Here is a 66,252-nt window from a genome sequence, read left to right as displayed (position 1 = left end):
AGTAGAAGTATTTTCTGCAGAGTCCTTGTGTTCAAAGTACCTTCATCCATTTCCCTGGAAATGAGGCCCGTGAAGGGAGTGACCTTAGCTGGGATCGTATAGTGAATAGGCAGCAGGCCCTGGAGGGGGTGGGCCTCTTCTCCCACACTGTGCTCTGTGTGGTGGCAAGAGAGGCCTGGGTTCCAGCCCTGCCTTTATCAGCTAGTGCCTTTGTGAGCTGGGGCAAGCGGCTCAGCCTCTCTGGACTTGAGTTTCCACATCAGTAAAATCCGTTTATTCATTCCACCCTTTTATTGTTTATCCTCCACCTCAGCCCTGGTACTGCTCCCTCACTCTCCTCACACACACACACACACACACACACACGCGCGCGCGCACGCGCGCGGCGGGGCATGGACACCCAGGACCAACGCTGAGGCTTCTGGTCTCTCACAGGGAATACCAGTCAGCTCTGGCCACTGAACACCAGCCCTACTTTCTGGCCCTCCCCCCCAGCCAACCTCACATCCTCTGTTAAGCCTTCCTGGAGAGCTCCCAGCTTGAAGGCTGCCTTCCTGAGCTAACCCCACAGGCTGCCTGAGCCCCTCTGTTGCCCTTGACCTCTTCTGCTGTTTTCCCTGTCCCCGATGGGAGCTCCCAGAGGGCAAAGTCTGGTCTGATCCATTTCTGAGTTCCCAGCACCCAGCCCAGGGCAGGGTCCAAAGGCTACAGCCAGGAGTGTTTGTAGAAGGAGTAAGTGAAGGAGGAGGCCCCTCTGACCCCTCTCCTTTCTCAGGCACCCATGACCACCACTGTCATCCTCCCAAACTGCTGATGTGGCAGAAAGAGCCCTACAGTGGGGGGATCCCACAGACCCAGGATGGAATATCAGCCCGACCTCTTCCTAACTGTGTGAACATGGGCCATGACTTCACTTCTCCAAGCCTCAGTTTCCTCTTCTGTAAGTGGCCTTCCTGAGATGACATGTAAGTTGAGAACAGAAAGACCTAGACAGAAAAACCTACAGGAAGTCTGCTGGGCAGACTGGTGCAAAGGCCCCAAGGTGGGGATATGCTTAGCATATTCAAAAAACAGAAAGGAAGCCAGAATTGCTGGGGTGCGGTGAGCAAGGAGGAGAGCCACTGGAGATAGGGATGGCCACGTGGTTGGCGTTGGACTACACGGGGCATTGAAGGCCATGGAGGACTCTGTGTTTTAGTCTTAGTGATGGGGAACTGACTGGAGGGTCTTGAGCAGGGGTGTGATGTGATCTGACCAAAACCCCAAAAACTTCACCTTGGTCGCCAGAGGGTGACTGGAGGGGCATAAGACTGGAGGCAGGGAGCCCAGTGAGGAGGTCGTGGCCATGGTCCAGGCGAGAGATGATGGTAGCCTGGACCAGGGGGCGCCTGGAGATGTGGTGAGAAGTGCTCAGATGTATGATGTATTCTGGGAGTGGATTCCATAGGACTGGATGTGGAGGAGGAGGAAAGAGAAGATGCAGGATTGGGCCTTGCTTCAATTATCTATTGCTGGGAAAGAAACCATCCCAAAACGTAGTGGCTTAAAACAACAATGATATATTATTTCTGAAAATTCTGTGCTTTGGCTGGGGCCAGCTGGCCAAATCTGCTGGTTTCGCCTGGGGTTGTTCCTGTGGTTGCATTCAGCTGGGGGCAGCTGGGGCTGGATTGCCAAATCACCCAGGACCTCTCTTCACCTGACCTCTCATCATTCAGTTGTCTAGCTGACCGTCTTACCAGGGTAGCTGGCTTCTGAGAGGACAGGGCCCAATGTGCAGGTGCCTGTTGAGTCTCTGCTTCATGCTTCTTGATGTCCCATTGGCCAAAGCAAAGCCATAAAGCCAAGCCCAGAGTCAACATGGGAGGGTACACACACAGGGACATCCATACCTGGAGACCTGCTTCATGAAAGCCACCAATGTGACTGTTTAGCACACTCCCCTGGGGTTGTGGCCTGAGGAACTGGGTGAAATTCAAGGGCAGAGGAGAAAAGTCAGGGTTTGCCAGAGGTCCTGGTGCAGTGAAGTGCCCCAAGTGAGACACTGAGGAGGACAGTGGGCCCGGGAGACCAGCGGCAGTGGAGACACAAAGTCCTGGGCAGGTATGGTGAGGCCCGGGTGGGGATAGGAAGGGTGTGGTGATCAAGGGAGAGAACATGAGAAGTCTCCAGGCCATTCTGTCACTCAGCAGGCATCACTGAGCACCTTCTCTGGGCCTTGCCCCAGCCTGAGCACTGTGCACACAGAGAGGGATGAGACTTGGCATGTGACCTTGGGGAATGCACAGTGTGTGGGGGAGACAGACCATTCCCAGAAGTGCCAGCAGTGTGAGAGGTGACAGCTTAGTGCTGCAGGGGAAGCTTGTCCAGGGTCCCAGGGGAGGGATCCCAGAGTGGTTCCCAGTGGAGTAGTACTAGAAGAATACATAGTTGGTCAGACAAGATTTGGGGGCTGGAGCAGGTAGAGTCCAGCCTGGGCCCCAGCCTGGGCCAACTGCCTTCCAGGGCTGGCAGTGAAGGGATGAAAGTGAACCCACCGGTGGTCTCTGGGCAGACCATTTGCTGATACTATTTTTCCCATTTTATGGATGAGCAAACTGAGGTTCAGAGTGAGGAAGTCATTCCATCCAGATCTGGCTCCTCACATCCTGTGCTTTTTTCAACTCTGTTCAATTCTTGCCAAAATCATAGGAAGGTGGGGGAAGGACAGCTTTCTCCTGAGCTTGCAGGAACACCCGTGGAGGCTGGTGTGGGAGCTGAGGCGGGCTGCCCCTCCCCGCTGGGTCCCCAATTTGCGCCACCTCCCCTAAAGCAGGCACAGCCCTGTGAGGAGACATAAAGGGAGGTGGTGACATGGACTGGAGATGGGCAAACCAGACTTGGAGCCCCAGTCTGAGCAGAGAACCCTACTCTTGCCCTCAGGACCCTCCTGTGGAGTCCAGCCCTCAGGGCCCCCCGTCTGTGGAGGTGGGGGAACATAGTCTGAAGGATGAAGGACGGGGCGGGGGACTGTGTGGAAGTTAGGGGTCAGAGGCCAGGGCCAGGGGAGGGCATGGGGTATCTCTGGCTAGCTGGTTCCCTATCAAGTGGGGGAGGGTGGGGGTTGTCAGGTTTAGCCCTGGGGGCTCATGTGCGGAGATAGAGGGAGGCTGGGAGCTTAGAGGCTGGTCTAGCTCAGCCTCAGCCTGAGTGACCTGGAGTTTGTCCCACTGTTCTAGGCTGGTGCCCAGAGTCCCCAGAGCCCTGCCAAGTGGAGCAACCAGTACAGGAGCTCAATAACCCAAGAGCTGGCTAGGCCCTAGCAGCCCCACATCGGACGCTAGCTGGAGCCATGTTGCTCCTTCCTCCCAGCTTGTCTGCAGTCAGCAGGGCAGGTGGCTGCTAAGTCCAGGCCTCAGACACCTGAGGGGGGAGGGATGGAAGAAGATGGAGGGAGGGGGAGGGCGGGTCCTGGCATCTGAGGCACTCACAGCCAAAGCCTCTTTTCCTTGGACCCAAAGTGTTCTGCAGTGGGGCTGGAAGCCAGCCCCAGAGAGAGACTGGGAGCAGAGTGCAGGGGGCAGGTGTGTGTGTGTGGGGGGGGGCTTGAGGGGCAGAGAGGGAGGCTCCGGGGAGGAGAAGGCAGAATCAGAGGAGAAAGGCCTGGAGAAGGAGGTGGAGATAGAGAGTCTGAAAGAGAGAGAAGGGAGGAAAAAGGCAGAACCAGGTGTTGTGGGTATGAATATGGGTGCATGCATTCAGGTAGGCAAGAAAATATAAAATTTTATGTTTTAACTTATTTTAGACATATAAAGAGAGTGAGCAGGGGAGGAGCAGAGGGGGAGGAGCGGAGGGGGAGATAGAGGGACAAGCAGACTCCACGCTGAGCCCAGCTCAATCTCACTACCCGAGATCTTGAACTGAACCGAAATCAAGAGTCAGACCCTCAGCCGACTGAGCCACCCATGTGCCTGAAAATAGACAAAAACTTACTCAGAGCACTCATAGTCGGTTGGGTGTCCCACTCGATCTCAACTCAGGTCTTGATCTCAGGGTTGTGTGTACAAGCCCCATGTTGGCCGTGGAGCCTACTTAAAAAACAAAACAAAACAAAACAAAACAAAAGTTACTCAGAGCCCTCATTTCATCTGGCCAGTGGAAAATCCAGTCTCCATTATTGTTGGGCTCCCTCAACCAATGACAGCCCTAGAGTTATGATGTTACAGAACTAGGCATGGACAAGGCCCTTCTGTCTGGTCACCTGGCTGGCATGACCCCATTAGGTCCGGTACTGTGTGCCATTCACGGCCAGCCAGGGGCGTGAAATCTTTGGTGATCTGGGGGCCACTTGGGTGGCTCCAGTCAGTGTGGGATTCAGTCTTCGAATGCCACTGGTCCCCTTGAGCCCAGGGCCTAGATCCATGCGTTCCCAGGGACTGGGGAGCCTGAACTGCCACTTCCAGCCCCATAGAAAATGTTGGGGAGGGCTCTCCCACTCTGGTCCCTAGAAGCCCTAGACGATTGCCTGTCCCTCTGGCCCCTGAGTCTGGGGATCTGTCCCTTAGCTTAGTCCCTGTTCCTCTGCATCCTACAGCTGAGAAGCCAGGGCCAGCCCAGCAAACCCTCCAGGGCCTGGAGGCTTTAGACCCAGCTGAAGCGCCTGGGGGAGGGTCCCCAGAACCTCCACCAGCCACCCCTGTTGTGATGGGGGGTGGCAGATAGCCAGAGCTGGAGCCTTATCCTGAATGAGCAGGAGGGACCTGACCCAGAGCCAGCAGGCTTCACATTATTCAACACACAGTTAGGGGTGCCTGCGGTGGGCCGGGCCCCACCCTGGTCGACAAGGCCCCACACAACCTGGCTCTTACACACTGTATTATAAAAATTTTATTGTGGGGGCACCTGAGTGGCTCAGTCGTTAAGCGTCTGCCTTCGGCTCAGGTCATGATCCCAGGGTCCTGGGATCGAGCCCCATATTGGGCTCCCTGCTCAGCGGGAAGCCTGCTTCTCCCTCTCCCACTCCCCCTGCTTGTGTTCCCTCTCTCGCTGTGTCTCTCTCTGTCAAATAAATAAAATCTTAAAAAAAAAAAAAGAAGCTTTAAAAAAATAAAAATTTTACTGTGAATAACATGTAGAAGAATATGTGTGTGTCCATACGTACATACAAAATAATACGGTTGACGTTGAGCATTGCAGGTTTGAACCGTGCAGGTCCCCTTACATGCCGATCTTTTTCCATAAGTACAGCATGGCACTGTAAATGTATTTTCTCTTCCTCATGATTTTCTGAATATTTTCTTTTTTCTAGCTTACTTTATTGTGAGAATATAGTATATGAGACAAATAACACACAAAATATTTAGTTGACTGTTTATGTTATCAGTAAGGCTTCCAGTGAAGAGTAGGCTATTCGTAGTTAAGTTTTTGGAGAGTCAGAAGTTATACGTGGATTTTTGACAGCACCTGACCCCCACACTGTTCAAGGGTCAAGTGTATATATATTTATACATGTCTCTATATAAAAGTATATGTACCGTTTAAGAGGCGCCTGGGTGGCTCAGTCGTTAAGCGTCTGCCTTCGGCTCAGGTCATGATCCCAGGGTCCTGGGATCGAGCCCCGCATCGGGCTCCCTGCTCCGCGGGAAGCCTGCTTCTCTCTCTCCCACTCCCCCTGCTTGTGTTCCCTCTCTCGCTGTGTCTCTCTCTGTCAAATAAATAAATAAAATCTTAAAAAAAAAAAAAAAAGATAACGCTGGTAGAAAACAGTGGAAGATATTTAAAAAAAAAAAGTGTATGTACCGTTTAAAGAGTAAAGATAAAAGGAACATCCAGGGGACGCCTGGGTGGCTCAGCTGGTTAAGTGTCTGACTTTGGCTCAGATCATGATCCCAGGGTCACGGGATCGAGTCCTGCATTGGGCTCCTGCTCAGCGGGGAGCCTGCTTCTCCCTCTGCCTCTACCCCTCCCCCTGTTTGTGCTCTCTCTGACAAATAAATAAATAAAATCTTAAAAATAAAAAGGAACATCCAGGCACCCACCACTAGTTTAATTGGACATGTCAGTACCTTTGAAGCCCATGTATGGCCCTCTTCTGTTGCTTCTCCTTTTTCATCCTTCCAGAGAAAAATACCATCCTGAAAATGGTGTCCATCATTCCCTTAATGGTGTTAATTGTTTGGGCTGATTTATCCATTGGGCACAGCACCTAAGACCCACAATACTTCTAGAAGCCCATAAAAATGTTCTAATTTCTTTTAAAATCAAAGACGATTGAATGAATGGGTTAACAGTGCTTTATACTTAGGTTTCTAAGAATTTTTAACATAAGTATTATTAAATTATCAAATGCATTTTCTGTATAAATGGAAATGTTTACTTGGTTTTTCTCCACTAGCATGCTAATATGATTAATTCCACTAGTAGATTTTCTAATGTTGAATCAACCTTCCTAGACTAAGCTCAACTTGGTCATGATGTGTGTATTATCTTTTGAACACATTGCTAGATTGAGCTTGCTGATATTTCGTTGAGGGCATTAACATCCATATTCTTTTTTTTTTTTTAAGATTTTATTTATTTATTTGACGGAAAGAGAGACACAGCGAGAGAGGGAACACAAACAGGGGGAGTGGGAGAGGGAGAAGCAGGCTTCTCACTGAGCAGGGAACCAGATGCGGGGCTCAATCCCAGGACCCTGGGACCATGACCTGAGCCAAAGGCAGATGCTTAACAACTGAGCCACCCAGGTGCTCCTAACATCCATATTCTTAAGTAACATTGCTCTGTAATTTTTCTTTCTCATACTGTCCTTGACTGTTTTCTTTTGAAAAGATTTGTTTATTTTTAGAGAAAGAGAGAGAGTGAGCCCACACATGAGCTGAGCAGGGAGAGGAGGGTCAGAGGGAGAGGGAGAGAGAGAATCTTAAGCCGACTTCCCACTGAGCGTGGAGCCTGATGTGGGGCTCGATCCCAGGAGCCTGAGATCATGACCTGAGCCAAAATCAAGAGCCGGATGCTCAACCGACTGAGCCTCCCAGGCGCCCCTGTCCTTGACTGTTTTTGATATAAATTTTTATTTTTCCAGTCATTTGCTGATTTTTACCTTTGTTTTAAGTTCGTTGTCATAAAATTGTCTGTAATATTTTCCTGTTATCTTTTAAATTTCAGCTACTGTTAGTTCCCTAGTCTGTTTTTCAAACCCAACACTGTTTAATTGTGCCACCTTCCTTTTCTTTCTTGATCAGTCTTCCCAGGAATGTCCCAGTTTTGTTCCTGTATCAGTTCAGAATTAGTTTCAGCCGGAAGTAACAGACCTCCCCCCCGCCCCCGCAACTGTTCTATTATCCCCAGAGTGAGGCCCTTGTCTTATGGTCCTTGATGACACCCATCACATCCCCGTTTCTGGCAGCAGGCTGGGGAAAAGGAGTAACAGCTGCTTACCAGCTGAGTGCTCAGGCTCAGTCCTTGGGGCTCTCTCCCTCTCTCCCTTCTTCATCCCATGGTCCCACTAAATACTGCCTATGTCCTAAGAATTTGGAATTCACATCTGCAGCTTGCTCCTCTCTCTTGAGCTCCAGACAGGCAAATTCACGGCCCACTCAAAATTTTCACTTGAATATCTGTCTGATAGGCATTTAGAACTCCACAGGGCCAAAATTTAACTCCCTAGAAAAGAAAAATCCAACCAAATGCTGGAGCCTCAAAGGGTCCCTTTCTTCTGAATGCTTCCTGATTGCAGCTTGGAATTTGATTGCAACTTGGCTCCCCTTCCCAGATAGAAGGCTCTGCAGCTCCTGGCATGACATCATTTAATGGAGCTCAACCAGCACTTTTTTTTTTTGTAAGATGCTGTTTTTAAGTCATCTCTACACCCAGTGGGGCTCAAACTTGCAACCCTGAGATCAAGAGTCACATGCTCCCCTGACTGAGCCAGCCAGGCACTCCAACCAGCACTTAAAAAAAAAGAAAAAGAAACAGAATAACACAGATTAGAACAGGAAATAGAAGTGTGTCTCACCTGTAATTAGGGTGAGTACAGCTTACGAATCTCTTGTCTACATACTGAATCCTTTTGTAAAATGCCTTATCATGTGTTGAAGTAAAAAATTTTGACTAGGTCTTGGGGTTCAATGGGTGCCTTTAGGGCAAACACCAGCTATAAGGCTCTTTTATTCCTGAGGAATTGTCCTTTCTTGTCATTTCTGGCCTCTCTTATTTCCCTTACTTTGTGGTGAGCTCATTGATGCTTTACAAAAGGCAATTTTAAAAATTTATGCACTGGGGCGCCTGGGTGGCTCAGTCGTTAAGCGTCTGCCTTGGGCTCAGGTCATGATCCTGGGGTCCTGGGATCAAGTCCTGCATCAGGCTCCCTGCTCCGCAGGAAGCCTGTTTCTCCCTCTCACACTCCCCCTGCTTGTGTTCCCTCTCTTACTGTGTCTCTCTCTGTCAAATAAATAAAATCTTTAAAAAAAATTTATGCATTGTTTTTTAAAGACTATATATGGGGAAGTGTTTCTCTGCTCCCCTTTGTGCCATTTTGCTAGAAATGGAACTTTCTTCCTGTGATTCTATCCCATTTCATTCCACACCAAGCTCATTATATGCCAGCTTCACTTGCCTCCTCTGTGTTCCCCAAATGCTCCAAACTCTCTTCTGCAAAGAATCTTACACTTCCTGCTCCTCGAACCTGGATCATTTCTCCCTGGCACTTCTAAACCTGGCTCCTTTGCATCCTTCAGGACTTCTTCATCAACTAGGATTTGTTCAATTATAAGTGACAGAAAACCCAGCTCAAAACAGCTTAAGAAAAAAAAACAACACTTAATTGAAAAGGCCAAGGGGAGTACCACTTTCAGGTACAGCTAGAATCAGGTGCTCATGTGATTTTTCCACTCATGAGGTCTCTCTGTTTCTGGGCTCTCCTCCCAGGCACCAGGCAGGCACTTCCTTTGTGGTGGCAAGATGACCGCCTGCAGCTCCAGGTCCAAATTCTACTTGGTCAACAATTCCTGGGCAAAGAAAGTCTCTCTTCCCCAGGAGTTCTAGCAAACATTCTAGGATTGAGCTTCGTTGGCCAGGCCAGGATTACAAGTCCATTCTGGAGATGGGCTGGGGTCAGTCTCACAAAGAACATGCATTGAGTTTGTCAGAGAGGTGGTGCCCCCTCAAACATAAAGGCGCTGTTGTCAAAAGTAGGATAAATGAATGATGGGAAGGCATCTCCATCATCCTTGACTTCTTGATCTAAAGGACATCCTCTTGGTTACTCCCTGTCACATCACCCTGTTTACTTCCTTCAAAGCATGCAGGTAAGCCAATCTGAAATGATATTTGTATTGATTTCCTGTGGCCTTCTTCTTTCCCTCTGGATCGAGAGTGCTCAGAGAGCAGACACCGCACCCCTCTTCATCACTGCTATATTCTAGCACTTAGAGCACAGAGTAAGTGCTTAATAAAGCCTTTGGGCAGGAATGAGCTTGCCAGAAAGCCGTCCTCTCTTGCTTTCTTAAGCATCACCCATGGGGCGTTCATGCCAGGCAGCCAGATTCCCTTCTCCGCGGGATCAATCCTATCAGCCTATCAAGGTGCTCCTGGTAGCTCCCATCTTACAAGAACTCCTGTTCAACTCCAGTTTCTTGCCCGCTACCAGCCCACTTCTCTGTTTCTTTGCAAAACAAAACTTCACAGAAGAATGGTCTGCCTTTGCCATGATGCTTCCTCACTCTCAATTTATTCAGTCACTTTCTTATTTTCCCTTTTTATCACCAACCACTCCTGCTCAGGCCCCTTTGCTGGTTCCTCGCCATCACCCTGACTTCTAAATATGGTACCTCAGGCCTCTGCTTCTCTTCTCTATCAGCACTTTCTCCCAAGGCCATTCATCCTGACCCATGTCTTCAAGTGCCATCTGTATGTTGATGACAAATTTAAGTCTCCAGCCCTGACTCTCCAGTGCTGACTTCCAGATGCATCTATACACCTGCCTACTTACCATGGATATCCAATTTGGGTGTTATGAAATAATAGGAAAAAATATATATATGTAGGCCTCTGCCCCCAGTTCCTGGCACAGGGCTTCTAAAATCCTTGTCATTTCCCAAGTGATAAAAGCATAAGGAGCATCCTCTTGCGCCAATATTCAGCCTTTGAGCCCAGTTCCTGACACAGAACTCCTACAGCCCTTGGCGTTTCCTGGGTCACAGGAGCATTTTTTGCTCTAATGAGGTGGCCCTTGGTGGGCTTCTGGATAGCTTCAGAATGGGGGCTGGTTGCCAGAAAGACCAAGCCATGATGAGAAGCTTGAAACTTTCAGCCCCATCCTCTGGGAAGGGGAGAGAAACTGGGGATTGAGTTAATATTTGATTATGCCCGGGGCGCCTGGGTGGCTCAGTTAGTTAAGTCTGACTTTGGCTCAGGTCATGATCTCAGGGCCCTGGAACAGAACCCTGCATCTGGCTCCCTGCTCAGCGGGGAGTCTGCTTCTCCCTCTCCCTCTGCCCCTCCCCCTGCACATGCTCCGCTCCCAAATAAATAAAATCTTAAAAAAATTGATCAGAGGCACCTGCGTGGCTCAGATAGTTGAACATCTGCCTTCGGCTCAAGTCATGATCTCCAGATCCTGGGATCAAGCTCCATGTTGGGCTCCCAGCTCAGCCGGGAGTCTGTTTCTCCCTTTGCCTCTCCCCTTGCTTGTGCTCTCTCTCTCAAATAAATAAATAAAATCCTTAAAAAAAATTTATCTGGGGCGCCTGGGTGGCTCAGTCGGTTAAGCGTCTGCCTTGGGCTCAGGTCATGATCTTGGGGTCCTGGGATTGAGCCCTGCATTGGGGCGGGGGGTCTCTGCTCAGCGGGGAGTCTGCTTCTCCCTCTCCCTCTGCTGCTCCCCCTGCTTGTGCTCTCTCTCTGTCAAATAAATAAATAAAATCTTAAAAAAAATTAAAAAATTTGATCATGCCTACATGATGAAGGCTCCATAAAGATTCCTAAAGTTTTGGGAAGATTTGGGTTGGGAGACAGAAGCTCCTGTGCTTGGGGCCCTTCTGGACCTCGCCCTACGTATCTCTTCTTCTGACTGTTCATTGGTATCTTTTATCATATCCTTTATTATATAATAAACTGGTAAAGATAAATGTTACCCTCAGTTCTGTGAGTTATTCTAGCAAATGACTGAATCCAAGGAGTGGCTCCTGGGAAACTCTGATTTACCAAGTCAGACAGGAGTGGACCTAGTGCTTGTGACTGGGGTCTGAAGTGGAGACCAGTCTTGTGGGAAGGAGCCTTGTCCTGTGCAGTCTACACTAACTCCAACTAGTGCCGGAATTGAACTGAATTGCAGGACACCCAACAAGTGTCGGAGAATTGGTTGGTGTGGGAAAAAAAACACACACACCCATTGGGTGACCAGAAGTGTTGGAAGTGAAGTATTCTGTGAATAGAGTATTGAGAGTAGAGAGAAAAACAGAAAATAGTTTCCAAAATGTGTTCAAACAAAAATTCTTTCCAAAAGTTTTTCTATCCCCTATGTGTGTAGACCTTTACTAGAAATATATTTTTCCTCTCTGTATTTTTTTGAGTTTTGCCTTTCCACATTAATGAACATGATTTTATGAATTATATTTCCATTTTCCAGCGCACAGTAACTCAAACCATATTCTCTGAATGCTATGTCAATGCCACTTATTTCAAATAATCTTTCACCTTTGAAACTGAGTGTATACCCCCTGTAAAATGTATTTCTTAGCTGGACTAAAAAATGGGAAGATATAATGGGCTATTACCATAGACCCCTTCTGTTCTTACTTTTGTAATGAAGCAATTAACATTTAGAGAAAAAAAAAAAAAAAGAAAAACACCTCTTGACCTTGATTTCTCCATGAAACCTGCCCCTCCCTTGGCCTTTTCCATCTCAGTCGAGGGCACCACAATCCATTCTGCAGCTCTGTCCAGGAACCCAGAGGGCATTCTCTGCCCTCACCCCACCCCCGCCCCCACTAATCCATCCACAAGTCCTCTCAGTTCACCTCCAAATAGCACTCAAATCCATCCCCCCCCACCTCTTGCCGTTACCCCTGGCCTAGCCACATCCTCTCAGCGGGATTATAACTGGTCTCCCTCATCCTCCTCTTGCTCCCTTGCAGGTCACTCTCAACACAGCAAACAGCACAATCTTTTAAAAACAAATCAGATCATGTTGATCCCCACTTAAACCTTTCAAAGGCTTCCCCTGCATTTAGAGTAAAATCCTAATCCTCACCCTGACCTCCAGACTCAGCCAGCTCCTCTGACCTCAGCTCTCCCCATTCTCCTATTGGTTTACCAGGCACCCAGCACACTGATCTTTCTGTCTCAAGACCTTTGCACATAATATTCTTTTCGGCTGTTTTTTGGGCACAGATGCAATCTCACCCCTTTTGGACCTTTCAATCTAGAGATCATGGAGTCTGACTTTGTTCTACTTACCCTTTGACACCTGGCCACTTTAGAGATGTGGAAACTGAGACCCATAAAGGTGGAGTGATTTGAGCAAAACTTCAAGGAGGGAGAGGCATTGCTCTTCCCAACTTCCCAGAGGGAAATAACATTTCTATTTGTGGGAAACGTGATAGAGCACCAAATGCATGTGGATCTGATGTAGGAAAGACATTTTGGGTTCGAAGCCGATGGCCAAGAAAGAATTCTTGAGACATCTTTTGCACCAAAAGGTGGTTTTATTAAAGCACGGGGACAGGACCCATGGGCAGAAGGAGCTGCACAGGGGTCATGAGGAGTGGCCCATTATATGCCTTCAAGTTGGGAGGGGGTTAGGGATAGCGTAAGCCTCCCAGGTATTTTGGAAACAAGGTTTCCAGGATCCTGGGTGGGGAGGGCTAGCCATTGTTGGGAAAGGTCATTTATTACTGTTTAGTAAAAGCTCAGTCATGAGACTCTTCAGATGTATATTGGTGGGTCATATGCTTGGGGAATGTTTCCTAACATATATCTCCGGTGGGGGCTAGAGATAAAGGAAGTTTCCAAAGGAATTTTTTTTTTAAGATTTTATTTATTTATTTGAGAGAGAGAGTGAGTAAGAGAGAGCACAAGCCAGGGAGGGGCAGACTCTCTGGTGAGCAGGGAGCCCGATGTGGGGCTCCATCCCAGGACCCTGGGATCATGACCTGAGCTGAAGGCAAACCCTTAGCCGACTGAGCCACCCAGGCGCCCCCCAAAGGAATTTATATATGTTAAAGTAGACTTACAGGATCCTGGAGGGTCGGGGTAAGATCGTCCTTAGCAAAGTATTAAGATCGAGGCAGCTCAGTCCCTAGAGGAAGATCACTCTGCCTGTTCCAAGGTCTTGTCAATGGGCTGTAGGTAGTAAGGAAATTTAATAATTTTTCTTCTGCCTTTGTTTCCCACATCAGACCTGCTGCATCCATTGTGAACACAAGTCATAGCTTTTTATTCTAGGAACACAAACCAGGGCAAAATTTTCATCACAAGAGAAATGAAAAACAAAGAAAATCTGTGCGCTCTCGGGAGGGAGGGGCAGGGTAGGTTGCAGTGTTGTTGACTGAAATGGAACTGACACTGAACTTGTGCCTTCCTGGGAAAGATGTCCAGTCCCCTGTCCAAATAATTGCCACCCTCCAAACATTTTCTTCATGCTACATCTAGGAATCCAGAGGCCTCATTTTATAATTGTGTGAACAGAGGCTTAGAATGATGGGACTTGCTCAAGGCCTCGTGACTTAAACCCAAGATCCCTTTAAGCTCTAATTAATATGAAAGCTCTTAACATGAGAATGGAGAGAAAGAGGAGGTGAGGAGGAGGGAGGGGATGGAGAAGGAGGTGCCACGTGCTCCTTGGCAGGCAGGGGCACTGACAGGTGTGGGGCAATCAGAAACCTTGCAGGGAGGGCAGGGGAGTCTGTTGAGGAAAGGGGAGATGGAGGCTGGGGCCTAGTTGGGTTATTTTCAGAGCTGCTATCTTTGCCGGCATCTGCTAAATTATTAAACTGATATCACATCCTAGAGGGTGGCAGGCCAGGTTGCCAGGAAGAGACTGAAAAGGAGGGGTTGGATCTCTTGGCGAGGCCTCGAATCTTCTAGGCTGGGATGGAAGCAGACTCCTCGGGCCTTGACCTCCTGCCCCACCCCCCTCTCAGCTGATGGAAGAGGATCCTGCTTTGGGCCATAGCCTCTGTCAGGCTCTGTCTCTCTCCGCTGGCTTCTGTCCTGGGAGGAGCAGGTATATAATGGATAGGGCTCTGGAACCAGGTGCCCCCTGGGCTGCCTCTTCTCTTTCTGGTCTCTGATTCAGACACAGTCATGTGTCTCGTGATGACCAGCTATGGATATGATCAGCTCGTGAGACCTTGGACAAATCCTTGCACCTGTGTCCTTGTCAGTGCTGTGGGTATTGGCGATTCCATTCCCTAGACCCTGAAGTTCACCGAGAGAAAGTATCTTTCTCAAGGGTGCACAGCTAGGAATGGTCTGAGCTTCAGTTCAGACTGAAGTCTCTCTAATTCCAGATGGCTTTCCCCTCCCTCCTTATTCTTTTAAAATATGTTAATATGTTCTTTGTTTCTCATCTTTTCTACAAAAGGAATGTATAACTTTTATAAAGATCAGAAAAGCCAATAATCATTACAGTTTAAAAATGTGTTTCCTGGGGTGCCTGGGTGGCTCAGTCGTTAAGCTTCTGCCTTTGGCTCAGGTCATGATCCCGGGGTCCTGGGATTGAGCCCCACATGGGGCTCCCTGCTCAGCAGGAAGCCTGCTTCTCCTTCTCCCACTCCCCCTGCTTGTGTTCCCCCTCTCTCTGTCTCTCTGTCAAAATAAATAAATAAAATCTTAAATAAAATCTTAAATAAAAAAAAAAAAAATGCGTTCCCTAATTCCACATGTTGTGTCTGCCAGGCTAGTTGAGTCCTTATAGGCGTGGGAGTGCAGGCCAGTTAAGGAAGCCGGGACGGAAGCTGGCAGGTGCCAAACGTCTCTCACCTCTGGTCTTGTGCACACAGTTTCCCATCCTGAATCTTCCTCCCTTCCTGTCCCCACCGCCCCCTCCCCCACTCCCATCTGGGCATCACTCCATTTGATTCATCCTTCAGGTCTCAGTTTAAATATCATCTCCTGCAGGGAACTCTCCTGAACCCCTCCCCATCCAGCTGGGCTCAGTGTCTGTTCTTTGTCCCCATAGCCTCCGTGTTCCCCCATCCCAGTAGATATCTCACTGACATGCCATCACCTGGCTATGTCCCCCTGACTAGACTGTGTGCTCCCTGAGGGCAGAGCCCCATCTGATCATCGCTGTACCTCCAGCAGCCAGCCTGACAAAGAGAGAATGATCAAAAAAAATTTTTTTTAGAATAAATGGTATGTGTTACTTTTTTTTTTTTTAAAGATTTTATTTATTTATTTGACAGAGAGATAGCAAGAGCAGGAACAAACGCACAGGGAGAGGGAGAAGCAGGCTTCCCGTCAAGCTGGGAACCCAACATGGGACTCGATCCCAGGACCCTGGGATCATGACCTGAGCCACAGGCAGACGTTTAACAACTGAGCCACCCAGGCGCCCAATGATCAAATTTTTTTTTTAAAAAGATTTTATTTATTCAGTGGGGGGGGGGGGGCACAAGGGAGGGGGAGGGGCACAGGGAGAAACAGAGCCGGAAGCTGATGATCCTAGGGCTCTGGGATCATGACCTGAGCCAAAAGGCAGATGCTTAACCGACTGAGCCACCCAGGTGCCCCTCAGATTTGTTGAATGAGAGAAGGAGAAGGAAGGAAGGAAGGAAGGAAGGAAGGAAGGAAGGAAGGAAGGAAGGAAGGGGAAAGGGTTTCTACATTCTCAACAAGCTCTACCCTTGCATTATTTTTCAATTAAAATAAACATTTATTGACTGTCTTTTTTTTTTTATTTTTTATTTATTCATTTGAGACACAGAGATACAGAGAGAGAGACAGAACATGAGCAGGGAGAGAGGCAGAGGGAGAGGGAGAAGCAGGCTCCCCGCTGAGCCAGGAGCCCGATGTGGGGCTTGATCCCAGGACCCTGGGATCATGACCTGAGCCGAAGGCAGACGCTTAACCATCTGAGCCACCCAGGCACCCCAACATTTATTGACTGTCTTATGGGGTCAGGCACTCTAACTTGAGGTGATTCTTTTTTTTTTTTTTTTACTTGAGGTGATTCTAATGATAAGCAAAACCGATCTAGGGAGAGAGACTATTGAACAACTAAAAAATACATATATATCTATAACTTGTGGGAAGTGCCATAGAGAATAGGAACAGGGGACAGATCAGAATAGCAGGGAGGTGAAGGATGACTTTGGAGTGGGTCAGATCCATGTTTGAATTCTTTCTTGGCCACTCATCTGCTGTGTGGCCTTGGACAAACCTCTTCACTTCTCTGGGCGTTGGTTTCTTATCAGGAAGAAAAGGCTGCTGACGCCTGTCTCTTGGGGATGCTGTGAGGATATAGAGAACATTCATCCATTCACTAAATATGGGTTGAGTATCTCCTATTCAGAGAAACGATTTGCCCAAATGGACAATTTGTGTGTGATTTGAACTCAGGTCTGGCTGGGTCTCTGGATCTGGCTGATGATGGGGATGGGGGCCAAGTTCTAGTCTTGTTCCCTTTGATTTGTCCCCCAGAAGTTAGGAGCAGTGACCTGCCTGATGTAGGCAACATGCCTGTCAATCGACCCACAGTGATGGGGGTGGGGGGCTTCTGCACAGAGAAGGACCCAAGGTTTGATGACACAAAGGAGACCATTCAAAGAAAGGACACCATTTAGCAGGGCATTCCTCCTCCAATCTGGAAACTCCTGAGCCTCCATTATCCCCATGGAGCCCCTCTGACTCCTTGAGTCCCCATCCCCCTTGCTGATCCTCCCTTCTCCCTCTATGAGCCTCTTCCAGCACCAGCTCGGCCACTAGTTCTCTCCCCCCTTACTGAGTCCATCATGTTCACTGAACCCTTCTTCTTGCCCTCACGGAGCCCCTCCCCCCCTCCTCCACTGAGCCCTGTCACTGAACACCCTCCTCCTCACTCCTTCCAAGTCCTCCTCCCTCTTCCTCATAAGCCTGGCACACCGTCATGGACCACTCCCCTCTCTGAGCCCCGTCTGAGCTGCCTCTCAGGAACCAAGCTTTCTCACCCACTCACTCAGTCTAAGGCACCTGAAAGTACTAAGAGAACACAGGAGGAGAGGGAGGGGCCTCCATCGTCCTCCTCCTCCACACAAAGCCCTCTTCCTCAACATCAAGTGAGTGCAGCTCCCCCATCAGCCTCCTCTTCAGGCTGGGGCAATAGTCACACTGGCTACACCTTTTTGGCAGGCCCTTCTGAGTCTAAGGTTTGCTGGGGTTCTTCCCAATCAGTCTCAGAACTGGTTTCTGGCCCTCCAGCCCCTGCCCCCGCCCACAACAGACACCTTCCATCTCTCCTGGCACCTTTAAGTGGATGGAAACTGAGGCAAGGCCATGGTGTCTGGGCCAGTGTTTGGAGGTGGTAGGTCACTTCTACTTCAGGGAAAAATGGGCAGGGCTCAGTCCTATCGTTTTGCCAGGATGACTGAAGTCCCATTTAAGGAGGGTCCCTCAATGATGGGAGACCCAGGTATCTGAGCTCCCAGAGGGCATGAATGGTCCAGCTGGTCCCATTCAGTGGTCCAGATTCAGCCACTGACCTGCAATGTGACCTTGAGCAAGGCACCACTGTACCTTCTGGGTCTGTTTCCCCCTCTGTTTCTAGATGTGGGGATACCTACCTACTGGGAGGAGCAAACAGGAGCAAGGACACAGAAAGAATTTTGCACACGGTGGGGTCTTGGGCTCCTTTGCGAAAGCCGCGCCAGGCTCAGCGGCTGCGCTGTGGTTTGTTCTGCAAGCAAAGGGCTTCCTTGGTGGGGAACCAACCAGGCCAGATCTCCACTGGGACGCCAGGCACCCCTCTATATTAACCTCTCCACTGACCCAGGGAGATTTTTTTTTTTTATAGTTTTTAATTTTATTATGTTATGTTAGTCACCATACAATACATCATTAGTTTTTGAGGTAGTGATCCACGATCCATTGTTTTCGAATAACACCCAATGCTCCATGCAGTACGTGCCCTCCTTAATACCCATCACCGGGCTAACCAATCCCCCCTCCCCCTCCCCTCTAAAACCCTGTTTGTTTCTCAGGTCCATAGTCTCTCATGGTTCATCTCTCCCTCCAATTCCCCCCGCCCATTTTTCCCTTCCTTCTCCTAATGTCCTCCATGTTATTCCTTATGTTCCACAAATAAGTGAAACCATATGATAATTGACTTTCTCTGCTTGACTTATTTCACTTAGCATAATCTCCTCCAGTCCCATCCATGTTGATGTAAAAGTTGGGTATTCGTCTTTTCTGGTGGCTGAGTAATATTCCATTGTATATATGGACCATATCTTCTTTATCCATTCATCTGTTGAAGGGCATCTCGGCTTTCTACAGTTTGCCTATTGCGGACATTGCTGCTATGAACATTGGGGTGCATATGGCCCTTCTTTTCACTACATCTGTGTCTTTGGGGTAAATACCCAGTAGTGCAATTGCTGTGACCCAGGGAGATTGGAGAAGGGGTCCTGGCGAGACTTGTAGCCCAGCCCAGGCAGAACCGATTCGGCCAAGGGGCAGCGTGCTGTAGGGGAAGGAGCACTGCCCAAGGAGTCAAGTCTCCTGAGTTCTAGTCCAGACTCTCACTGGCACACAGTGTGGCCTCAGGCCCCGCCCCACCCTTCGCCGCGAGGTGACTGGAGTCCATGATTTCTAAGCATCAGCTACCAGAGCTTATGACTCAGGGACCAGACCAAAGAAGACGCGGTCCTCTTTCCACCCCAAACTGGGGGGGGGGGGGGAGGTGGATGGGGACCGGATGCCCCGGGTGGGGGGGCGGGCAGAGCTGAACGAAGGACCAGGGACCCGCAGGGTTTGGGCAGTGTCCTGAGAAGGCGGGGCCGGGGAGGCGGGTTCAGGCATGCCAGTCTCTGACTGGCTGTGCTGCCCATCGCTCCGCCCCGTGTGCTATAAGACGCACCCGCCGCTCGCGCGGGGGCTGCCGCTGCCTCGCTCTCGCGTGCGCGGCGATCGTCCTCCCCTCGCAGGGGCAGCTGGCCACACCCGCGGACAGACAGCTGCGGGCCGCCGGGGGGCGGGGGATGCCGGGCTGCCGCATCAGCGCCTGCGGCCCGGGGGCCCAGGAAGGGACCGCGGAACCGGGGTCCCCGCCGCCGCCGCCCCGGGAGCTCCTGTCGTCCCCTCAGCCCCCGCCCCCGACTCCGACCTTGACTCCGACCCCGGCTCCGGTCTCGCCGCCGGCCTACGCGGCCCCGGCGTGGGCGGGCTCGGCGGAGGGGCGGGAGCTGCAGCGCTGGCGCCAGGGCGCTAACGGAGGCGCGGGGGGCCCCGGGCCGGCAGGGGGCGCGGCGGCGGGAGCCGGGGGCCGCGCGCTGGAGCTGGCCGAAGCGCGGCGGCGACTGCTGGAGGTGGAGGGCCACCGGCGCCTGGTGTCGGAGCTGGAGAGCCGTGTGCTGCAGCTGCACCGCGTCTTCCTGGCGGCCGAGCTGCGCCTGGCGCACCGCGCCGAGAGCCTGGGCCGCCTGAGCGGCGGCGTGGCGCAGGCCGAGCTCTACCTGGCGGCGCACGGCTCGCGCCTCAAGAAGGGCCCGCGCCGCGGCCGCCGGGGCCGCCCGCCCGCGCTGCTCGCCTCGGCGTTAGGCCTGGGTGGCTGCGTGCCCTGGGGCGCCGGGCGCCTGCGGCGGGGCCACGGCCCCGAGCCCGACTCGCCCTTCCGCCGAAGCCCGCCCCGCGGCCCCGCCTCCCCCCAGCGCTGACCTCAGCGCCGGGACCCCTGGCCACCCCCGACAGGCCGTCGCCGAGGGGCCGACCGACGGACTGGGACGTCGGCTGGATGGACGGCGTCACCGACGCGGATGGACGGACTGATGGACCCCAAGAAGAAACAGTCGGGGGGCCAGGGGCCCAGTAAAGGAGGCTGAGGTGCGGTCTTGGCGGCTGGTGCATCTGAGGGGGCGGGGCGGGGTGGTGCCGGGCCCCGGATCTCCCTTCCCTGGGGCTTCTGGAGTCCGCTGGGTCCCTAATAAAGCTGGCCACTTTGTAACTGCCTCTCCCAGCCCTCCTGGGGAGTGAGGTGGTAGCACCAAGTCCCCATTATACTACACTTGATCTTAGCCAAAAGGCCGAGAAGCGATCCAAGTCCCCATTATAGAGTTGGATAAATTGAAGATGCTCAGATTCCAGGAGGGGTTTGCCCGCAAACTTTTACCAGTTGGAACCTGCTGCGCTGACGCAGGCCTCCTCCACGCCCTCCCCCCCACCCCCACCCCGCGTTGCCTTTCCTGGGTCCATTGTGGCTGTAAGAAGAGCCTTGCCCTTGAGACTGCTGGCTTTCTGGCACTGCCCAGCTCCACACCTTCGGGGAGGACAGAATAATGAGGTCCCAGGATGGGGTGGGGGCTGGGCCAACGATGTACCACTGAATTCTCTCCTAAGCCCCTGTTTCCCATTTGAGGGGATGGCATCCCAGAGAGGTTGAGGATTTGTTTCCATCATACTTAGGCCCTTCCACTTCTAGGAGACAGATCTTTTCTTATGCTCTCAAGCAGTTTTGCCAAGAGTACATCCTGACTTAGATAACCAGGGTGGGGTGTTTGGTAAGTCCCTAACGCCTCACCTGCTCTCCTAGGGGCCCCCCTCCCAACCTGTCTCTAAGATGGCTCTGCCAGGGATGAAGCCAGGTTACATCCTTTAACGGGCCCCAAGGGGGCAGGTATGTCATCTGCTTCTAGAAAGGGGGGGCCTTAAAGGGCCAGACCTGGAATGAGATTGACTTCTCTTCCTGTCCGCATGCCCTTCAGGACCCCCCACAGCTGTGAATTGCCTGGCTGCTGCTTTGCTGCTCATCTGCTGATTGGACTGCAGCCTCCCTCGTCAGTCCGCGAAGTGGTTGTCCTCACTTCTGGGAAGGGCTGTAGTGAGGTTAACACAGGGCAGAGGTCTTCTTCCTCCTTAAGTCACGGAGGAATGCTTTATTCTTTTATTTATTTTTATTTTTATTTTATTTTATTTTTTGCTTATTCTTTTAAATCACACCTAGAAACAGGCACTGCTTTTACTGGTGGAGCCAGGAGCTGATTTAAAGTCCTCATTTTACAGAGTGTTAAGGTCACATGCCAGCACTGGACAGAACTAGGTCCCAGTCCTGTGTGTGTCCTTCCCATGTGTCTCCTCCCTGCCCAGGGGCAGGGGCTACAGAGCTGTCCAGCCTGTCTGCTGTGTGACCTAGAACAACTCTGCCTCCTCTCTGGGCCAGTTTCCTCAGTCCCTCTCTGAACATAGCTGTCCTTCCTCATGTCAGGGCTTGGGAATAGGGAAAAGAGAATAGGATGAGAACATCAGAGTCCCAGGAATCTGTTTGAATCCTAGAGTCTTGAGGGTCAGGTGCATTGTTCTGAAAGGCAGAGCCCCAGGGGCCCTCCCCCGACTCTCATCAGCCCTTCCTCTTCCTCTCCTCAGGTACCAAACTTTGGGGCTGGTTTCTAACATCCAGGCCTTTCCAAACCCCATTCTTAGCTGGGGAAGGGCAGTCCAGGAGGAGGTCTCAGGGAGTCTGAGAGAGCAGTGAGGGGCCCTGGCATCCTCTGGCCTCCGTGGAGAGGGAGAACCTTCTGAAGCTACTCAGTTCATGCGGGGTCTAGAGGCCCAGAGAGAAAAAGGACTTCCTGGAGGTGACAGGAGCTCAAGCTGCAGCACTGGGATGCAGCCAGCACTGTTGGTTTTCTGCGTTGCACAGGAGAGGGGCACTTGGTCCAGAGAAGCTTTTAGCTAATGGTGTAAAGTGCTCTGTGCCATCATAGTGTTGCCTTTCTCTGGGATTTATTATCATCAGCTTTGTCCTGATTTGGAGGGGGCAGGGAGTGAGGAATTAGAGATGGCTCTTGCTGGAGAAAGTGATGCATGTGTGTGGGAGATGGAGATTGGTCCTAGTGTCACAGGTGGCTCTGTCCCCCTTCCCCCTTTCTAGATGTCCCACTGCCTCTCACCAAGGGCCTTGACCTGGGGAACACGGTGCTCAGTGACTTGAACCCCAGCTCATAGTTCAGTACTCTGCCCACTACTCCTCGGCCAACTAATGAAAGTCACTTTCCCACCCCTGTCTGGCCCACCCAGCCCCCTCTAGGACGCTCCGTTTTCTCCTCAGTCAACAAACACTGTTATCTACTCAGGCCAGGGGCTCAAGAAGGAGCACTGATTTCAGAGGGGCTCTTCTCTTAAGGGTTCGTGTCCCAGCCCTCCTCCAGGCAGCCTTCCCTGGCAGTCACTATCCCAGGAGACCCTCTGGGGCTGGGCAAGTTGTGTTGTTGGAGGGCTATTTTTAGGCCTTCACAAATAACCATAGCCCCTGGACTGGTGACTGACACGCCCCCCACCCCCCGCCTCGTCCCGCCCCGCCCCAGATTCCTGAACACTTTCTTGATGGCCCCAGCCCTGGGGGTCTTGAGAACTTCGATGGCCAGCAGTGAATCTGGGATTTCAGCAAAGGGAAATGAGAACAGGAGCCATCCTTCAGGCCAGCGTTTGGGCCTGGGAGGGAGTTCAGGGTTCTAATTTAGAACTTGCCGCTCCCCTGGATAAGCCCTTCCCTCTTTTGGAGGGCCCTAGCCCAGTGAAGGCGTCTCTGGGCGGCGCCACCAGAGGGCAGTGTGGGGCTGCTTCCCGGGGCGTGGGGGCGTGGCCTGAAGCAGGCTTGGTCCCTGGGGTCCCTGGGGTCCCCGCCCCCGACCAGCCCCCTCCCGTCCTGCCCAGCCTTCCTAGGCCTTGAGTTTTAAGGGTCTGGCGGAACGAGCGGGGCGTGGCGGTCATTCAGAGAAGGGGCGCAAGTTTGGGCCTGTGGTTGGGCCCGGCCCCGGACCTCGGAGGAAGGTCCATCAAGAAAGATTTAACTGCAGAAATGTTGCCCCTGTGGGCGGTCACCGTCTGAGTGAAAGGCTGTAGTCATTTCGCTCCTCAGAGATGTTACACTGATAATTGATCGGAACATCACATTCTGCAGCCACCTGGGGGCCAGGTTGGCTTCCTAGAGATGAAGCTTAAACAGGTCAGAGCTACGGTGCTCCAAACCCGTAGTGGGCAGTCTTGAGGAGGCCTCCCCCCTCTTTCCCTCCTGCCAGGTCCCTAGAGAAAACCCAATAGCCCAGGCTTCTCAGAGATAAAAGAGAGGCTCCCTGCTTTACCGCCAGGGGGAGGAGACATTGGGGAAATTTGGGAGATCTCCAGCCTATTTCTTTCTCCATTAGTCCTTGACCGAACCCTGGCCAGGTTCCTTGGTTCTGGAATATATTAACCACCTCCATGCTGGGCACTGTGCTGAGCACTTTACACCCTTTATCTGTTATAATCCTCCCAGCTACTCTGCAAAGTAGGGGTTATTATCCCCATTTCCATGGATGAGGAAACTGAGGATCAGGTAGGGCAGGTGACTTGCCCAAGGACCTAGAACCTGTAAATGAGGAGTCCTTTAAACATTAGTCTATGTGGCTTTTCATTTATCAGGCTAGTAAGGACTCCATTTGGGGGGTTTCTGGGTTCTTACCCTTTAAGTCTGAGTACCGTGACCCCTGGTCCTCAGATCTGGGAGGGATGTGATGAGATGCTGGAAGGGTGGCAGAAGGTGCACCCCCCTCCCCAATCACCACCACCAAGGTCTGGGCACACCCCCAGAAGCTGGCTCCCCACCCTGGTTGTCTGGGCTCTGGGGGGTGAGTCAGACTGAGTCAGCACATCTGGCTTCAGGCAAGGGCAGGCCAACGATGCTCAGGGCCTGGGCTTGCCTTGGAGGGCTTCCTCCTCTCCCTGCATACCTGGCTGGAATGTTTGGTGCCAAGGAGAGCAGAGAGCCTGGGATGGCAGAGGAGGAGGAGGACAGGCTCCATGGTGGAGGCAGAAAGCGCCCCAAGCTTGGAATAAGACATCTGGGATTCAGTGTTTGCATGTAACTTCTCAGCTGGAAGACCTTGGGCAAATGACTTCCCTTCTCTGGGCCAGTTTCATGTGTGTGTGTGTGTGTGTGTGTGTGTGTGTGTGTGTGTGTGTGTGTGTGGTGTGTGTCTTATTGGGCAACTGGAGAGGAGATAACTCTTGACTGTTGAATGAGAGGTCACACTAAGCACCTGGCACATAATGGAGATTCATAAATGTTTGATAGAGCCAATCTGCCTAACCCAGGAGAGACTGCTAGGACAGAGCCCCCAGGCAGCCTGGGCCTTTGCTTCCCCGGAGCATCGCCATATCAGGAATCCCTGGAACGGATCCTCCTTCTCCCCCCCACTGTGGGCCCTGGGGAACTCCATAAGGGGAGAGGTGGAGGAGGGGCAGGCTTTTCTTCCCAGGAACATTCCATTCCAGCTGCTCAGACCAATGGGGATCCCAGCCAAGGACAGAGGCCCAAGGGAACCTCTGCTTATCCCAGGAGCCCCCATCACTTCCAGGGCAGGAGCCAGTGGAGCCCTGCTTCATAATATTGCCTGTACCTTCTCTCCACCATGGCCCCTCTTGAGGCAGATGTTGAAGGGTTTGGGTGGGGCTAGGTGGCTGTGGGAAGGAGGTAATTAAAGCTCTTGAAATGATTCTTTCCAGCTCCTCCCAGATCCTCAGAGCCTCCACTCTACGGATCTGGACTCCTGGATTCTGCTCCTGCCCTGGGCATCTCCTTCAGGAAGACGTCCCGCAACCTTACACAACCGAATTGATCCCATACAATCTTGGCACCGTCCTCCCTTCACAGGGGCCTTGCACTCAATGGTAGCAAGGTGCTGGGTTCTGGGGAAGGCTCCTATACTCTGAATTTCCTTATCTAAGCCACATTTGATTTTGGCTGACACTGTATGCTTGGAAATGTTACGACAGGTCCTCTGAGATGCAACCAGATTATTTAAGAAAGCAGCAAACATTCCCAATGTGAAAATGAAAGGGATTTCTTTTAAAATATAGTCGTCATTCTTAAGTCACAGTGCAGCTGGGGTCCCCATTTTGGTTGATATCATGGCTTCTCACTCTGACAACACTGGGAGGCCTATTTGAGGGGAAACGTTGGTCTGAGAAGTCCCTGTTTCCCTTCCCCACTGTCCTTGTCCTCTCTGACTAGGGGTGTGCCTGTGGCCCCTCAGAAAGATGATCAGCTGCTGGCTCCAGGGGGAGGGGCACCTCTTTCTCAGGGAGAGGTGGTAGCAACATAAAAATTCAAAGCAAAGTTTTAAATGAAAAAAGGGAGCATATTTATTCAAATATCCTGATAATAAAGGGAAAGTGGGGGCACATTTACTCACACACAACCCAGAACTTGTATTCTGCAAAATGAATGTCTGTTGACTCAGTCCCCTGATTTATACATTCAGGAAGAATAAATTTCAATAATGTGAGACAAAGGCATGTGGTTTTGAGGTTTACTTTGCAAGTGTCCCTACTGCCTTTCCTTTGTGTGTGTCTCTCATGACTCTTTAGGTTGGCAGTTCCCTGAGCAGCTTCCGTGTAGTTTTGGTTGGCAGTCTGGCCCTGTTGACTGATTTGCAGACTACTTCCCCCTTGATCTGGCTCCAGGCTGCCCCTCTGCACGAAGTCTCCCCCAGTGAAGGATGTGATGAGGGAGCTGGGGGATGGGACTGTGTGCCCCGAGAAGGTGGCGCACGCTTGTGATAACATGGCGGCGTGCTGATCCGCGGAGGACTGTGTGTGACTGTGCTGGTGACGACGGGGGCCTGTGTGTCAGTCAGGGCCCCAGCAGGACACAGGGCACCCTCAAACTGGGAAGAGATTTCAAAAGGGATTATTTCCAAAACGGTGGGCTTAAGAACCGACCAAGGGATGGTGCAGCTCTCTGGGGCTAGCAAGAGTGGGGAGCCTTTCCCAGGGGGAGGGGTGCGCCTCGACAGGAGCAGTGGCCTTTGGCTGAGAGATGCAGCCAGCCATGGCAGCCTGGTGGGGAGGGAACAGGCGGAATAAACACCCCATTCTCCTCCTTTCCGTCTCCTCTCATTGGCTGAACGCGACAGGAAGGCTGAGAACAAGGGAGCCATTGATGCACAGCCCACAGAGGTCAGCCTCCCGGGGCTGGAAGCATGGAGACAGGTGGAAAGCGCAGGACATGTCGCTGGCCGAGGGCATGTCTTCTGCTCCCCAAAGTTCACAGCAGTGCCTCTTCTCCCTTTGGAGCTCCCCCACCCACCGTGGCCCATAAGGGGCGGGTGGACTGTGGCTGGGGGAGCCCTGTGGGGTGGGGGGGGTGGGCTTTCCTCCCTCAGCCTTCCCCTCTCTGGCTCTGATTCCCAGTTCTTGATTTCCGCCTGTGCTGGCATCTTTTTTTTTTTTTTTTTTTAAGATTTTTATTTATTTATTTGACAGAGAGAGAGACAGCGAGAGAGGGAACACAGCAGGGGGAGTGGGAGAGGGAGAAGCAGGCTTCCCGCTGAGCAGGGAGCCCGATGTGGGGCTCGATCCCAGGACCCTGGGATCATGACCTGAGCCGAAGGCAGACGCTTAACGACTGAGCCACCCAGGCGCTCCTGTCCTGGCATCTTAGACGGCTGCAGGAACTGTCCCCGTGAGAACAATGCCAGCCACTGAGTCACTGTTTTTCTCACACCCAGAAACCCTGCAGCACCCCCAAACACACCCACAGGCACACCTGCTGCCACCACGGGCCTCTGACGGAGTCACCACCAGCCACGGCCAGTGTCGTGTACATCAAGAAAATATACCCTCGCCACACTGCTACGCTGCCCTAGGCCTCCACAAAATGGTAAATGCACAGAAGCACAAAGGGTCGCACGCCAAATGTGCCCCGCCACAAACACGTACAGGACACGCAGGGGCCGGAGGGCGCAGGGGTTAACAGGAATGGCCCTGGAGCCAGCCACACCTGTTCGACCTCTCTGGCACCAGCTTCCTTGTCTGTAAAGTGGAAATAATAACCGCTCTTCTCTCAAGGGTGAAGTGAGAGGTAGTGACCGTGAGGACTTGGGCTTGGTGCCTGGCCTGGAGTGAGACTCCAGAAATGGCAGCCCGGGCTGGGACCTCGTGGCTCACGCTCTCCTACATCTCACGCCCGTGCGTGTTGCAGACCAGCAGTGGCGAGCGCACACGCCTGTGCCGGGCGAGCCAGACACCCTCAGGCACACGTGTCCCCCCAGACACGCCTGCTGGGAGCATGTGCCCATCAGCAGATTCCCTCTGCCCGGAAGCTCTTTCCCCAGACATCGCAGGGCTTGCTAGTCACTGCCTTTGTGTCTTTGTTGGATCAAATGTCACCCTTTGGATGAGGTTCACCCTGACTTTTTAAAGTCACATACCCCAGCACTTCCAAACCCTTACCCTCCCACATACTTTTAAGCATCACTGACCTTATAAGACCACATCATTTAGTTTCTTTTCTGTCTACCGTATTAGAGTGTAATCTTTGTAAGAGTCGGGAATCTTGGCCTTTTGTTTGCCGATGTATTCCAGCTCCTATAGGGCTCGCTGGCACACGGTGGGCTGAACGCAGTGTATAACACATCCTGTGGGTGTCTAGCTTTCTTACGTTCTCAAACAAGCACATCCAGGTGAACCCGACTGCCCACCCCAGCAGGCTAAACCTGCGTGCTTTATACACTGCAAACGTCCCCTCATGCCCACATCAGGAGCTGGGAGAAACAATTTCTCCCAGGCCCCTAGCTGGGTGGGCACAACCAGGGTGTGGGGGGGCTGTTTTCAGTCACCAAGCCAAGAAAGTCTTTCCACTCACCTTTCTAGCCCTTTTGAGCCCTGCAGGAACTCACTGAGCAGGTGAGGTGGACGGACTCACCCAGGTCACCTGGGGGCTCCTCTGAGGCCTTGTTTTTTTCAGCTGGGCTGGAACCATCAAAGCCACCACTTCAGAAACCACTAATGAGGTGGAATATGTTAAGGGCTTTGCCATCCCTGGATCAAAGGGGCTGGGTAAACAGTGGGCAGCGTCCAGGCCAGTGACTGGCTGATGCCCCAAGGGAAGAGCTCCCCGAGAGCCTGGCATGGCCCCAGCTAGGTTTGGAAAGGAACGACCCTGCCCCTCTAGGGGACCTGTTTAGAGCAGGCCAGAGTGTGCCCATCAGCACTTGGGAGTAAGAGAGGGAACCAGAGGATTGATGGAACCTCCCTCCCAGGTAGGGAGGCCAAACCTGGGCTCTTGCTCTGGAGGATGCTAGAAGTCCCCCAGTCTCAGCTGCCACTACTGAAGGGGTCTCCAATTCACATTCAGCTTGTCTTCCACCTGCTTCCTGAGAAAGAGTGGGGTTGGGTGGGCAGAGCTGGGGTCAAGCAGCCCTGAGCACTGGAGTGTTAGGCTAAGCCCAGGGTCATCAGGACTTCAGGTAGGAAATACTGAAATATTTACTCTTTAACAAGAGACTTGCTGAGGCAATTTGCAGGTATACGTCCCACGTGTAGACCTGCGCTCCTGGCACAGTTCTCCAGCCGGGGCTGGTGTTGAGGGAAGGAGGGGCAACTCCCCAGCCATAGCCCAGGATTCAGACACCAAGCCACCCAAATGTCCCTGCCCCACAATGCAAGCCAGACGCAGGCTGGGAGAGGCAGCTGGGGCCCCCACAACCATGGACGGTCCTTCCCCCAGGAGAAATCATGGTGCTAGGTTTAGTGTAGACAATCTTTATTGGCAGGTGTTAAGAGTGCAAAATGGTGACAAATCCAGAGGGATGGGAGGGGAGGTTGGGCATGGTTCCCTTCCTCCAAGTGAAGACCCTGTAACCAGGTCAGTGGGGTGGGAACTTGACTGTGGCCACTTTGGGCCCAGCACCCTTCGAAGAACAAGCTCCTAGGCAGAGGGATCCTCACAACACAGGGGAAGGGAGCAACACCCCAGAAGGGGCACGGGCTGTGTCCCACCCCCGGCAGCTTGGCTTCTGCTCACCCACACACCTGGACAGCTTGGGGTAGGGGTGTTTGGGAATTGGGCTAAACCTATCCCTCTGAAAACCCAGGTAGCTGCCTCCTGCCTCAGTTTCCCTCCTCCCAGTGATTAGTCAGGTTGGATCGCCAGGCCCTGTCAAGGGTCTGGCCCAACCCAGAGTGAGTAGTTCCTATAACATACCATATTTTAGCCGTCGTGTGGGCTGCAGGCCTTCCGAGGCTGCTAGGATCACAGTGGGCTGGCCTTACCCAAAAAGACCCTTTCTTGGCCACAGAAATCAACCTAAGATGATGAGCATTGAGGCTACCACCCCAAACAAGCTTTGTCTCCTGAAGGCCACTGACCCCCAAGACAAACGGCCCCTGCACCCCACCATATGCTGGTCCAAAAGTGGGGTGCAATAACCCAAAGGTCTATCAATACCGGGGGAGGGGGGGCTCACTCGGGGATGGGCGGGGTCTGGTCTGTTCAGTCCAAGGCCCAACCCTGCAGCAGCGCTGGGCCACTCGGCACAGGCTGCCTGTCTCTGGTCACACCCCCTGCACACTCATGGAGGCCCCACTCCATCGGGGAAGGCCCAGTACCTTCCGGCCAGGGTCTGAGTCAGTTACAAGGCAGCCAGGTGGGATAGGAGTGGGCCCGAGCCAGCAGAGGCTGCATGGGAGTCACGTAGTAACTGACGGTGGCAGGCACGACCCCGTCGGGGCCTGGGGGGCGCCAGGCCAGGGCGGCCGCGGCAGCCGGGCCCTGCTCGGCCAGCGCCTGGAGCGCGAGCGTGGCGATGAGGTCCAGCGTCTGGCGCCGCTCGTGGCTCATGAGGCACACGGTGCTCTCATTGACCACCCGGTGCAGCGTCACCAGGCAGGCGTAGCGGCGGGCCGAGTCGGCCCCGCTGAAATGGGCCTCCAGGTAGCGCTCCAGCGTGCGCCGCTGCTCCACCAGGTCTGGGAAGTCGATGAAGAAGCGGGAGCACATGTACCGTTGCAGGGCGCGCACGTCGGTGCTGGGCCGCGGCCTGAAGCCCCGCACCAGGAGGTGGCAGTACTTGAGGAGGCCGCCACCGCGGATCTCCTCGGGGCTGCGCGTGGCGATGACGCGGTGCCGCAGGTGGTCCAGGGCCTCGGCAAAGTCCCCGTACAAGCTCTCACCGGTGACCGTTGGGTGGAAGGCCTCAGACATGGGCGTGGATGAGCACTGGCCAAAGAGCAGCAGCGAGTCCAGGATGATCTGGAAGGAGTCTACACTGAACTCAAACTGGCGCCTGACCGAGTCCACAAACTTGAGCTCCACATTCTTGCCACTCTTGTTGGACAGCGAGATGAGGCTCCAGCGGTCCGTGTCCGTGCACACTTTCACCAGCTTCTGCACGTACGCCTCCTTGAGCGTCAGGGGCGTGATCTTGGCCCGGTTCACACCGGCCGGCAGGAAGTCCAGCAGGCAGGCCAGGACCACCTCCTTGGTCAGCTGGAAGGACGCCTCGCTGCGCAGGTCCACGCGGAACACCAGGTCCAGGTCCTTGTAGCCCAGGCCACTCTCAGGGTGCAGCACGTGGCTGGCCGCCGAGCCGTGTAGCCGCACGCCCAGCACGTGTAGTCCCCGCTCCTCCAGGCGGCTGCGGACCACCTGCGGAAGACACGGCAGGACCGAGAGGGGTCAGGGGCTGGGCTCCCACGTAATAATCACACCAACATCAACCACGGTGACCACTTCGCAGCTGTCATGCCTTTGGAAAGTCGTTTAACCCTCTAAAGCTTTGATTTCCTAATCTGGAGAATGGCTCGTTTGGAGGAAAGACTCGGACAGAACAGCACAAATGACAGCAAACACATACATAGAATTTACTAAATGCCAGGTCCTGATCTAAGCAGTTTATACATTAGGATATAAACGCTCACAATTACCTACGCTATGAGGTAGGTACTATTATTCCCATTTTACAGATGGAGAAATAGAAGCCCAGAGGGGCCAAGCAACTTCCCCAAGGTCACACAGCTGGTGAATTAAACTCAGAGAGTTCAGGTCTTACCCACTACGCTATTCTACCTCTCTAAAACTGCAAGTAAAACACTTCATTTTGCGCCAGGCATGCTAACTGCTCAGATGTGTTAGGAATGTAATTGCAGTTCACATGCACTGCTACATTAACCCTCACAATAATCCTGTATTTGGGCATTATTATCCCAATTTACAGATGGGGGACCAGAGGCGCAGAGAGGTTAAGAAACATGTCCAAGGTCAGAGAGTAGCGAGGTGGAGACTGAACCCAGGCCAGTTAGATTCTCCAGTCCATGTGTGCTCTTTTGACTAGGACATATTCAGCTTAATTCATCTTTACAAGGACCTTGTGAAGCAAATGTTGCACTTGTTTTAGAGCTGAGGAAACTGAGGTTTGCAGTGGTGAGACCCCTGAGATTCGAGGGGGGGGGCATTAAGAAGTGGTGGGCCTGGCAGTGAAAACCCAGACCCTTTCTGCTCTTGGGACAGGAGGTGGGTGATCATCTCAGGAAGTGCTCAGTGCCCAACCCAAGCGGGAAGAGATGCAGCAGACCCTGTCTGCTGACACGGGAACATGACCAGCAAACTGACCAGTCATCTTGAACCTGTTCCTTTGGCCAGAGGCATCTCTCTGGGCCTAGGACCATGTGGGGAGAAGAAAGGAGCTGGGCCCAGACAACTGGGCCCAGTTTTCTCAGCAACCCAGCGTACTTCAGGCACCATCCTGAAAGTGACCAGGCAGCATTCCTGCCCTGAGTGATTCTGCAACCCCGCCTTGCTGCCAAGTCAGCGCCCAGCACTGGGCTGGGCTGCCCTCCTCGCTTCTCAGGGAATTACTGCAAAGAATGCACTTAAGTGCTGAGGAGGCAAGCCACAGTGGGGCAATCTGAGGCGGGCGGCTCCCTCCAGGAAGGCTTCCGGGAGGAGGACCCAGACTAGGGGAAGGTATTGTAATGGCTACAGGGGTAAGCAACTGGCCATCAGGAACATGGCGGGGAGGAGCTGGGGGGGCGGGGAGGGAATATCAGTTAGGCACCTATTGAACATCTGGACATTCTCACCAGAATCTATGGGGAATAGATCTTTTTTTTGTTTTCTCTTTTTAAAGATTTTATTTTTAAGTAATCTCTACACCCCACATGGAACTCCAACTCCCAACCTTCAGATCAAAAGTTGCATGCTCCATCGACTGAGCGAGCCAAGCACCCTGATGGGGGACAGCTCTTTATGATCTCCAAGTTATAGATGGGGAAACCAAGGCTCACAGGAGTGTCATCATCTGCTTGAGATCATGTAGAGGTGCCTTCAAATCCAGGTGTGGCTGACTCTCTTCCCATCACATTGCCATCCCAGGGTTTAGAAGGAGCAGAGACCAGAAACTAGGGTTCTAATCCCTCCTCTCAAAACTTCAAAGTGAGGGCGACCCTCCAGTCACTGAAGCCCAGAGTCAAGGTAGTTAGGAATGGGAAGGTGGGGGTTGGGAGATGCCTTGGCCAGACAGACGGGGAAGCTGGAGGTAAGGGGCCAGTGGCTACAGTCCGGCCTGTGGGACTTCTGACCCACACCCTCGCAGTGGGCAGCTGTGCCCATGTAGGCCAAGGAGAGAAGCAGGCAAGACCTTGTCCCAAGGACCCTGCCAGACTTGCAGAGCAGGCCAGCCCCCTCCCCAGGTCCTGGTAGAGCTGACCGAGCCTCACTCAGTGCCAGCTCCGGCTCCCAGGCTGCTGCTCACCCCAGGGCATGGCTCCGGGCCTGCTGGGTAGGTGGCAGTGCTCTTGGTAAGTGGCCTGCGTCAGGCCGTGGGGCCGGCTGTGTCAGCCAGCCGGCAGCTGTTGTCTCTCCCAGGTGTGACTGCAGCCGGCTTGGCAGGGGACCCCAGACACCACCACACCCAAAGACTGCAGGGCAGCTTGGAGCCTCCTGAATCAGACTTTCCAGCCATGCAGGGGGCAGTGGCTGCACCCTCCTTTCTTCTGTGCCAAGGGCCTCCCCAGAATCGCTCTCTTCCTGGGCCACTGCCGAGACCTTCAGGGGGACTGTAGGTGCTGTCAGCCAGCAGGCTTACAAAACTCGAATCTGGAGCTGCCTGATGCATGCCCTCTGGCTGCAGCTAGAGAGATCAGATTGTCTAATTCAATTCCCTGGGCCCAGAGAGGGCAAAGGACTTATCCAAGGTCACACAGCCAAGAAGTGGCTGAACTTAATTAGAACCAGGCCTCCCAGAGCTATGGGCAGGGGACCCTCCTGTAGGACCTCATTCTCCTGTAGGACCTCTCCTACAGGAGAATGGGTCCCTCTAGCTCAGGTCCAAGCAACAATAGCATCTCTAGCTGCTCAGATTGCTGCTGCAGGCAAAGTCTTATGGGGGTACAGAGGAAGAAAGGTTCTAATTCTTGAATCATGGACAACCAGCATCCTCCACTACACGCACCTCCCTCTACCCACCCCCCCCAGGCACCCCCCACCTCTGCACATAGCCAGCATGGATGCCCCTCATCCCCATGCACACCAAGCACTGCTATCCATGCCCCATACACACCCAGCACCCCCACCACAGTTTGTGAAGCTGCCAGCAGCAGATCCCCGCCAGGAGATGGACTTTCTTCCCTGGGGATGCAATTGTACAGGCCAGGTGAAGGTACCTGTTCCCTTTGGATTCTGGAACCTGAAAGGGTGTGGGAGAGGAGTCCAACCCATCAGCATGGAAAAGATGGGGACACTGGGCCCAGCAAAGGGAACAGACAATAGTCCAGGCCCTGAAGCCGGATGTCTGACCTCCCAGGCTAGCTCTGAAGTCTCCACTGCCTCTCCCCACCACAGCCAGCTGCTCCCTGCTCTGTGATATCTTTGACCCGAATCCAGGAGAACACTGTACTGTTATGGCCTTGTAAAGTCAGCTCCTAATGGCCTGCAGTCTCCACCACCTGGCAGGGAGCACCTTGAGGGCAGAGACGCTGGGTCCCAGTCACATCTATAGCTCTGGTATCCCAAATAGGACTTGACACAGAGCAGACACCAGTAAAGGCAGCTGGGCAGGGACTTCCCCTCCAGAGCACCCTTTGTGCCTGATGAGGGGAGTTTCCACACTGGGCTCCTCCTTCCCCTGTGTCTGGGACAACAGTCCTGGAGATCTAGCAGTTGGGGCTGCAAGGCTGACCTGAGTGTCCTGGGGAGGAAAGCCTCAACTGGTTTCCTAATTACCCCATGACAGCAGGCAGCCGAGGAATGCCTCAGTGAGCACCACTGGGGCTTCGGGTGAGTCAGCCCTGGGGAATCTGCCCCCACCCCCTCCCATTCCCTTGGAGGGAGGGCGAGGTAATCCCTTAGCAGACACCCCTCCTCCTCGGTGGAGACTGAGACAGAAGGAGGCAGGGGAGTGGCCTGCTTCATTAGCTTCTGCGGATAACTCCCCGAGAAAGAAAGTCCATCTACTGGTCGGAATACACAGGAATTGTGGCTGGATTTTCTGGTTTCTATCAGAAGACTTCCCTAAGACTTAGAAGTTGAGTCTAACAGCTGGGGAAGGGGCAGGAAACCTTGAGCCTACAGCAGGTGGCTCCCAGGAAGACTCATGATGCTCCCGGTTTGATTTTCACCTCTTTAGGTAATCTTAGGTAGCTCACAGCCCCTTTTGGAGCCTCAGCTTCCCCAGCCACAAAATGGGTACAATAATTACTACATTCTGGCATTTCAGAGTATGCCAGCACCTACGTTATACAGAAGAAAGAGCAATTTGAGAGGTGCTGAAAGTTAGGTAAAGGGAAAAGGGAGTCTGAGGAAGGGGAGAGGGCTACCAGAATTCTCTTTTCCTGCTCCTCAGGAGACACCAGGGCCAGCCTTCATTTCCAATTTTGGGGAAAGGGAGAAACACCTAAACTGGACACCTGATGTCGCCCTCCAGCATGCAGGCACCAGGTCTGGCTTGGTGCTTAGTTAATCTCCTCCTGCCACAACCCAGCTGAGAGGGACCGAGTCCTTATTGGGATTTCTTGGCTTTTCCACTTAGCCACGGGTCTCTTGAGCCAAGGGCTGTGGAAGCACAGGACAAAGTCTGCCCCTAGAACCTTGAGAGAGGGAAGGGGTGTGTGTTTGGGGGTGGGGGGCGCTAGGCCCAACGATGAAGATTTGGGGATGAAAAAAACCCTATTTTGAACCCAAACGGGCACACCTACCCACCCAGGACTGCCTGGTATCTTTAGTCTGAGCAGGCAGGGCTGTTCTCTCTCCGGCCCCCCCACCCCGCGCACCACCGCAGCCAAGTCCCTCCCCATTCTCCTCCCATTTCCTAGCTAGGGCCAGGGTGAATGGTTCGAGAGGAATCGGGCTCTCCAGAGGCAGAAGGGAAAGCCAAGTGGGGAGCGAGCATGGTCTACTATCCATGCTCGTGCGATTTCGTTCCAGTCCCTGTCCCTCTCTAAGCCTCATTTTCCCTACCAGTCCAGAGAATCGAACAGACTCTGGGTTCCTCCGAGCACAAGAACCTCAGGCAGGCTGGAGACCCCATAACCCCCTCTCCCCTCCCAGGGCCCGCTCACCTGCACAATCTGCCGGGGCTGCACGCTCAGAGTGGGGAAGTTGCCGCGCCCGTGAATGGGAATCGGTTCGCTCAGGAGCGCGTCCAGTCGCTTCACCTGTGGCCAGCCTAGCCCACTCAGGTGCCGTCCGAGGGAGGCCGATGAGGCCTCCGGGTCGGGGCCGCCGCCTGCCGGGGCGGCCGTGGCCACCGCCGAGGCCGCGGCCGTTCCCACCTGCGCAGCTGCCTGGTCCGGGCTCTCAGCTCCACTCTCCGACAGCATCATCAGCCCGGCCCCGGGGCCCCGACGGCAGAAACCGGGGGGTTGGCTAAGGGGAGAGGGGCAGGGAGAGCGGCTGGGCCGGGGCCAAGGCGAGAGGCGCGGCTGCAGGGACCGGGTGGCAGCGACGGCGAGGCAAACTCAGGGCACACCTCCGACGGCGACGACCAACCGACCCTAGAGCCTGTAGCCCAGGGCCCAGCGGACTCTTATAGGCCGCGGGCGACATGCCCATTGGTCCAGACAGCTGTCACACAGTGGGAGCGCCCCGCCTCTCGACGCCCCTGCCATTGGTCAGCAGAGCTTTGCACGTGAGGCACTAGTCGCCAGGGAGATTCCGATTGGCTGGCTGGCACGCCCCTGCCCCGCCCTCCTGCGCCCCCTGAATTCCCTCCTTTGGTCCTTAAAGAACTTCTGTTCTCAGTGATTGGCCCGGGCGGACGCAGGCCTAGACTTAAAGGGACTGCGCCCTCCAGGGGCACGCGGGAGGGAAGTGACCTGTGGAGTTTGTAGCGGAGTTGGACCACGAAGAAGTTCCAGGGTTCCTTTTGGCGCTGGAAGAAATTTGGAAGTCGCCTGGCCTGGTCCTGGTCATCCGCTATTTTCAGAAGCCCAGAGAGACTGCGCCGCTGGTTCAAACTCCACACAGCGCTCCTCCTGCTCTTCCAGAATCGAGGAAAGGTAACAAACTCTGTGTATACCGAGCTAGATACTATTTAACGCCCTCTTGATTGGCCCTTGTCAACCACAGCCTCGCCAGCGTTAACGTTCCTCTTGAGGGGAGGGGACACTGTTCAGAGAGGGGGCGTGACTCCCTCAAGGTTACACAGCAAATGAGTTGGGGCCCCGGTGCTGAACCCGGGCCATAGAATCTGTGGCGCATGCTCTTTCCATTACATTTGTGCAGACCCAGGGCCTTTACGGGGCTGGAGGATGGAGGGCAGCTGGAAATGGGGAGTTGGTTTTCCTGACCCAGCGGCTTGGGCCCCTCTGCAGCCCCTTCTGGTAGGGGCTTCCTAAACAGCTGGTGGAAGTCTTTCCGGCCAGCTTCTCAGCTTTATCAGGTCCTGTGTGCCCCCAGGCAAGTCACTAGCCGCTCTGAGCCAGTTTCCTGGCTTCCTCAGAGAAGATGTTCAATAATATTTTTTAAATTTTGATTTGATTACTTATAGTTGGCAAAAACATTTTCATATATTCTGTTGAAATAATATGTTTACATGTTTTTCTTTCCCACTTTACAGAGCCTAGAGGGACGAGGCTTATTATTACTTTTGAATTCACTTTTTCTTCTGATTTTTTAAAAAAGATTTTATTTATTTATTTGACAGAGAGAGACACAGCGAGAGAGAGAACACAAGCAGGGGGAGTGGGAGAGGGAGAAGCAGGCTTCCCGCTGAGCAGGGAGTCCGATGCGGGGCTCCATCCCAGGACCCTGAGATCATGACCTGAGCCAAAGGCAGACGCTTAATGACTGAGCCACCCAGGCGCCCCTCTTCTGATTTTAAATATATGTACCTATGGCAGAATTTCAGAAATTGAGTCTGCTTGATTTAACACTACAATATTTTCTCTTAGATTAAATATCATTCTTCTAATAGTGTCCCATTCTATAAGGCAGGTCTGGCAAGGAGTAATAATCCCAATGTACAGAAGAGGAAACCAAGACCTACAGATGATAAACTACATTCCAGGGTCACCAGCTTGTCTCCGACAGACCTGGACCTAGAACCCAGGAGCCTGACTCTCAGACTAGAGGAATCACTTCCTCTTTCTGAAGGCCAGCGCAAGCTGGCCTTTTGTCTGGGATCAGGGGCTTCCTCTGGCCCCCAGGAAGGGGACCTGCAGCTAGCTCCGCTGCTTGGCTGTGTGACTATGGGCAAGTCCCTTGTGCTGTCCTCAGTGAAGTTGCTTGCTGTTTTGCTTTACCTTCTTTTGAAAGAGAAGAAATAGATGGGAAACCTCCTTTGCTGAACCCAGAGTCTCCAAACCCTCTGGGTTCAGCAAAGGAAGTTTGGCCCTAGCAGAGGAAGGAGAAGAAAGGAAACTAACATTTACTGAGGACCTACTATGTACCAGGTCACTTTACACACAGGACCTCTAATTTCTAAAAATACAGCTCAAGATGTGGGATCATTATCCTCAATTTGCAGATGAAGAAACCAGGGCTTGGAGAGGTCAAGTGACATGGTAGTACAACCACTAATTGGCAGGGTGGGACTTGAATCCAGATCTCCTGACTCCAGAGCCCTATTTTCCAACTGCTCCTCGTGGAAGAGTTGGCACAGATCACAGTATCATGCTTGGCACAGCCCTGGGACCACCCTCAAGATGATTCATTCATTCATTCATCAACCAACTAAGCACCTACTGTGTACCAGGTGCTGGGCTAGGCCCTGAGGTGTGATAGGCAAGGTCCCTGCCCTAGAGCTGACATTCTAGTATAGAAAGACAGTAGTTAAGTAAACAAAGAAATAAGACATTTCAGATAGTGCTAAGAAGAAAATAAAGCAGGGAATGGGAGAGAGAGCAACCATGTGTATATGTGAGTGAGTGAGAGAGAAAACTGGAGAGACTGATGTCCATTGTTGGTGTGATCACAGAGCCTGCCCAACGAGGTGACATTTCTGCTGCACCTGCTGGATCCACTTCTGCCCTAACTGCCTGTGCTTGTCCCCAGAGAACCAGAGCAGCAGAGAAGGTGCCAGCCACACATCCCTACAACCCTGAAGGCCTGGGCTGGAGGGAGAGGGGGGCTTTGACAATCATTTTGTTCACTCTCTTCTCACTTTGTATAGGGGGAAACTGGAAGTTTGGAAGTCTGGAAGCCAGACTTTCTGGGAGTCTGGGAGACTGGCTAGGGCTGGAACTACACAGGGGTAGGGCCCCCTGGGCATGGCCTGGTGCTATGCCGGCCCCACACTCTTGAATCAGGTTCTCTGAGAAAGGACACTTAGAGATCTCTTTTCCTCTCACCTTCCTGCTGTCTGGGCTAGGAAGAGCAATTAGCAAATTCATGCTCTGTGAATCACCCTTCTGTTGACACTTCTATTCCAAAGCTAATCGGCCCAAAGTTTGACCAATCACAGGACCTGAACATCACTACCCTAGGAGTGGGGGATCTGGGAATGTAGGGAGGGGAGAGGGAAGACAAGAGAGCAGGGGTAGACTCAGGACGGTTTTTACCTTCACCAAGACCAACTTCTAATTGTCCCAGTGAATGGAGGGGAACGATGGCCGGGGTACCTTCTGAAGAGTCCATCTGGCATTCAAATGTTATATATGAGCCTTTTCCCTCCCATGCGTATTTCCCATCTTAATCCTGACTCTGATTTTAAAGGGGAACATACTCTTTATGGTAACTGAGTTGTAGTGACTTGGGTAAGTCACTTTCCCTTTCTGGGCCTCCGTTTCCTATTCTGTAAAATGGCAGTGAAATAGGAGTCAGGTTTTTCCATTCACCTGTGATTTGAAGTGATGGGAAGGAGAAGGGGTCCTGCGAAGAGTGTTGGTGTCCACATTGGCCCCTCTTCTGCTCTGGGACTCCAGACAAGAGCATTTTGGGATCAGGGGCACCTGGGTGGCTCAGTTGGTTAAGCATCTGCCTTAGGCTCAGGTCGTGATCCCGGAGTCCCAGGTTTGAGCCCCACATCAGGTTCCCTGCTCAGCAGGGAGTCTGCTTCTCCCTCTCCCTCTGACCTTCCCCCATCTCGTGCTCTCTCTCTCAAATAAGTAGAAAATCTTAAAAAAAAAAAAGCATTCTGGGATCAGCCCACATTACTGAACACCCTGTGTCTGGAACCACACGAGGAAATTTCCATACAGTTTCTTACTCAATTTTCAGAACACAATTTTTTTTGAAGATTTTATTTATTTGAGAGAGAGAAAGAGCATGAGCAGCAGGGAAGGAGAGGCAAAGGGAGAAGCAGACTCCCCACTGAGCAGAGAGCCTGACATGGGGCTCCATCCCAGGACCCTGAGATCATGACCTGAGCCAAAGGCAGACGCTTAACCAATTGAGTCACCTGGGCACCCCGCCTTTTTTTTTTTTTTAAAGACTTTATTTATTTATTTATTTATTTATTTATTTATTTATTTATTTATAGAGCATGAGCAGGGGGAGATTCAGAGGGAGAGGGAGAGAGAGAATCTCAAGCAGACTGCGTTGAGCCATTGAGCACAGAGCCCAGAAGGGGTTCAGTCTCACAACCCTGAGATCATGCTTTGAACTGAAATCAAGAGTCAGACCTTAACTGACTGAGCCACCCAGGTGCCCACAGAACACAGTCTTGACAAAGGAGTGATTTCTCCCTTTGCATGAGAGGAAACTAAGGCTCAGAGAAGCAAACTAATTTATGCAGGGCCCCACAGTTGGAAGGACGAGCTTCACACCCAGGTCTTGCTGAACCCCAGGCCCATGCCCCACCCAGGGCCCTGTCTCTGAGGATGACTTGGTTTGTTCGATTGCACAGAGATGGTTCTCTCCTCTGGTTCTCCAAATCAAGATGGTTCTCCCCCAGCCACTCTTCTGTGGTTCTTGTCCTCCACCCTGCCTCAGCCCCTCATGGCCAAGGCACTCTCCTGGACCTTGTCAGTACCCTGCGTAATTTCAATAGCAAGTATCCCGTCCTCCTAACACCACCTCCTGTCTTTCCTGCTCACTACCTCTAGAACCTCAACTGCAATGGGTCCTGACTCCCCAGGTCCTTCAATCCATGGATCCTCCCACCTTTTCCCCACTGTTTCTAGCCTCCTTAACCAGCTTTGATGCCATGGACCATCATTGTAATTACTGCCTTGCACACACCCTCAACCCCTTGTTCCTCTCACCTGGCAAAACCACACCCTGGTTAATCCAGCCGTGCGTTTGTACCCCACAGTTGATTGGCGCTGGAGAAGGACACAGCCCCACTGACAGGTCTCACTTGAACATCACGTCAGGGCCTCCATCCTCTCCAGGGGGCCCTTAGAACCCTCTGGAGATCCTACTGTATGACCTGCCGCTTTCACTCCGCTGTGGTCCTGGACACAATTCCAAACCTCTCCCCTGCACCTCAACCCCGGACACCTCCTTCCCTGCCCCCTCTCCATGGAGGACCTTGCTTCCTGCATCACTGAGAAAATAGAAGCAATCAAAGGAGAATTTCCATAGACTCTCAATACCTACCCAATCACTGGGTCTGTGCCTCATTTTTAGCCTCCCTTCTGCTGCCTTGGGGGTGAACCCTGCTTGCTCCTCTCTGCGGCTACCCCTGCACTTACACACCAGACCGCCTGCCTCTCACCTGCTCAAGGATTTCACCCTGGCGATCTCCCCTTCTCTACTGGATCACTCCAGTTAACATAATTGGAAGTAATAATTGGTATTGTGAAAACATAATTTCTTGCATCTTAAAAAACCCAACAAAGCCCAACAAAACAAAACAAAAATCTCCCTCCCATTTCTCTATATAGCAAACTCTTTGAAAATGTCTGTGCTTGCTGTCTTCAGTTATTCTGTTCGTTCTTGAATACACTTCAGTTAAGCTTTGTCCCCACCACTGCACCAAAACTGCTTTGTCAAGGTCACCTGTGACCTTCACATTGCTAAGTCCAATCATCAATGTCTTTTAATAACAGCTTTACTGAGATATAATTTGGATAGCATACACTTAACCCATATAAAGCATACAATTCAGTGTTTTTTTTGTACACTCACAAAGTTGCTCAGCCAGTACCATAATCAATTTTAGAACATTTTTATTACTCCCAGGCCGCCTGGGTGGCTCAGTCGGTTAAGTGTCTGCCTTTGGCTCAGGTCATGATCCTAGGGTCCTGGGATTGAGCCCTGAGTCAGGCTCCCTGAGTCTGCTTCTCCCTCTCCCTCTGTGTGCTCTTTCTCTCTCAACTAAATAAATAAAGTCTTTAAAAAATATTTTTAAAATAACATTTTTATTACTCTGAAAAGAAACCCTGTACCCTTTAGCAGTCACCCCCCATTTTCCTTGAGCCCCCGCAACTCATAGCCCTAGGCAACCACTGATGGACTTTTTGTGTCTATATAGATTCGCCCATTCTTGACATTTCATATAAATGGTGGTCCTTTGTGACTGGTTTCATTTACTTAGCGTAATGTTTTCAAGGTTCATCTATGTTGTAGCGTTAGTATTTCATTTTTCTTTATTGCCAAATGATATTCCTTGGATATATGGATATTCCACATTTTATTTATCCAACAGTTGATAGACATTTGGGTTGTTTCCACTTTGAGCTATTAGGAATGCTGTTATGAATATTCATGTACAAGTTCTTTAAAAATATTTTTAGAGCGGTTTTCAATTCACAACAAAATTGAGAGGAAGGTACAGAGATTTTCCATGTACTCTCTGCCCCCACACATGCACAGTCTCCCCCATGATCAACATCCCCCACCATAGCGGTACATTTGTTATAACTGATGAACTTACACTGACACGTCATAATCACCCAAAGCCCATAGTTAGGGTTCACTGTTGGTGTTGGCAAGTTTTTGCGTGGACATAGGCTTTCATTTCTCTTGGGTATATTCCTGGGAGTGGAATTGCTGGTCATAAGGTCATTTGATGTTTAGCAGTTTGAGGAGCTGCCAGATTGTTTTCCACAGCGGCTGCACCCTTTTCCATTCTCACCAGCAATGTACGAGTGTTCCAGTCTTTCCCCATCGTGGCCAACACTTGTTTTGTTTTGTTTTTGTTTTTTAAAGATTTTATTTATTTTTTGACAGAGAGAGAGACAGCGAGAGAGGGAACACAAGCAGGGGGAGTGGGAGAGGGAGAAGCAGGCTTCCCGCTGAGCAGGGAGCCCGATGCGGGGCTCGATCCCAGGACCCTGAGATCATGACCTGAGCCGAAGGCAGATGCTTAGTGACTGAGCCACCCAGGCGCCCCTTGTTTTGTTTTTTTTAATTATTTCCATCTTAGTGGGTATGAGGTGGTATTGGCATATCATTGTGGTCTTTATTTGGATTTCTCTGATGGCTAATAATGCTGAATATCTTCTCATGTGTTTACTGGCCATCTCTGTCTTTGGAGATGTCAAATCCTTTGCCCATTTTGTAATTACGTTACTTTTATTGTAATTACGTTATTTTTAATTACGTTATTTTTGTAATTACGTTATTTTATTTTTAAGATTTTATTTATTTATTTGACAGAGAGAGACACAGCGAGAGAGGGAACACAAGCAGGGGGAGCAGGAGAGGGAGAAGCAGGCTTCCCGCCGAGCAGGGAGCCTGATGCGGGGCTCGATCCCAGGACCCTGAGATCACGACCTGAGCCGAAGGCAGACACTTAACGACTGAGCCACCCAGGCGCCCCTAATTACGTTATTTTAAACATTATTGTTGAATTTTTTTGTAATTACGTTATTTTTAACATTATTGTTGAATTTTTTTTTTTTTTTAAAGATTTTATTTATTTATTTGACAGAGAGAGACACAGCGAGAGAGGGAACACAAGCAAGGGGAAGTGGGAGAGGGAGAAGCAGGCTTCCCGCGGAGCAGAGAGCCTGATATGGGACTCGATCCCAGGACCCTGGGACCATGACCTGAGCCGAAGGCAGTTGCTTAACAACTGAGCCACCCAGGCGCCCGAATTTTTTTTTTTTTAAAGATTTTTTATTTATTTATTTGACAGAGACAGAGATAGCGAGAGCAGGAACACAAGCAGGGGGAGTGGGAGAGAGAGAAACAGGCTTCCTGCCGGGCAGGGAGCCTGATGTGGGACTCGATCCCAGGACCCTGGGATCATGACCTGAGCCGAAGGCAGACGCTTAACGACTGAGCCACCCAGGCGCCCCTATTGTTGAATTTTAAGAGTTCTTTATATATTCTAGCTATAAATCCTTTCTTTATCAGATATATGATTTACAAAATTCCTTCCATTCTAATGGTCAATTCTTAATCCCCATATTTTACTAGACCTATAGATTGCCTGTGGCACAGCTGATCACTCCTTCCTCCTTGAAATACTTTCTTCACTTGGCATCTAAGACAGTCTCCCGCCCTGATTTTTCTATTTCATTGACTGCTGTTTTGTTGTCTCCTCATTCCCTCATCTGCTAAGCAGTGAAATGCCCAGGACTCACTCCCTGGTCCTCTTGTCTTTTCTGTCTATACTCACTCCCTTGCTGATTTCATTCAGTTTCAAGATTTATTTATTTATTTATTTTTATTTTTTAATTAAAAAAAATTTTTTTAAAGATTTTATTTATTTATTTGAGAGAGAATGAGATAGAGAGAGAGCATGAGAAGGGGGGAGGGTCAGAGGGAGAAGCAGACTCCCCGCTGAGCAGGGAGCCCGATGCGGGACTTGATCCCGGGACTCCAGGATCATGACCTGAGCTGAAGGCAGTCGCTTAACCAACTGAGCCACCCAGGCGCCCCTATTTATTTATTTTTAAAAGATTTTATTTATTTGACAGAGAGAAAGAGAGAGAGAGCACAACAGGGGGAGTGACAGGCAGAGGGAGAGGGAGAAGCAGGCCTCCCGCTAAGCAGGGAGCCCGATGTGGGACTCGGTCCCAGGACTCTGGGATCATGACTTGAGCCAAAGGCAAAGCTTTACCAACTGAGCCACCCAGGCACCCCTCAGTTTCAAGCTTTAAATGCCATCTGTGTGCAGGCAAATCCCAGCTTTACCTATTCCAGCCCAGAGCTCTCGCCCCAATTCCAGGCTCATTTATTACTTGTACTCAACATGTCTACGGATCTTCCTTGACTTACAATGGAGTTCCATCCTGATAAACCCATTGTAAGCTGAAAATGCATTTAATACATCTAACTTACTGGACACTATAGCTTAGTCCAGCTGACCTTAAATGTACTCAGAATGCTTATATTGGCCTACAGTTGGGCAAAAGCATCTCACACAAAGCTAATTTTATAATAACGTGCTGAATATCTCCTGCAATGTATTGAATACTGTACTGAGAGTGAAAAACAGAATGGTTGTGGGGGTGCAAGATGGTAATAAGTGTATGGCTTGTTTCCCCATTGTGATCACTGCCCAGAATCATGAGAGGATCCAGGATCTAACCGCATATCTCAAACCTGGGGAAAGATCCAAATTCAAAATCTGAAGTGTGGTTACTACGGAATGTGTATCACTTTCATACCATTGTAAAGTCAAAAAAATCGTAAGTTAACCCATCGTAAGTTGGGGACCGTCTGTACTTGTATATTTATCGTCTTCTCAAACCTCATACGTCCAGAGCTAAATTCTTAACCTGAATTGCTCCCCTTGCAGCACATGGAGACTTCCAGTGCTTGGGCTGAAAATCTGAAGCCATTTTTTTACTCCTTTTTCTCTCACATCCCACGTCAAGTTTGTCAGCGAGCCTGTCGGCTTTACCTTCAGAGTACAAACAGAATCCGTCCCATCTCACCACGGACCGCAACTCCCTGCCACCCCACGGCTTGCCCCTCTGCTGGGTCACTGGCGCCTCCCTACTGGCCCCCTGCAACTGCACTTGTCTCCTGCAGTCTGTTTGCAGCCCAGCAGTCTGAGGGATCCTTTTATTTCTTTTTTAAATCTTAATGCCTCCATCTCACTTGGAAGAAGGCCATAGTCCTTCCAATCACAACGCTCTGCAGGATACCCCCAGCCTTGTCTCCTCCTCTCCCCTCACTCCTCTGTTGCAGGCGCACTGGCCTCCTGGATGCGCCTGTCCTACCTCAGGGCCTTTGCGATTGCTCTATCATCTGCCCCACTCACTCACTTTTTTAAAATTTTTTATTATTATGTTATGTTAATCACCATACATTACATCATTAGTTTTTGATGTATTGTTCCATGATTCATTATTTGCGTATAACACCCAGTGTTCCATGCAGAACGTGCCCTCTTTAATACCCATCACCAGGCTAACCCATCCTCCCATGCCCCTCCCCTCTAGAACCCTCAGTTTGTTTTTCAGAGTCCATCGTCTCTCATGGTTCATCTCCCCCTCCGATTCCCCCCCTTCATTCTTCCCCTCCTGCTATCTTCTTCTTCTTTTTTTTCTTTAACATATAATGTATTATTTGTTTCAGAGGTACAGATCTGTGATTCAACAGTCTCGCACAATTCACAGCGCTCACCATAGCACATACCCTCCCCAATGTCTATCACCCCGCCACCCCAACTCTCCCACCCCCACCACTCCAGCAACCCTCAGTTTGTTTCCTGAGATTAAGAATTCCTCATATCAGTGAGGTCATATGATACATGTCTTTCTCTGATTGACTTATTTCGCTCAGCATAACACTCTCCAGTTCTATCCACATCGTTGCAAATGGCAAGATTTCATTCCTTTTGATGGCTGCATAATATTCCATTGTACATATATACCACATCTTCTTTATCCATTCATCTGTCTATTGCCCCACTCACTCTTGAGAGCCACCTGGCTTCTCCCTGGTTCCTCCAGGTTCTTTTTCTCACTGAGGCCTCGCTCACTAAGCAATGAGCATGGAGACCTTCCACCTCAGCTATCCTATTCTCTGCTTTATTGTTTCCATAGCACCCAACACCATCTATACATCAGGCTGTGTGTTTATTTATTTATTTTTTAAAGATTTTATTTATTTATTTGAGACACAGAGAGAGAGATAGAGGGCACAAGCAGGGAGGAAGGGCAGAGGGAGAGGGAGAGCAGACTCCCCACTGAGCGGGGAGCTGGATGTGGGGCTTGATCCCAGGACCCTGAGATCATGACTTGAGCCAAAGGCAGATGCTTAACCAGCTGAGCCACCCAGGCGCCCCATGTGCGTTTATTTATTTATTGCCCTTTTCTCTGTTGGAACAGAAGAAGCTCCAGGAGGGCAGAGATTTTGCCTGTTTTTGTTTTCTATGTACCCCAGCTCCTGGAACTGTAGTTGCCAGTTATTTGGTGCTCAGTAAATAGTCATGGAAGAAGTGAAGGGGTGCTTGAGGAAAGGAGGAGGGAGCACTCTTCTAGAATGCAGGGAGTGGTGCAGTGTTGCCACAGCCAGATCTCTGAGGCGGGACTTGAACCTGAGTCCTCCCCAAGGTCACTGAAAATTGGTTCCTGTTTTCCAGCCGAGGAAGCCTGCTGTAATGGGAGCCAAAAGCTTGAGTTAGAACTTGGACATAAAAGACCCAGTGTATGAGTGCTACCTGGCCTGTAGCCAGCACTCAGTGAATGTTTGCTCCTCCCGGAAACAGCGCTAATTTGCTAAATGGGAGCAAGTTTCGGACAGGTGTTTTTTTGAGAAGGTCAAGGGGAAGGGAGAAGGGTAAGACCATAGAGGAAGACGAGGCTCTAGGGGGAGGACCAGAGGGCTGGGGGCTGGATCCTGAAGGGCAGAAAGAGGCACCAGAAGGCAGAGCTGCGAGCAGGGCACTCTGGGACCTCACTTCCCTCGGGTTCAAGGCTGCTCACAAAGCCTCTCCCTGTCCCCAAGCTGGTTGGAGTCTGTCAGAAGTGGCAATGATTGATGATTAATTACGCCCATTTCATGGGTGAGGAAACTGAGGCTCAGGAAGGTAGTGATATGAGTCTGTCTCTTCTCCCCTGCTAGAGTAGAAGCTCCTCAGGTTCAAGGGCTGCTCGCCCCCATTTCCGTCTCCTCAGGGCTGAGGTTGCTGACTGAAAACAGGAGTGGGTTCTCATCAGTGGTTTTCTAGCCCCAGCAGACTCCACACTCCATTTTATAACAAATATTCTAGAGTACCTCTTTCCTGTAATGGAATACAATTCATAGGTAATATATCCTATTTACACATTCCTAATTTGGAAAAAAAAACAAGATAATGCCCTATCTGAAACATAAAGGAGAAATAAAAGGAAGGTAATCTATGTCTTTTTTCTCATGATTTAATTTTTTAAAGATTTTATTTATTTGAGAGAGAAAGAGAGAGTGCATGCGTGTGTGGTGGGGGGGGGGCAGAGGGAGAAACAGGCTTCCCACAAAGCAGGGAGCCCTAGCCCGATGTGGGGCTCCATCCCAGGTCCCCAGGGTCATGACCTGAGCCAAAGACAGACGCCTAACTGACTGAACCACCTAGGCACCCCTCATGATTTAATTTTTAAAATTGAGATATAGGAATGCCTGGGGGGCTCAGTCAGTCTTGTGCGCCTGCGCTCGCTCTCTCTCTGACAAATAAATAAAGTCTTTTTTAAAAATTGAGATATAATTGACATATAACATTATATAAGTTTCAGGTACAACATGACATTTGTGTATATTGCAAAATGATCACCCCAACAAGTCTAATTAACATCTATCACCAAACAGTTACAATGTTTTTATCTTGTGGTGAGAACTTTTAAGATCTACTCTTAGCAATTCTTAAAAATATAGTACAGTATTCTTAAGTCTAGTCACCATGCTGTACATTACATCCCTTGTGTGACTTATTTATTTTATAACTGGAAGTTTGTAGATGTCTTTTCTTTAACCTGTAAATATAAAGGCAGACTCTTGTTAGAACAGGACTTCTCACATTGGAATGTGCATAGGAGTCACCTGGGATCTTGTTCAAATGCAGATTCTGAATCAGCAGGTCTGGGGAAGGACCTGGGAGTCCGCATCTCCAGCAGCGGCCAGGTGTTGTCCGGCTGCTGCTTCTTGGCAGGAGAAGGATGCTTCCAGCTCCCTGGGCCCACGCAGAGGCCCTCCCCGTCTGCCTCCGCCCAGAGCCGCCCCCTCCCCGGGCCTGAGCAAGGGGCAGCCCTGTCCAGGCCCGCCCCGCCCGCTGCCCAGCCTCATTCCTGGCAGCCTGGTGGCCGGGTGCCCGCTGCCGAGACAGCAGTTCCCACAGGAGGAGCCCGCCCTGGGGAATGGGCCGCGGGGGAGGGAGGGAGGCCCCGGGAATTGACGTTCAAGGGGGCGGGGCTTCCGTGCCCCCAGTCCCGCCAGTCCCACCCTCTTCCCTGCCTCCGCTGGGATCCCTCAATCCCAGGGCACTGATCACTTGCTTCTCCTCTTTTTCCCTTTGCCCTCCGTTTAGGCTAGGCTCCTGTAGTGGGGAGCCCAGATGAATCCAGCTCTTGTCTACCCCGAAGAAACTCCATGTAGGGGCTAGCAGACAGGCAGACAGACAGACAGACAGACAGACACCGTTCATCTTTAAGCGGGTTTTCTGTCAAAGGAGGGGCGTGGGAGGAAACTCACTTTCGGCTTTCTGGGCCAATCAGGGAAGGCTTTCTGGAGGAGGCAGGAGCCCAGCAAAGCGTGAAGGCTGTGGAGGGATGCCCTGGACAGCCCCACCCTCCCAGAGTCCCCAGCCTGGCCAGGGCCTGCTGACTTGGGGCACCTGCAAGACTATTGCTGCCTGAGGATTCCAGGGGACACTGTTCTGGGGACCGGGATTAGAAGAAAGAGTCTTATAGGACAGAGAGGCCTGGGTTTGAGCCCCGCTTTGCCACTAACATGCTGTGGGCCTCCTGGGCAGCCCCTTTCCTGTCTGGGCCACTATAAAGCGATGGGGGGACGCCTGGGTGGCTCAGTCAGTTCAGCGTCTGCCTTCAGCTCAGGTCATGATCCCAGGGTCCTGGGATCGAGCCCTGAGTCTGGCTTCCTGCTCAGCGAGGATCCTGCTTCTCCCTCTGCCCCTCCCCCCGCTCGTGCTCTCTCTCTGTCGTGCTCTCTCTTTCTCTCAAATAAATCAATCTCTCTCTCTCTCTCTCTGACAAATAAATAAATAAAATCTTAAAAATAAATAACTAAAGCTATGGGATCTGAGGATTGCCAAGGCTGGTCCAGCTCTAAAGCCTGCTATCCGTTGGGGCCAGTGAGGAAAATGTGTCTAGTCCTGAAGTGGGGAGGCCAGGTAGCAGACTTACGCTGGGTTCATGCTGGTTCTGGGCAGGGCTGGCGTAGTGGGTCCTGGGGAGACTTGGAGGAGGTCTCGCACTTGAAAGCTCGGCCAGACTGATCCACTTTCTGGGCTCTGCTGGAAGGCAAAACATTAACCCATACCAACAGCAATAGGAAGTGCCCCTCTCTCCCGGGAGGACTGACTCTACAGCTTACAGAGCACTTTTCTTGCCGCCATCTCATTTGATCCTCACAAACTTGGTGTTATTGCCATTTGACAGATGAGAAAACTGAGGCCCAAAGAAGCCAAGTCACTGGCACAAGGTACCAGAGCTAAAAGGATATGCCAGGACTTGGACCCAGTATCCTGTACATGTTTTAGGAAGAGTTTCCTGGGTCTCCTGGGTCTGAATTATCCAGAAAATACAACCCTTCCAATGTTTGAACATGGGACCCTAAATTTCCATCAGGCTCCCTAACTTTGGATAGTAGCGCTAGAGAGCTAAATCTCTCACTGTACCTATGGGAAAACTGAGATCTGGAGAGGAGAAGAGTCTTGCCCAAGTCCATAAGCCAGATAGGATCCTGTCCTCCACCCCCTGAGCCTCTCAGATGGAGGTCCCGGGACTTTCACAGCTCCCTCTCTTCTTGGCAACAGGGAGCCCTGTATTCTGGGGACAGTGGGGAGGGACGGTTTAGAGCAAGAATCCTCCAAATCAAAGAGGGAGCCTGGCAGGAGTGGGGAGGGGTTAGGGCTTAGAAAATGTGCTTTCCCTCCAGGCCTTATTTCCTAAGACAAAGATGTGTCACTAAAGCAAGAAGGAGCTGGTGGTGAGTTTTAATTTTGTTTTGTTTTTCGCAGTTTGCTTCCCCAAGCAGGAGGACTGCAGAAGTGACCGGTGCTGAGCCAACCCTTCTCCAGGCCTGCTCCCCTTTGGGCTCAGGGGCCCCTGATTCTAGGGCTGAGCCAGGGCCTGTGTGCAGATGGAGGTGAGAGTGTTTTCTACGGCCGATCCGAGCCCAGCCCAGAACACAGGGTGGGGCTCTGTCTGGGCCTGGGTGGAGATCTTTGTTACCGGGCCCAGGCCCAGTTTGTGACCAGGGTCAGGGCTCATCCTGAGATCAGGGAACAGGAAGAAGCAGCCCTTCAAGGACAGACCCAGCCCAGGATTCTGACTCTAGGATGGTGAGTCAGGCAGCCTGGCTGGGAGCCCTCAGGCCTTTAGGTTCCTGGGCTGGAGCAGAGGCTCTGGTGAAGGCGATGTCCCAGAGCTAATGCCCAGGGTCTCTGGTCCCCTCTCAGGGATGTATTGGGGGCACGTGACCTCCTATCTCCACCCCCGCCCCCCCGACCAGACAGCCTGCCCTCCAGACTCTATGGACGTGGTTGGCTGCCTCCTCCCACTGACCCTGCTCCAGGCTCTGGAGTTTACATGGGCAAGCATTGGGGTCAGCATCTCTCACTATCCTCAGGGCTCTGTCTAGGGGTATGCTGGCTACTGAAAATCCTCCACTGGGCTTGATGTCAGGCAGCCCATATGATGATACTGCATGCAGAACTGGGAAGAGATTCACAGAATCGGCTCTCGCAAGACAGGAAGAGCCAAGTCCAGCATAGCACTGGCTCTGTCCCGGGACTGTGCCTTCCACAGGTCCCAGGAAGCTGGCTTACAGGGTCCTGTTAACTCACAGGGTCAGGGTTTCCTAGCCTGTCCTTGTGAAGGTGACGGTGAGTACAATGGTGGCCGTAGTTGATATTGGGCTTGTGGTGATTGAGGCTTCGGTTGCTGCCATTGGCCTATTTTCAGTGACAGGGGAGGGACCGGTCAAGGAAGTTCCTCCATCTCCCTGGGGAAGCCGCTAGGAGGTGCCTGGGAGCTCTAGGACGGATTAGGGTTAGGGCTTCCTTAGGGCTGGATCATGACTCCATCCGGGACACTGGAAACCTGACGTGGCCTAATGGACACGCGTCCTGCCACTATCCCCCTCCCCCTTCCCAGTGATGAGCTAGCATTATGTCACTGAGGAGACAGGAGCCGAGCGGGGGGGAAGCCCTCACCTTACCACTACTGAATCCGTGCACCTCCCTAGGCGCATCTCCTCTTTCTTCCTGATTTATGCTTGAGAACAAGTCCCTCCTCTTATTTAAAAAAAAAGGGGGGGGGCACCTGGGTGGCTCAGTCGGTTAAGTGGCTGCCTTCGGCTTGGGTCGTGATCCTGGGGTCCTGGGATGGAGCCCCGTGTCAGGCTCCCTGCTCAGCGGAGAGCCTGCTTCTCCGTCTCCCTCTGCCTGCTGCTCTGCCTACTTGTGCTCTATCTCTCAAATAAATAGATAAGATCTTTAAAAATTTTTTTTCTTTTTTTGAAAGAAAGAGAGAGAGAGAGAAAGAGAGAAAGAGAGAAAAGAAAGAAAGAAAGAAAGAAAGAAAGAAAGAAAGAAAGAAAGAAAGAAAGAAAGAAAGAAAGAAAAAAGAAAGAAAAAAAGAGAAAGAAAGAAAAAACAGCCCCGGGGCGGCTGGGTGCCTCAGTCAGTTAAGTGTCTGACTCTTGGTCTCAGCTCAGGTCGTGATCTCTTGGGTCTGGAGATCAAGCCCCGCGCTCTGTGGGGAGTCTGCTTGAAGATGCTTTCCCTCTGCGCCACGTTCCACTCTCTCTCTCTCAAATAAATAAATAAATCTTAAAAAACAAAACAAACAAACAAAAGAAACAGTCCTCAGTGGCTTCCCATTGACTGGAATAAAATGCCAATTCTTTATCTAGCTGAGTTTTACCTCATCTCCTCCTCCCACCTGACTTCTTATATACTCCAGCTACACTGGCCCCGACTCCTGTTCTGGAAGTTTGTTCCTGCCTCAAGGACTTGGAGCCCACGACTGCCGCCAATCTCTGCTCATCTGGCGGCTCATCCTCCCAGCCGCAGCTTGAAGAGGTTCCCCTGACCTCTCCCTCTGAAGGGCTCCCCAGTTCCCCTCCGTTCCGTCCTTCTTGTGTTTCAGGCCCCACAGTGGCCTCGTCTACTTATGTGTTACTGGTTTGACTGTCTTCCCCACTAGATTGTAAGCCCCATGGGGTAGGGACCTCATTCTCTGCTATATTGGTACCTGGCTGGTGCCAAATAAATGGATGTGGAATCAGTGAATGGATGTCCATGTTTCTTTTTTTTTTAATTTAATTTATTTTATTTATTTTTAAGATTTTATTTATTTATTTATTTGACAGGGGGAGAGTGAGAGAGCACAAGCAGGGGGAGCAGCAGAAGGAGAGGGAGAAGCAGGCTCCCCGCTGAGCAGGGAGTCCGATGCGGGGCTCCATCCCAGGATCCTGGGATCATGACCTGAGCCAAAGACAGATGATTAACCGACTGAGCCACCCAGACGCCCCTAGATGTTCATGTTTCTTTCCTCTTTGTTCTCCCCAGGCCATTAATGACATCTTGTTTGAATGTCTACACCTGGTTTGTACTCTACACTGGCCCGTAAAGGGAAGGGCAAAGTGTCCCATCTGCCCTTGGCCAGAGGGTAAAAGATGGACCAGTGTCCCACAGGGGCCCCTGAGGTGGTGGCAGCAGAAGCTGGTGGGTGATCTCAAGGGGCTTTGGGTCTGGCCAGGGTTGAAAGGTCCAGCCACCTTCCTCTTCGGTTTGGTTTTAATAAAGACGGCAACACCTCCTCTCAGCTTCTGTATTCCATCATAACCACCAGGCTTCCTTACTGAGTGGACTTTCATCGTTTTTCGGCTGCCCTGCCTCCAAACCCTCTTTCCATTAGGGGGAAGACCCCACCGTGGGAGGCCCCCATCACCCACTACTGAAGCTGAAGGGGACCACAGACCCCCCCTCTGCGGCCCTGGCAGGTCGGACAGGGGCCCATAACCTGGGCCCAGCCAAGTGGATGCTCTAGCCCAGGACTGCGAATCTCAAGTGAGTCATGCAAAGACCGGAGGGCTTAGAATTTGCTCGGAACGTGGCCTTTGGTGGCAGGGGTCAATGTGGTGTCTGATGGTGACAGTCATATCTGGGTGTCTTGCAGTGGGGCCTGGTCTGTCCAATGCTGTCACTTCGTTGGTCCCTGCCCTTCATCTGACCTGGATCTTGGGCTTTGTGTCCATTCTGGAATGCTGGAGACCCAGCACCAGATTGTTGGTGCAGAAAAACCTCGTGTAACCGCGATGTTGCTGGCCGGCAGGAACAGCCTAGAGGTGGCAGGAAATAAAAACCACATACAGACAACCCCCCCATCCTCCTGGACAACAGCAATGACAGCTCACACTGACATAGTACTTATCACGTGCCAGGCACTGTTCTATTATCATTCCGACTTTACAAATGAGAAAACACAGGATCGTGCCTCTCTTTAGTGTTCCCAAACCAATCTAGCCCAACGGAATCAAATTAGCCGAGCTTGGAAACGCTGCCAGGGAGGGAAATGTAGTCATTAGCTTTCCAGCCTCCCCGTCTGGAGGGTGGGATGGAGGCTGAGAGAACCCCACCACGAGGTCCACCCGACAAATCGTCACTGCTGCTGTCACCTCTCCATTAGCGCTAGGATCTGCCACCACCATTAGCCATCCCCTTAACCACCATCAAGTCAATTACCAGCACCGTCGCCCCCTCCACCGACTCAAGATCCGACAGAGCCATCAGCTTTTCCGTCCCTTGACAACGTCACCATGTCACCGTCACCACCGCCACGATTACCCTCATTACCTCCGTCCCCAGCGGCAGGGCGGTGTCCAGGGACCAGTGAGGTCACTTCCTCGCCTTGGCGCTCACAGAGGTAATTGCCTAATGAGATGGTTGCAGCTCTGAGCTATAGTTACCTGCGTAACTAGGAAATCTTCCAGGCTCTGACGCCGCTGAGGTTGGTTCATAAACTGGAGGGGTCTGCGGCTGTGAGTGTGGGCGTGAGCGTCCCAGACAGGCCTCTGGGAGGCCATTTCGTCCATCCCCCTGCCTTTGTGGTGTAGTTAAGAGTGTTGATAGAGGGGCATCTCGCTGGCTCAGTCAGCGGAGCATGTGACTCTAGAGCTCGGGCTTCGGGGTTTGAGCCGCATGTTGGGTGTAGAGGTTACTGAAAATCTTACCAAAAAAACAAGCGCTGATAGAGTCAGCCTAGGTCAACTTGGCAAGTGATTTCACCTTTCTGGGGCTCAGTTTCTTCATCCGTGAAATGGGAATTATAAGACCTATCATATAGAGGAATGTGGGGAGTAGAGGTGATGTAAATAAAGAACCTGGCACAGTGCCCAGTGCCCAGGAGGCTCACAAATGGAAGTCACCAGTATCTTTCATTTTTTATATTTTATTTTTTTATTTTTTTAAAGATTTTATTTATTTATTTGACAGAGAGAGAGAGAGAGAGTGAGAGCAGGAACACAAGCAGGGGGAGTGGGAGAGGGAGAAGCAGGCTTCCCACTGAGCAGGGAGCCCGATGTGGGGCTCGATCCCAGGACCCTGGGATCATGACCTGAGCCGAAGGCAGATGCGTAAGGACTGAGCCACCTAGGCGCCCCTATCTTTCATTTTTTAAATATTTATATAGTGCTCACTTTGTTCCAGGCACTGTTCTGAGCACCTTACAGATTTCAGTTTCTTTATTTGTTTTATTTATTTGTATTAAAGTAGGCTTCACGCCCAACGTGGGGCTTGAACTCACAACCCTGAGATCAAGAGTCACATGATCTACTAACTGAGCCAGCCAGGTGCCCCTTCAGCTTATTAATTCAAACTTCATAAGAGCCCTAAGAGATAGGTACTACTTTTGCTCCCATTTCACAGATGAAACCAAGGCACAGAGAGGTTAAGTAGCTTACCCAAGATTACACAGCTGGTTAGTGACAGAGCTGGGATTTTAACCCAGGGAGTCCTGCTCAAGTCTGAGCTCTTGACGCTGATGCTCTTTGTCAGCAAGTGCTTCCCCCGTTCTCAGAAGTTCCTTTTCCTCCCCGCTCCAGTCCAGGTTGGAGAACACTCTGCTCTTTTTGCCCAGCAATTAGAAAGGGGCCTCCAGAAGTCACTGCATCCGATGCCTCATCTTGGGACAGAAATGCCCCCATTCACCTTGTCCAGGACCTCCCATCCCTCCCAGCCAGGAAGTCCTTCCTGTTGTCTGACCTGAATTTGGGTTGAGGCAACAGTTCTCAGGGAGGAACCTCCTTAGCTGGGATACTTGTCAGGGAGACCTCAGGAGAGATGGTAGAGGAGGGAGGGGTGTTGATCCTGGGCTCTGAGGGAGTGGAATTCGGGGCTTCTGGGTGCTTGAAGGGGGCAGAGCCATGGGGCAGGCCTCCTTGTTAGCTGCTCTCCAGAGGGCCTTGTTTTCCCCACCTCTTCCTCTAAGCCTGCACCAGGGACGTTTCATGCCTTCACTGAGCCCCAGGCCCCTCACCAAGCCCCCCTCCCAAGCTTCCACATGCCTCCCTCAGGCCTACTCTGTCCTTGAGGGGCCCCCTTCTCCACCCTCTTGGTGTCCGACGGCATTACCCGGTCCCCGGACTCTGGACTCCATTCTGTCCTGGCTCCCCTACCCCTGCAATTCCCTTGTCTCTTCTCCCTCTTACCCTGTCGTGGCGGGGCTCCTCGGGAGCTGGCACCAGACCCCAGGGCTCGGGTGTCTCAGTCACACCATGGCCTCGGCATGTCCCAAACCCACTACCACGTCTCTCCCCAAGCCAGGGGCCAAACCAGAAAGAAAGCCGGGAGTCCCCCTAGACCTGTCCCTTCCTCCTCCCTCCACATTCTAGCCTGGTCATCTAGTAGTTAGTGAGTGCTTACTGCCTACTAGGCTGAGTAGCACCCACAGCTGGGGCTGAGCAAGGTGGGTTCCTGGACATATATAAACCACCCCTGAAGTTCCCTCAAATATGGGGCATGGGGAAGAGTTTTGTAGGAGGTCTAAATTTTCTACAGTTAAGCTGGGGTCAGAAGAGCCCCTCTAGGGGGTCATATGAAGGAGCCGCTCATGGACGCTGGGGGCACCACCCAGATCCCCTTCAGGACTGGGATACTCATTCCCCCAGAAGCTACCTAGTACACGATTATGTCCCCTCCCTGGGGCAGTCTCTATTCAGTGACCGGTCACTGGGGAGGCTCAAGGCCTGGCTTCTTTGCCTCAGTTTGGGCCAACTCCGAAGGGCCCTCCGAGCTCCCGCGCTCCTCAGGGGACAGGCTGGTCCTCTGTCGTGGCCGCACAGAGGCCACCATCTGCTGCTTTCCTCACTCCCTTACAGGAGTCGTGACTGCAAGCAGCCCCCAGTAAGCCTCCCGCACAAAAATCTCGTCTCCGTGTCTGCCTCAAGGAACCTGAGCCCAGATGTGACGGCCCCTGAGACAGCCATCCAGCCGTGGGTGAGGCTCCGCCTGGCGCCCCCCCGAGATTCCCCACGGTCGGACTTCCTGCCTCCTCTCTCCATCTCCAGAGCCACCACCTGAGGCCTAGTGTCATCTCATGTCCGAATCACCGAAGATTCCCAGTGGGTTCTCCCCCCGCAGGGCAGCCAGAGGGTCTCTGGGAAACTCAGAGCTGACCCGGCCACTCTATGGTGTCAAGTTCCCCCAGGCTGCCCGTCGTTTCTAGGACAAGGGAGCTCCCGACACCAGTGGCCCCGCTCCCCTCCCACCGCCTCCCCTCACTCTGCCGTGGGCCGCCCCGCGTGCTGGGACGCTGCGGCCTCTCGGCTTTCACACGAACTCTTCCCTCCGCCTGAGTACTCTGATCCACACTGCAGATTTCTGCTCAGATGGCCCCTTCCCAGGGACAAGGCCCCTTTCTCCAGGGAGAGCCCGTGACTGCTCAGCAGGAAGGTTTGAAGCCTTGGCCCCCTGCCTCAGTTTGGATTAATGCTGAAGGGCTGTCCCCGCTCCCCGGGGAACCATTTCTGACACCCTGCCACTGATTAGATGAGGCCTCCTGTTCCCTCATCTGTCAGACTTCCTGTGCTTTCCATTTGAAGCGCTTACTCCACTTCGTAATTGTCTTTGCTCTTTGGCTCGGTCCCTCCTACGTACCAGGCCTGAGCTAGATGGGGAGACAGGCAATACAACACGTATAATAGGAGGTGGTGACCGTGACCGTGCTCCAGGAGAAAGTGAAGGACAAAGGCTAGAAAGAGGGAAGATGCTATGTGTTCCGAGAGCTGTGTGAAGTGAGAGGAAGCCACAGAAACGTGTGGGTGTGGAACATTCCAGGCAGAGGGAACAGCAAGTACCAGGGGCCCCGGGGCCGGTGAATGTGAGAACAAGGGGGCCAGTATGTCCAGAATGGAAACAACGAGGGCTGGAGCGACAGGAGCTGAGGCAGCAGAGGTAAGAGGACACCGGTCACGCAGGGCCTTGTAAGGCACAGGAAAGAGTCTGGATTTTATTCCGAGTGGGAAGCTGATGGGAGGCAGAGGGAGAGCGTTTAGGAGGCTCTCGGCGCTGCCTGGTGGGAGAACTGTCTGCAGAGGGGAAGCGGGGAGGCCTCATTCGCATCCTGACGAGAGATGGTGCTGGCGTGGGCTGGCGAGAAGGGGGTGGACACGGGATGGAGAAGGTAGAGAGCTGACGCCCCTATGGCTTGCCTCACATGAATGAGGGAGAGAGATATCCCAAGGATAACACCTGTGCATTGAAACCCTGGTTTTTAGGTGACTATTTGATTACTTCTTATCTTTTTTGTCCAGGAGAACAGGGACTTTGTCTGGTCTGTTTTGCTCACTGCACTTAGCCTAGAATCCAGTACACTGTAGATGCTTCATGAATGTTTGTTGAATGACTGAATGATAGAGATACGGCATTTGCCGGGACTTGAACCCTGGTCTTTTGACTCCAGGCCTGGTACCTTCCTCTCCCACCAGGTTTTTGGTGAGGATCAAAGAGATAGGAGTTGTGCAAGGGCTTTGCAAGTCGTGAAACAGCCCACAAGCTGGGGGCTCTGGGGTCATTACCCAACAGTAGCTCAACAGACTCAACTCGGAGCCCAGCACAGCCTCCAGCCTGTTCTGCCCACAAGGCGGGCGTGCTGTGAAGCCAGGCTAGCACAGCCTCCCCTGGGGAGCAGCCCTGGCCCTACTCACAGCCCGGCCCCCGGAGCCCACGCTCGGGACAGCTGTGCCCAGGCTGATGCCCATGGGAGGGACCAGCGTACTCTGCCCTTCAGACCCCGGGGGCCTGAGCCGGTCCCCCACCCCTCAGGAGATGCGAAGCAGAGGTGAGGAAAACATAAGCCTCCACACGAGCTCGCTCCCTTTCCTGGCAGCTCCCGCACGCCTCGCTCCAGGGAGGATCCTTCGGCAGAGCTCTCCTTCCCGTGGGCCAGCTTGGGTGGGAGAAGGAGTCAGCTGGGTGTGCTGGTCCCCTGGTTCCTTCACCCCACCTCGTTGGTGCCCTGGGCAGGTGCCTGCCCTGTCCTGAGGTTCAGGTTCTCCACCAAGGCAATGGGAGTAGGTTATCCTTGGCCACTGCTGCGCGGTTTGGTTGAGATTGAACCAGGGCCCCTGTGATTCTCTCTCCTGGCCCCTACGATTCTCCCCTAGTTCTTGACCCAGTTTCTACCCATCTGTTCATTCGTGTTTGAGCTACTGATGCCAGCAACCTGGGTGCCCGGACAGGGCCCACCTCACTCACCAGGAGATGCCCAGGACCCAGCCCTGGGCCGGTTTATCAGGAGGCGTTCGGGAAATGCTGGATGAATGGATGAAAGCGCTTCATAAACTACAAAGCAGGAGTGATGGGAAAGGTTGGCTGTGACAGCACAGTAACTGCTGTCTCCACAGGCAGAGGAAGCCACTCAGCAGGAGGCCACCAGCGCGGGGCTGTGGCTGGGTGGGGTGTAAGCTGAGCGGCCTCCCCCACTCACCCCGCCTCTAAACCCAGCACCTGGCTCGACTGAAAATAACAGTAATAACAGCCTTTTCATCCACGCTACCTCACTGAATCCGCAAACAAGATCATGAGGTGAGTACTATCATTAGTCCCATTGTAAAGATTTGGAAACCGAGGCTCAGGGAGTTTAAGGAATTTACCCAAGGTAAACAAATGGTGGGGCGGCTGGGATTCAAACCCTGGTCTGTCCGAGGTCAGGTCCACCAGAGGGTTAGCGCTGGCACCCTCCTGCTCCTCTCCTCACCTTTAAACCTCGAAGCCTTCCCCATCCCTATCTTGCCTCCTCCAGACTCTGCTCTGTCCTCAGTCACTCTCAGAGCCTCTGTTTATCCATCTGTAAAATGGACATGCTAATCCCTGCCCATTTTGTAGTGAAGGTCCGTGAGGATGGGGACGCTTTCTGTCAAATGTCAAGGGCTGGGCAGGAGCAGAGGTAGTGGGAGACCCTGCAGGAACCTGTCCGAGACCCCCCTGAGGGGGCAGATGAGCAGGTATCTGTCTTCCAGCCCTGCGTTCTGGCTGGGCACAGCGGGTGAGTGAGTATGAGTGTGTGTAGGTGAGGGTGTGGGTGAGTGTGACAGTAGACTTGCCTCTGGGGAACTCTTGGAGGGCAAGAAACCCCCCCCCACTTCCAATTGAAGGCTTCCAGTTGATTAAATAAAAAAGTAAAAAGAGCTGCATAATACATGGTATATTTTAAATGTTTACATTTAACAAATGAATGCTTTTAACACGCCAAATACAATGCAATATAATTGTGCTATTCACAAGATAATTACAGGATTTATAGAAAATATTAATTCATAGTGCACTGTGGGAGGTGTGGCTGGGGAATGAGACACAAGTTTAGAGTTGTCTAATGAGCGGCTCTGGGCTTCTCTCCCATCGTGTACCTCTGTCGCTACACGTTATACCCACTTGGCCATCCCAGTGGCTTATAAGGCCCTCCTCCATCTGGCCCCCACCGCTCCCCACTCAGCCCCCTCTCTGGCTTCTTTACTGCTCCTTCAACCGCAGCAGACACAATGTTGCCTCAGGGCATTTGCACTTGCTTCCCCCTCTGCCGGAGACCCTCCTCCCTCAGAGATCCTCACGCTTACTCCCACACCGCATCTTCTGGTCTCTATTTGAAGGTCTCTTCTCTGGAGATTCTCCTGCACCATCCTATTTAAAATTGCAAACCATCCCCACAGTCCCTATTCCCCTTCCTGTTTCTGTCTTTCCCCCTAAAAGAGATTTTCAACGCCACACACCACACTGGCTTACGATCTGCTGCATCACCAGGGCTTCCACCAGCTTCAACATAGAACGTACTTCCTTCTTGGTTCCACCAAGAGTCTCTATCCAGTGCCCTCTCTGCGAGGCCCACCCCAGTTCCCCAACCCCGTGCCCTTGCATTCATTACAGGGCGGATCTGCCGTCTTGTGGGGTTGGTGCTGGGACCCAGGGATCTCCTGGTGTGCCATCTCTGAGGTGCTGATTTAAACCAGATGGCGCTGTGGTCCCCTCCAGTCTCAAGCTGCGTCCTGGTGGCCTTCCTGGGGGGGGGGTTACTGCCAGCTAGGGGCCCCTGGAAGCCCATGCCCCTGAAGGGCATCTAGGGTGGTGGGGCAACCGGCTAGGGAGACGTCAGTTTCCCTTCGGTGTGCCAGGCCCTGTGTCTTTTTATCCTCATCTCATTCCCATTTTGTGGAGGAGGACTCTTGAGGCAGTCGAAGGAGGGATTTGTTTGCAGTGGCTCGCTGGCTGAATTCCCTGCAGAACTCCCTTCCTCCCTCGATGTTCCTCCTTGAGGCTTAGAGCTCGAAGTGCCCGCCACGCAGATTCTCCTGTCGGTGGCCTCTACCTGCAGTGACTTTCCCCTTCCTTCCTTTACAGGTCTCAGCTCCGCAGGCGTTGACCTTAGGGCCTCAGGGCAGGGCGAGGTTAGGAGCCTCCTCTGGGCTCCGGAAGCTCTGTGCTCCTCTCTGGGAAAGCCTGAGGGAGGGTGGGGTGTGTGTGTGTGTGTGTGTGTGCGCGTGTGTGGCGGGGAGGGGGTTAGGAGCCACATCTGCCCTTTACCAAACTGCCTTCCTCACTAGACTGTCAGTGCCTTGAGGGCAGGGACTAGTTTGTGGGGTTTATTTTGCTTTAGTGATTTTTTTTTTTTTAGTTGTTTGGGGTTTGTGTGTGTGTGTGTGTTTGTTTTTGTTTTTTAAGAAATCTTATATTCATTCACTGATTTGTTCGGTCATTCACAAACGTTTATGGAGCAACCATTCTGAGATCAATTCTGAGCTCTAGAGACGTGGCAGCAAAGAAAACCGTCTATAGGTCCCTGCTCTCAGGAAGCCCACAGTCTTGGTGGGAGATCAACACTTAACAAGGCAATCAGGCCGGACAGACGGTGATGAGCGCCCTGGAGGGGATTCACGAGGACTGAGAGGATGACTGGCAAGCCCGGCGCCCCGTGTAGAGTCCGGCACAGAGTAGGCACCAAAAACATATTTGAATTAGAACTAAAGGGCCCCAAATCCGACTGTCTGTTAAGCAGCAGGACCAAGTGCCTCACCGCCCCTCACCGCCCCTCTCTTGTGTAGAGAGGAGCTCTTCTGGTCCACCTCCTTAGCTGCACGGCCTTGGGGAAACTCCTTCACCTCTCTGTGCCTCGGTTTCCTCATCTGTAAAATGGTTCTAAGTATTACCTGGCCTTTAAGATTGTTCCAAGAATTAAATGTGCTACAGGCCTGTGCTACAGGCCTGAAAGAGGTTGAACACTGAGCCTGGAATATATTCAGGGAGAAGATGAGGATGAAGAGGATGGAGGCCAGGAAAGTTGGGGAAGCGTTGGCCTGGCTCCCCTACCTCTTGGATCTCTGGGCTCTGCTCCGACTGAATGGGCAGTTTCAGGAATGGCCACGAGATGGCGCCAGAACCCCAGTTATTCAGGAGCCTGATTTCTCAGCAGATGAAGCTGCTTAGGGAAGTAGGGGCGGGAGTGGCAGGTGCGTTCTGTGCTGCGGGATGGGCTGGGGCTGGGGCTGGGGCTGGGACTTTGGGCCACTTGAAATCCAGCCTCTTCCAGTCATTCTCTTCCTTCAGTTTTTCTCCTGGGTTTCCTGTCCGTGTTCAGGGATCCAGCCCTCCCTTTCCCCTCAATCCCCCCAACATTGGAGTCCAAGGCTTCTGCTGAGTAGGTCCTGCTTCTTATCTGCTCGATGCGGGCACCCTGGCCCCTCAAACCATCACCCCTTCCCCTTCTCATTCATGAACCAGGTAGGGGTACTTAACTGGACACTTCCCGGGGGCCTTGGAGGGTGGAGAGCCAGAGGAAACGACCCTGTTCCTGTTCATAGTATCCTGGGAGGGGGGAGGTGGCAGTAGAAACTGAAAGAGGGAAATGGAAAACATGCAGCAGTTCCTTCTCATCAGCACGTAGGAAATAGCCTCATTTCACACACAACTGAGGCTCACATGAATACTAGGCCACCTGAATGCATTGCCCTTCCCATGCACCAGGCTCCTTTGCCAGCAGCGAGGTGTGGTCCAAACTGAGTATATTCATAAATTCACTCAACAGCATCGACTGAGCTCTGCAGATCCAGCAAGAATCAGACCTGGCCCCTGCCCTCGGGAGCTGGCAGCCTGGAGGGAGACGCGGGTAGAGAAGTACGCAAGGGCAGCTTGTCCTCGAAGTCCGTGCTGGGCACCGTGGTGACCCGGAGGCTGCGGTTGTGGGTGCCACCTGAACAGATTGGGGGGCAGGGGGGATGGAAGGTGTGAGAGACTTTGTAGATTCCGTGGGGACCAACGAGCTGCACAAATATCATTTCAAAAAGGTAAAATCACGACCCTCCTACAATCAAAACAAGGGAATGCATGTCAACGATTTTCTTTAGCTCATTCACTGACAAGGAACCAGCAAAATGTTAACACGAGCTCCAACGAGGATTCCACTGCAGGCATTTACATTCTCTACCGGACAAAACTTGTTTGTGTTATGAACAGGACTCATTTGCTTGCGGTGGGCAGGAATCATTTCCATGATTATCTATTTTCTACAAATTGCCTCTGTCCCTACGGAGTTATAAAGTCAATCAAATAATCAATAGTGCACAACCCTAAAGAATCAGATGATCATCAGAGGACATGGAGCCAACACCCAGACCTCCTCAGAAAGGACACCCAGGAATCCCTCATGCCTTTTCCAAGGCTTTGATATGCTTTCTTGACTGACCCTCGGAAGGATCAGGATAAATTCGGTAGCGGCCGTTCCTGAGGGAGCCGGTCATCTGGAGAGAGGCTGATCTCAGCCTTCCATGCCCGGGGCACCCAGGTGAAGACGTCCCAGTCTGGCGGGAGCTGGCCACGGTCAGCGCCCACCAGCAGGTGGCGCTGAGGCAAATTCTCAGTAGCGCCGGAGGGAGCTGTGGGGCTGGGACCTCAGGGGCAGCTCCCAATTTTCCACCCTTGCTGGTCTCCAGCAGTCAAGTTTCACGATTTCAGAATTTCAGAGGGCCGTTCCCACCTAGGGTTGTTGGTTTAGTCATTCACTGATTCAGTAATTTTTTCATTCAATAAACGTGCCCAGGCCCACAAGTCATGTTCCTGAGGTTCTCCAGACAGAAACATGTATCAAAGAATCAGTCCTTGTCTTTGCTTGTCTGACTTTGCTGCCAGGATTTGGAGCCACCTGAAATTCCGAAATCTCACTCCACCCCACTCCTGCCCTGCCTACCAGTGTGCTCACCCCCACCCGCCCCCGGAAAATTCACCTCATCGGAGGTTGAATAAAAGGCTTTACTTCTATAATCTCCTTTTAAGATCTTATTATTCCCATTTTCCAACGAGAGAGCGGACTCCTCCTCTTCTGGAGCCGTTCTGGCTGTGGGGGAAGGCTGTGCCTCCATCCCTCAAGGCCCAAGGATGGCTGAGATGCCACCCCAGACCTCACCATTTCCCTGATCTTCCTATACTGACACTCACAGAGGCCCGCAGCATAAAAGGCACCTCCCCAGCCCTTCCCCTGGGTCTCAAAATTTCTGCAGGATACAGTGGGAATGACTATAAACTCAGTGCCACCCAACTCAGCAGACAAGGAACTCTGGGGTGACCTCACTTCCCTCCTCGGCTGAGGCCCCCGCTGTGGTAGAGAGGCAGCCAGCCCCGGGTGGAGATAGGCAGGCAGGGTCCTGAAGGCCATGGGTGGTGAATGAGGTCTGCGCTGGGCCACAAGAGCCCGGGTGGGGCTGCAGCGTGGGGCCACCAGGGGGGGCATCTGTCCCCCCGGGGACTGGACAGCCGTTTCCCCGGGGGGTCCTACCCTAGCTCCTTGGCCCTTCCCTGTATGTTGGGTCCAGGAATGTGGAAGAAAACCTTCCTCCCACCGTGGGTGGGGAGTGAGTTAGGGTAGGGGTCCCCGCACCATGACCACGACACCAGCAGGACAGAGGTCACCAAAGGCTGTTGTCAGGACCCTCAGGAGTTTCCTGAACGAAAATCTTGGAGAGAAAAGAGTGGGACTATTTGGAAGTGGATCCTGGGGGAGAAGGCCCTGGTGTCTGAGCACCTTGGGCCTGCAGGCAGTGAGATGTGGTGGGCGTGAAATAGAGATGGGTGGGGGGAAGCAGGAGGAGAATGAGAAGGCAGGAAAGCGGGGGAAGACTCAGGAACATAACCTTGAGTCTCCCCTTCTTTCCGGGGAAGCATGCAGCCTGACTCAGCATTCCAGGAAGGCGGCTTGGATCAATGGTCTGGACTTCTTTGCTCTAACAAATCAGGACATCCCTGAGTCGTTCCTTCAGGTAGATCCCTGGGTGTTTTGTGAAGGCAATATTTCATTTCCCCAGACATGCTCTGAGAAACTGTCGGAACTTCTGGTTTGGGGAAGCCTGTGCAGGTGAAAATGGGCCCTCTCAGTGGTCTAGACCAGACTGTCTGGTTTCTTCTGCCACCAAGAAAAACTAACCAGGATGGCCTCTGTTGGGCTGGTAGACATTCCGGGATCCTTGGACTCACCTTAGGAGAAGAAAAGGCAGACCTCTCACTAGCCTTAGGAGGGGCACTCAGCAGTCCCAGTATTTTCTGTTAGAGGAATTATAAGCTTAATTTGTCCATCATGATGATGAAGCAGGATATACCCTGAAAGGACACGGGCATTAGCAGCTGTTTCCAATGGTTTGGGCTCCTTCCCTCAATTGCCAAAGGAGCGCCCCCTTCCTCTTCTCCCTGATATAGAAGTTAGGGGAACCCGCATGGCTGCCTTTGGTGCCCGAGGTCCCACTGAAGCAAGTTTGGGCCACACAGTCTTACCCTGTAGTCTCCTTTGTGACTGCCTTCTGGAAATGTTCCGTGCCAGCACATTCTCATCCCCAGTTATTAGTTATCTATTGCTAGACCACAGAGGACCCCAAACTTAGCAGCTGAAAATAATAGACATTTCTTCTCTCACAGCTCCTGTGGATCAGAAATCTCAGGGCAGCTCAGCTGGGGGTTCTGACTCAGGATGTCTCATGAGGTTGTGGTCAAGATGTCCGTTGGGATTGCAGTCACTTGGAGGCTGGACTAGGAGGTGGCTCACTCACGCTGATGGTTGGCAGGTGACCTCAGTTTCTTACCTCACAGGCCTCTCTGTAGGGCTGTTTGTGTGTCCTCACAACACGGTGGCTGGTTTCCCCAGAGTAAGTGACCCAGGAGAGAAGGCTGAAGCTGTGATGTCATTTACAACAGAGCCTCAAGAATCACATGCCGTCTCTCCTGCCATATCCTACTGGTCACCCAGGTCAGCCCTATTTAACGTGGGAAGAGATTACCCAAGGACCTGACCACCAGGGCGTCGATTGCTGGGGGCTATCGTGGCTGCCACACCAGACTTCAGATACATTTT

At 52.2% G+C, this 66,252-nt stretch overlaps 2 protein-coding genes and 2 long non-coding RNA genes across 6 annotated transcripts; 3 read left to right on the top strand and 1 right to left on the bottom strand.

Moving 5' to 3' along the window:
- Positions 1 to 19,044: 19,044 nt before the first annotated feature.
- TRNP1 (TMF1 regulated nuclear protein 1) lies at positions 19,045 to 25,445 on the top strand. The gene is made up of 2 exons (XM_036116452.2): positions 19,045 to 20,001; positions 24,658 to 25,445. The coding sequence occupies exon 1, from the start codon at positions 19,161 to 19,163 to the stop codon at positions 19,833 to 19,835; it is 675 nt and encodes a 224-aa protein (XP_035972345.1). The 5' UTR covers positions 19,045 to 19,160; the 3' UTR covers positions 19,836 to 20,001; positions 24,658 to 25,445.
- Positions 25,446 to 28,682: 3,237 nt separating this feature from the next.
- TENT5B (terminal nucleotidyltransferase 5B) lies at positions 28,683 to 35,927 on the bottom strand. Its single transcript, XM_036116453.2, has 2 exons — positions 35,491 to 35,927; positions 28,683 to 30,583 (listed from the first exon to the last, which is right to left on the bottom strand). Exons 1-2 carry the CDS (start codon positions 35,752 to 35,754, stop codon positions 29,564 to 29,566), a joined length of 1,284 nt encoding a protein of 427 aa, XP_035972346.1. The 5' UTR covers positions 35,755 to 35,927; the 3' UTR covers positions 28,683 to 29,563.
- LOC118550981 (uncharacterized) lies at positions 33,461 to 52,664 on the top strand. 3 transcript variants are annotated; one of them, XR_013448317.1, is made up of 4 exons: positions 33,461 to 34,210; positions 36,173 to 36,429; positions 50,388 to 50,515; positions 52,336 to 52,664. It is a non-coding gene; the product is annotated as an uncharacterized LOC118550981 (long non-coding RNA). The 3 variants fall into 3 exon arrangements; XR_013448318.1 differs by lacking the exon at positions 33,461 to 34,210 and adding an exon at positions 44,773 to 44,898 and having other exon boundaries at positions 35,971 to 36,429; XR_004924828.2 differs by lacking the exon at positions 33,461 to 34,210 and having other exon boundaries at positions 35,971 to 36,429.
- Positions 52,665 to 57,564: 4,900 nt separating this feature from the next.
- Positions 57,565 to 64,099, top strand: LOC118550982 (uncharacterized). The gene is made up of 3 exons (XR_004924829.2): positions 57,565 to 57,827; positions 59,279 to 59,459; positions 62,947 to 64,099. It is a non-coding gene; the product is annotated as an uncharacterized LOC118550982 (long non-coding RNA).
- Positions 64,100 to 66,252: the final 2,153 nt, after the last annotated feature.

Source organism: Halichoerus grypus, chromosome 5 (assembly GCF_964656455.1).
Source record: "Halichoerus grypus chromosome 5, mHalGry1.hap1.1, whole genome shotgun sequence".
Taxonomy (NCBI): domain Eukaryota; kingdom Metazoa; phylum Chordata; class Mammalia; order Carnivora; family Phocidae; genus Halichoerus; species Halichoerus grypus.
This window is presented reverse-complemented; position numbering and strand designations above follow the sequence as displayed.

Excerpts from the sequence above, each read along its gene's own strand:
- TENT5B (XM_036116453.2), bottom strand. The coding sequence starts at position 35,754 with ATGATGCTGTCGGAGAGTGGAGCTGAGAGCCCGGACCAGGCAGCTGCG. Across the intron at positions 30,584-35,490 it reads AGCCCCGGCAGATTGTGCAG|GTGGTCCGCAGCCGCCTGGA; the intron begins GTGAGCGGGCCC and ends TGTCTTCCGCAG.
- TRNP1 (XM_036116452.2), top strand. The coding sequence starts at position 19,161 with ATGCCGGGCTGCCGCATCAGCGCCTGCGGCCCGGGGGCCCAGGAAGGG.